Below are 72,089 nucleotides of genomic sequence, written 5' to 3' on the forward strand. Positions count from 1 at the left end.
AATTTGGGGTATGTAGCATGTAAGGAAGCTTTACAAAGCACGAAAGTTCGGGTCCCCATTGACTTCCATTATGTTCGAAGTTCGGGTCGAACACCCGAACATCGCGGCCATGTTCGGCCTGTTCGGCCCGAACCCGAACATCTAGATGTTCGCCCAACACTAATCTGGAGATTAAAGAGGAAATGTATGGAGGCGATAGCTTGTGTAGAGCTTTGTATGCAAGTGTGAGAAGTTTAAACTGGATCCGTTGGGCAACTGGTAGCCAATAGAGGGATTGGCAGAGAGGGACTGCCTCAGAGGATCTAGAGGAGAGGTGGATGAGACGGGCCGCAGAGTTTAGTAGGGATTGGAGAGGTGCCAGTCTGCTTTTTGGTAGACCACAGAGTAGGGTGTTGCAGTAGTCAAGACGGGAGATGATTAGGGCATGCACAAGCATTTTAGTTGCTTCTTGTGAAAGGACGGGACGGATTCTGGAAATGTTTTTGAGATGGAAGTAGCAGGAGGTAGTTAAAGTGTTAATATGTGGTTTAAAGGAGAGCTCAGAGTCCAGAGTTACCCCTAGGCAACGAGCTTTGGGGGTTGATGCTATTGGGGTGTTATCTACATTGATTGTGACAATGGGAGGTGGAACAGAGAGCGAAGGTGGAAATATCACAATCTCCGTTTTGCTCATATTGAGTTTAAGGAAGCGGGATGACATAAATGTAGATACAGCGGATAGACATTCGGGGATTTTTGATAGTGTGGAGAGGTCTGGGGCAGAACAATAAATTTGGGTGTCATCAGCATAGAGGTGATATTGAAACCCAAAAGAGCTTATTATCTGTCCCAGGCCATGGGTGTAAATGGAAAAGAGGAGGGGTCAAAGGACTGACCCTTGTGGTACTCCCACAGACAGTGGGCGTGGAGAGGAGTTGGTATTGGCATAGGAGACCATGAAAGAACGTCCAGACAGGTAAGAGTTGAGCCAGGAGTGTGCTAGGCCCTTGATTCCCAGTGTTGAGAGGGTCTGGAGAAGTAGGGTATGATCAACAGTGTCGAAGGCAGAGGACAGATCTAGAAGTATTAGTACCGAAAATCTGCCTTTGGCTTTAGCAGCTAGGAGGTCATTGGCAACCTTAGTGAGAACGGTTTCCGTAGAGTGTTGAGGGCGGAAGCCAGACTGGAAGGGGTCCAACAGAGAGAGGTATATGGAGGCTGCCATATTTAATTCCTTTTAAGCAATATTGGTTGCCTAGTTATCATATACTTTCAGCCACAGGCCCTGAACAAGCATGCAGCAGATCAGGTGTTTCTGACATTATTGTCAGATCTGACAAGTTTAGCTGCATACTTGTTTCTGGTGTGATTCAGACACTGCTGCATCCAAATAGATCAACAGGGCTGCCAGGCAACTGGTATTGTTTAACAGGAAATAAATATGGCAGCCTCCATATCCCTCTCACTTCAGTTGTCCTTTAAGGTGGCCACACACCATACAATTTTTTTGTCTGTTCAATTCAAGAATTGCTATCAATTTTCTGACTGATTGTAACATTTCAAAAATCTAACTAATGTACCACACGCACAAATATGTTAAATTTTTCCTAAATTATGATTAAAATTATTGGAAAAAAAATCCACCATTCCTGATTGACTTTTATCGAATAAAAACAGGAAATCCAATTGTATTTCTTGCTCAAATATAAAAGAAAGTGTTCGATTTTTAGGGAAATATGATTTTTTTTAATTGAATTGCTGTAAAATCAGATAATTTTACCTCTGAGTAAGATTGGAAATGTCGGTTGGACAGGTTTTGTGGACAGATTTGTAGGTCAGACACAGTGGGCTCTATTCATAAAACCTTACCGCAAGTTTTCCGCTCAAAACAGCGGATTTTCCCGTCCATTTAGCAAAGTGGGCATTCATAAAAGCTGTTCCCGCATGAAAATCTACAATCCCCCAGCAGAGCGAGAAATTTCCGCCTTCTCCAGTGTTTTTCTAGATTTATCTAGAAAAAAGTAACAAAATGGCCATTCATAAAGATTACAGGAAGCGGTATGAGGACGGGAAATACCGCTTCCTCTGATTTTGCGGATTACATACAAGTGAATGGGACAGACCTCCCAGAGAGAGCAGTGCACGGAGGGACTCTGCCGGCTGAAGTGTTTCCGCATGCCTTCCGACAGCTTACCGCCAGCTTTCAGCGGGAGATCTCCGCTCTTGCATCGCAGCTTTCAAGATTTCTTTGAATGACCACCCAGAAGTGTGAAATACCGCTGCGGTATTTTCCCTCCAGGAGTTTTCTCGCAACAACTTTTTTATGAATAGAGCCCAGTATCTTGAATCTGATTCTGGACTGGATAGGAAGCCAGTGGAGGGATTCACGGAGGGGAGCCGCCCTGGTGGAGCGATGGGAGCAGTGGATAATTCTGGCTGCTGCATTCATGATGGCCTGCAGTGGGGCTATTTGGGTCATAGGGAGACCAGACAGGAGGGCATTGCAGTAGTCAAGGCGGGAAATTATGAGGGCATGGATGAGGAGTTTGGTGGTGGCAGAGGTCAGGAAAGGGCGAATCTTACAGATGTTACGAAGGTGGAAGTTGCAGGACTTTGGGCTCTATTCATAAAAAACTTGTGGCGTTAATACTCGTAGAGGTAAAATACCGCAGCGGTATTTTACACTTCTGGGTGGTCATTCAAAAAAATCTTGAAAGCTGCGATGCAAGAGCGGAGATCTCCCGCTGAAAGCTGGCGGTAAGCTGTCGGAAGGCATGCGGAAACACTTCAGCCGGCAGAGTCCCTCCGTGCACTGCTCTCTCTGGGAGGTCTGTCCCATTCACTTGTATGTAATCCGCAAAATTAGAGGAAGCGGTATTTCCCGTCCACATACCGCTTCCTCTAATCTTTATGAATGGCCATTTTGTTACTTTTTTCCAGATAAATCTAGAAAAACACTGGAGAAGGCGGAAATTTCTCGCTCTGCTGGGGGATTGTAGATTTTCATGCGGGAACAGCTTTTATGAATGCCCACTTTGCTAAATGGACGGGAAAATCCGCTGTTTTGAGCGGAAAACTTGCGGTAAGGTTTTATGAATAGAGCCCTTTGTGAGGTTTTGGATGTGGGGAGTGAAGGAGAGTGTGGAGTCCAGGGTGACACCCAGACAGCGGGCTTGAGAGGTAGGGTGGATGGTAGTGTGGTTAACAGTGACATGCACATCTGGGAGGTTCATGGATGGCTGGGGTGGGAAGGTCATAAACTCCGTTTTGTCTAGATTTAGTTTCAGGAACCATATGCGCAGTAGTGGCTCTCTGCTCTGGTGGAAACTGCCTAGCCTGATTGGGTACGATCTACTGCGCAGGTACACTGGTGGTGGTACTTGACAATTTTCAGGCAATAAAAGAGGTACAATTAGTGGAAAGGTTGAAAAGCCCTGTTTTAGGTAGTCCCTCATTTACTGTCTCTCATTAGATAGAAATGTTAAGATTGGACAAAAAACATTGCATCCTTAGTGGGCACCTAAAGGCCTGGAGCACACTTAGCAGAAATGCTAGTGTTGCGGAAAACGCCGCATTTTTGGCTCTAATGGAAGTCTATGGGCCGCAGGAAAAAATGCGTTTTTGATGCGTGCGTTTTCAAAAACACAGGCTTTGTTGCGCAATCCTCAAAAACGCAGCAAAAAGGCACATAATGAAAGTCAATGGAATCGCAATGGTTTACGTTTTCCATGCGTTTTTGGTTAAAAAAAAATAGTTTTATGATGTATTTGCGCTTCCTGTTGTCTTCCTAGTGATTTGCAAAAAACGCATCGTTTTGTATATGCGTAATATGGTGGCGCTTTATAAATACAGTAAATAAATAAATAAATATGCAATCTGCAAATGCACGCAAAACGCTTGAAAAACGCATCTGCGGTAAAAAAAAAAACAGCTAACAAATGCATCAAAAACGCAGTAAGAGTTATTTTCCACTAGCTGCGTTTTTGCCAAAAATGCGAAACGCATGCGTTTGCTGATTCTGAAGAGCAGCTTGTTTAAAATAATAACCCTGGGTGGCCTTTTCCACTGCTGCGTTCTGATTAAAAAAAAAAAACGCGAACGCATGTCTGTGCGATTATGATGCGTTTTGCGTTTCAATGTATAGTAATATAACTATAATTTACAATGTAAGTATAGGAACGCATAGAAATACGTTTGCGTTTTGTATTGATTTAACCACGAGTATCTATTTTCAAAAATCAAGACACTTGCCAATCAGAAAAACGCAAACGCATAAAAAAACGCACATCAAAATTGGTCAAAACCGCAAATGCATGCGTTTGCATTTTGCGTTTTGCTGTGGAAAAGGGCCCTAAAAACGCAGCACAAAAACGCACACAACATAAAATGAAACATAACATAAAACGCAGCATTTCATGTTATGTTATGTGTGCACCCAGCCAGCCTCAGCCTTGACATTGGGCTCTATTCTCAAAGACTTCCCGCATGTGGTAAAGTACATGCGGGAAGTTTGCGACCAAAACACCGTCAAGTTCACATTCTCGAAATGTTTAGCATGTTTTTTCCGCATGCGGAAAAAGTGCGGTAAAAGTGTGGGATTCCTGCGGAAAAATTTCCGCAAAAGTCGGTATTTTCGACAAAAAAAAAAATCAATTCTCAAAACTGTTCAGGCGCATAATTTCCTCGTTATTTACCGATTTTTTTTTATCACCGACTTTAATGAAGTCTGGAGGCTTTTGGCCCCGTTCACGCACGCGTCTCCAGACGCGTTTTGGAAACGCGTGCAGGTGGCCGACACGCACGACATCAGACATTGCATAGAGTGCAATGTCTGATGTGCACACTGCATGCGTTCCGGACCTGTGCGGTCCGAGAACGCATGCTGCACGCATTTTTTGTAAAAACGCGTGGCTGTCCCATTCACTTTTCAGTGATGGGATCAACCACGCAACGCACACAAACGCGGATGGCGTGCGTTCGCATGTGATGCGTTCCGCATGCGTGGCCATCCGCGTTTGTGATGTGAACGGGGCCTAAGGGCTGTGCTTGCTGGACTTTGACATTTTTTTTAAACACTTTTTCATGCGACCTTTTTACCGCATGATTCCCGCACGTTTAATGGCTGTTTACGCATCTTTTTTCCCGCACGCGGAAAATATTAGTGAATGTGGAAAAAATGTGGAGTTTACCGCTGGCGGAAATTTTTCGGTAATATTTTTCGGTGTTTTTTCATCTTTGTGAATAGAGCCCAATACGTCAGTATGATTGACTACTGCAAAGCCAAACAAGCGCCTCCCAGGTGAATAATTAGCATGACCTGAGCGTGATGGAGTAATAATACGCCCTGACATGACCCATCAGCAGCTAGCTATGAGCTGTGCTGCACTGGAGTCTCTGTGTCAGTGAATAGGTTAATGGGGAGGGGCCCCAGGCTTGTCCCAGCCCAGGCCCCTCCTCCCCTCCATAGTCTATACAGGCAGGGATTCCCCTGCTGTCATACTCAGTGCAGAGAGAGATGGCATCATTGACACCCTCTTGCTGCCTCTTCCTGCTCTGCACCTGGTTGGGGGTCTCCCTAGTCTGCCCCCAGATCACCTATGAGACATACTACTTTGACCAGAAGGTAAGTGACTGCACTGTACTATATACACACATGTATACTCTGAGAGGCTGATGGGATGCAGATGAGGAAGCATTGCTTGTATCAGGCTTATCCCTTGACATATATTACAGCCTGGTAATAATAAGTTGCTGTGCTAGCAGGAAGGGGTTAAGAGAAGTCACAGTGATTGGTCACGAGGCTCTCCTGGGTTTTGCAAGATGTTTTCGTGATCGGATTTCTCCTTTTATCTGTCTGTGTTGTCTCCTTTGATTTTCGTTTCCCTTTTGGGTGATTTCCTTAGCCAGCTCAGCAGATTGCTGCACTCAGCTGACTGTCTGCCTGCAGGGATGTCAGTGGGGAGTAGTTGCTGCCTGTTCCAGAGACTGAGATTGTTTTGGGTTGTCTCAGCGTGTGTGGCTGCAGCTTGACATTGTCTTAGCAATCTCTGTAATACAGTGGCATAGCAATAGGTGATAGTGACTGCACCAGGGCCCGTGGACCAGAGGGGCCTTGTAGGGACTCTCCTTCAACTACTTTATTAGCTCTTTATTGATGCTTACCTGGTAATGACCACCTCCTGTATGTGCTTTGATTAGTTGTAACCATTAATGGCCTATTCTCCTCACCAGGCTACACCTCTCTGATACTGCAGCTGTTCTTGGCAGGATCCACATCCAGGGGTGTAACTAGAGGGGGGCAGTCCCTGTGATTGCAGGGGGGCCCAGAGCTGTGGGGGCCCCCCAACTACTATCCTTCACTCCTTCCAATAAAGAAGTCCATATTTCAGATCAGGTGTTTTTGTGGCTACATTTGTTATGAGTGTGACGATCCTGATGGCCAAACTTGTTTTATGACCCTTGTGAGATGGGCCCCCAGGCTGTGAAGGGCACCAAGGGGAGGCAAGGGAAGGAGTGTGATAATTGGGGTGGCCAAATCAAAGGAGGGGGAGAGGGGGCATGAATTGTAGTTCCGCCCCTGTCTACATCAGTTCTGTATGTGTTGTTCTTGTTTTTACTGGGAATGCAACGTAGTTTCCACTGTGAATTTAGCCTTAAAGAGACATTGTAACATCAAAAACCTCCCCTGGGTGTACTCACCTCGGGTGGGGGAAGCCTCGGGATCCTAATGAGGCTTCCCACGCCGTCCTCTGTCCCACGGGGGTCTCGCCGCAGCCCTCCGAACAGCCGCCGACAGACCCGACTGTCAATTCAATATTTACCTTTGCTGGCTCCTGCGCAGGCGCTCTGTCGGCTCTGAAGTAGATGGAAATACCCGATCTCCGTCGGGTCCGCTCTACTGCGCAGGCGCCGGAATCTTGTGCCTGCGCAGTAGAGCAGACCCGACGGCGATCGGGTATTTCAGCCTACTTTGGAGCCGACAGCCGCCAGAGCGCCTGTGCAGGAGCCGGGAAGGTAAATATTGACGTCATCTTGTACGGAGGGCTGCAGCGAGACCCCTGGGGGAAGGACGGCGTGGGAAGCCTCATTAGGATCCTGAGGCTTTCCCCACCCGAAGTGCGTACCCCCCCAGGAAGCGTTTTGACGTTACAGATTCTCTTTAAAGGACTTACGAGCCCAAATTTAAAAAAACATGCATGATTTTTGAAGACCTGGAGGACGCCATCCGCACCCTCTGTGCAGTTCAGCCGGGTCCCCGCTGCTTAATCCCCCACCCCGGCCAGATCCCAACCCCACAGCCCGGTCGGGCTCTCCTGCCTCCTCAAAAATGGCTGCCAGAGGTTTCTGTGGCTGCGCAGCTCTAGGGCCTCTTTCCCTGATCCACGCTACAAGCCGTCTTCTGTAGTGTGGATCGGGGGGGAGGGGAGAGGCCCTAGAGCTGCGCAGCTGCACTCTGTGCGGACTGCGCAACTGCGGCCTCATCCGGTGGCCATTTTTGAGGAGGCAGGAGAACCGGACCTGGTGGGACAGCGCGGATGGCGTCCTCTGCCTTCAAAAATCATGCAGGTACAAAACTTTTTTTTTTTTTTTTTTTTTTTTATAATTTGTGCTCGTAAGTCCTTTACAGTGTACCAGAGATGATGGAACATATGCTTTTATACATACCTGGCTCTTCCTCCAGTCCCATGTGCACAGATCACTCCCACGCTGCCAATCTTGGCCTTCTGTATCGGTTCCCGTAACTTCCTTCAGTCGTGGGCAGTCTGTGCAAGAGAAGTGAGCTCTCTACGTATCTCTCCGTATCTTCATATCTCTCCGGCGGATATGTATCTCTCCGGTGACTCTTGGGCAGACTGGCCGAAGTTACAGGACCCGGTACCGACGAATCAGAGGACGGCAGTGTGGCAGCAGTCCGAGCAGGTGGGGCTGGAGGAAGCCCAAGGTATGTATAAAACTTTTATGTTCTATCGTCTCTGGTTTCCTTTAAGGGCCTGTTTCCATTGCTGTGGAAATTTGGCCATATTCAGTTTCCCCGCAAGCAAATCACCCGGGTAAACTCCATAGGGGATAATGCTGCCTTTAGCGATTTGGCCGACATTAAACGATTTTTGTGTGTGTGTGTGTGTCCCCGCAGCACAGATCAAGATTGAGGCAGGGTGATCAGACTTCCCATTCCCCCCCCCCCCCCTTTTCCCCACTAGGGGATGTCCTGCTGGGGGGGGTCTGATCGCCGCCGCTCTGTGTGGCCGGGGGTGGGCTCCTCAAAGCCCCCCTCCGCAGCGCTATTCCTCCCTCCCTCTCCTTCGCTCCATGGGCGGCACAGGACGGCGATCCATCCTGTACCGCCTCTAATAGGCTTCAGCCTATCAGATGCCAGTGATCCCCGGCCAATCAGAGGCCGGGGATCGCGGATCTGCTTTACGGCGCTGCTGCGGCAGCAGCGCCGTATGATGTAAGCACAGGGGATTTCTTCCCCACGTGTTTACATTTTGCCTGCGAGCCGTGATCGGAGGCTCGCAGGCTGTTCAGGGAGACGCCCTAAATGAACTGACATGGAACGGCCCCATGGAAATCCACAAACGACTAGCCGCCACCTATTGGCGTTAGCTGGTCGTTATGTGGTTAAGTACTAATGATTTGAAAAGCTCTTGCTAATGCAATGCTATGGGGAATTGTTACAAAATCACATCTCTCCAGTGAGAACACTCACATAGGGTTACATTAGCAAGAGCTTTTGAAATCACAAATAGAGATGCTGGCGAACAGTTCGCCAAAGAATCTCTATGGGCCGGAACTACTTCCAGGTTGCTATGACCCGTAGTAGTACGGCTGGGCCGGCGGTGCACGTCTTTGATCGCGCGCCTGTTGCCGGGCACTTTCTGTGTATGTGTGACGTCACTCGTCGCCACAAGCGCAGAAAGTGCCCGGCAACAGGCGCGCAATCAAGGACACGCACCGCCGGGCCAGAGCAGCCGTATTACTACGGGTCATAGCGACCCGGAAGTAGTACAGTCAGAGGTTCAGAGGTGTTCGCCAGCAACCGGTTCTAAGCTCTTGTAGTGTGAACCAGACCTAAAGGGTGCCTTAACTGACGTGACTTAATGAAAGCTAGAGTTCTGTGTGAGAATAGTTCGATTTTAGCTGTATTGTTACAGCATTGTTAGGCCACATACACACATCAGACTATAGTCTTTGGAAACTGAAAGATCACAGACCAATCTTACCACCCTTCATGTAGTATGAGAGCCATACTCTACACAGTCTTTTCTATGGAGCTGAACTCCCCATCAGACAGAAATCTTGGCAAGATGCTGCACACACAGATGCTGTACAGACACAAAAGATCAATATCTGCAAAAGATCTGTTCCTGCCAAAAATCCATTCCTGCAAATTGCAATGATAGTCTATGAGATCTGCAGATCATCATACACACATGATTTAACTGACATTTATCATCAGATCCACCAGGATGGATTTTCAGATCTGCGGATCTGCAGATGAATGTCAGTTAAATCATGTGTGTATGATGATCTGCAGATCTCATAGACTATCATTGCAATTTGCAGGAATGGATTTTTGGCAGGAACAGATCTTTTGCAGATATTGATCTTTTGTGTCTGTACAGCATCTGTGTGTGCAGCATCTTGCAAAGATATTTTTCTGATGTGGAGTTCAGCTCCATAGAAAAGACGGTGTAGAGTATGGCTCTCATACTACATGAAGGGTGGTAAGATTGGTCTGTGATCTTTCAGTTTCCAAAGACTATAGTCTGATGTGTGTATGTGGCCTTAGAGTAGAATGTTGGTAATTGTCAAGTAGATTAAGTAAATAGTTCACATGGGCAATGCAGTTGCTAATTGATGCAAATTGACTATAATTTGTGTTAAATGGGAGGCTGAACTAGGGCTTTAAAGAGAACCCGAGGTGGCTCTTCGGGGGGGGGGGGGGGGGGGGGGGGCAGATGGAACACAGAGACATGTTCTCTGCCACCCACTGCCGCGCTATAGCGACAAGATTTATCGCTATCTCGGAGGTAAACGAGAGGAATTCCCTGTTTAAAACTGCCACCAGGGGCGTTCCTACAGGGTTTACAGAGCTGCCATTGGGCAGCTCTCTCTCCCTGCCTGCGCCTCCTGCCACTCCCCTGCCTCCCTGCACACCTCAGTGCAGTGTCACGCAAGGTAACGCAAGTGAAAGTAGGCAATTGCGGAGTTTTTTGAAGCTATCTGATCCGCTCAGCCCTGCGGGTCAGGTAGCTTTTTTTTTTTTTTTTTTTTAAAGTCTACCTCCAGCTCTTTTGAACCTCCCTAGCGCTATTGACAGTTGCAATTCAATACAACACATGCTGTGAACAGTGCTGACGTGCATATGTCCATATACTCCTGCACTGTATACTAGACCCTTGCCTGGCACATTTTTTGGCAAGTTACAGGAAAAAGTTAGGAAAATTAATTGGATCACTTTTTGCACAGAAATCCTGGGGAGATTGAAAGCCAGGGAGGTTAAAGAACACCTAAACGGCATATTAAGGTGGCAATAGAAACGTTCTTACCTTCCTCATTGTGTGCAAGGCCAGTCTGAGCCCCTAGGGATTTCTTTGGGCTGGTGCACACCAAGAGCACTTTGAAAAGCGCTTGGCTAATGTATTTGAATGGGATGGTGCACACCAGAGCGATGTGATTTCTCCCAGATGCAAACGCAGGTCCTGCAGCATTTCTGCTGATTTCTGAAGCGATTCAGCTTCAATGTTAAGTATTGGAAAGTAGAAAATCGCTCTGAAAAGAGCTGATCATAGCGATTTTATTTCCCCCCCCCCCCCCCCCCTTTCTTTCCCCAATGCAACTAAACACTGTGGGGGAGATTTATGAACGCATTACCGACAGTTTTTTTCTTAATCTGTTTTAACCAGCAGGGAGAACAGTTCTGCATGATAAGAGCCTTCTTAAATCCTAGGTAATAGTGGCAATTTAGCGTGACATTTCTAGAGCTGCACTACAGTTAAGAAAAGTGCAAATCCATCCCTAAACTGGTACAGATTAGAAGTGCTTGATAGCAGTTCTACAGACGTAGAACTGCAGGCTAGACATGATTGCAGAGTGCAGGCTAGACATTTGTTTGGTGCATTCCTCCCCCCGGACCCCCCTCCTCCCTGAATTCCTCCCCAGAGCCTGCTGCTATCAATGCAGCAGATGTGTTGGTTACCTCAGCAACAGCAATTCGCCTCACACACGGGCCTGTCTGAGAGACTCTTCCTAGCTCCTCCTATTTTACAACAGTTTTAGAAGGAATCTGCACTATTTAGTGATTTCTTAGGCTGTCTGAGACAGTTCTGCACGGATTTCTGAAAACCTAAACAACTAATTTTGACTCACACTCTTGATAAATGTCCCCCTGTAAACCTAGCCTGAATGTCTAGTGCAGGCATGGGCAAACTCGGCCCTCCAGCTGTTACGGAACTACAAGTCCCACAATGCATTGCAGGAGTCTGACAGCCACAGTCATGACTCATAAAGGCAAATGCATCGTGGGACTTGTAGTTCCGTAACAGCTGGAGGGCCGAGTTTGCCCATGCCTGGTCTAGCGTGTGCAAGATCTATAAGGCCCGGTTTACAACTGGCACAGATGGAAAACTGATTTGTGGAACAGTAGTGTTTTTAAAGACCTCAGTTTTCTGCCTATGACCCCTCCGTTCAGTTAGCGCGCGGTCAATGCGACACATCTTTCGGTTTGGAAAATCACTGCAGATCTTAATTTGCCGTCCATGTGGCCGAACGGACCATTGTGAACGGGTCAGTTAATTAGACTCTGAAGCGAGTCTAAATTCATTTTTAACATGCAGTCATGTTAAGGAGTATAACACCTGCTAAACCACCGCTATCCCGCGGCAAAAGAGGGGTTTTTACCCTCCAAATCCCCCCCCCCAGCAAAATCCACGACTTGAGTGTGGATTTTGCTGCCCATGGTGGCAGAGCTTTGAGCTGCAGCTCTGCCTCCAAGCACGTCATTTACCGTGCGGATCTCCGCCTCTCCCCGTCCCTCTCAGTGAAGGAAGATTGAGAGGGGCGGGGAGAGGTGGTGTTCAGCTGGGATTGACGTGCTAAGAGGCAGAGCTGCAGCCATTAGCTCTACCTCATTCAGGAAGCGCTCCCTGGACACAGGAGGGATTGGGGGGGGGGGGGGGTATAAACCCCTCGTTCTGCTGCGGGATAGCAGAGGTTTAGCAGGGGTTATACTTAACATGACTGCATGTTAAAGTGAATTTAGACTTGCTTCAGTCTCTTTAATGGTGGACATACATGGTACAATTTTTTTTTTCATACAATCTTACCATTATGTAATATAAGGGAACTGCCTAAATTATCCTTTCAGTATGTTCACTTAATACTACATAGAAATGGTAAGATTGTATGAAAAAAATTGTACCATGTATGGCTACCATAACAATAGATACGTTTGCATCCATTCCTGTCTGCTAAACCTTCTGGGTTTAAGACCAATTTGAACCAGGTCTAAAGGATACCTTAACTGACGTGACGTAATGATATACACATGGTATGTATAGTACTAGTCCAATTAAGAACTTGCCTAAAGGAGGGAACTTGGTAAAACAATTAAATTTTATGATCAGAGCTTTCTTTTGTCCTCTCAGTTAGATTGATTTAGCAAAAGCAAACTTTTTGCTAAAAAAAAAAAGCCGGTCTTTATTCTGCTGCAGCTCCCGGTTTACTGTGTAGCCGCAGCCCAAATCGCTAAGCCGTGCCATGCACTGCTATAAGGCTTAGACTGCGTGCTGCATTAAACTGTGGTGCAATCTGGACCGCCGCCCTCTAGTTGGCAGCATTTCCCCGCCCCACTCGTATGCTGGGGAACACAGGTTCACCCGAATTCAGGCATAGTGGAAACGGTCCTCATGCCTCTTTCAGACGGGCAGATGACAGGTGGTGAATTCACCTGTCAGCTGCTCTCCTGCACCAGCTGGGCGATATACAGGTGACTTCAAATACTTCTGAAATCATGCAAATTTGGGTTTAAAATGATTGGTCAATTTTCAAACTGCATGTATTTGCATAACAATTTGCATACATTTGCATCAACTCAGAACAATCTGCATCTCTTTGATCATCCCTACTGGTTATATGTTGACTTTTTAATAGCTTATGTACGATGTTTCCTCGCGTGGATTGGCAGTTGTACAACTGCAATTACAAGCATGTGCTGGCAGGCGTACCTAATTAAGCTACCAGGAAATTTGGGCGCAGGGTTAAGCCGAAATACGGTTCGCCCTGTTCCTGCAAATGTCCTGGCGGCGTTAATTACTATTCCTCCTGCAGGCCACAATGGACACAAAGGAAAGACTTTAATTTGGCTTCCAGATATTCCTGGTGGCCGAATTGCACTGTTTTTATAGTAATTTGGGAGCCCAAATTACCGCCTGGGCGCCGCCTTAGACATTAATTCCGGCGCCAAAATCTCCGGCGCGGTTTGCTTTGGCTGGCCCTGCATGCTTTCATTAGCCAAACCGTATTTGTTTTGAGCAGCTTGTCGTCCCCCCTGCAGTGTCAGGCTGAGAACACACTAGGCAGTACGGTGAAGGTGGTGATTTGCTGCATATGTTTGTGCATTTTTTTTTTTGTGAGTTTGCCGTACATTTTCTGTTGCGTTTGCGCGTTTTCCCCGCACATTTGTTTTTTTGCGTGCGTCCGAAAGAGGGACAGTTGGGAGCTATGAGATCACCATTAGAAGTTGAGAATCCCTGTAGTTCTCATTCTGTGCACAGAGCTGTTGCGGCAGATAGCAGTAGTTACAATTGCCTGACCATATAAAGTGAAGGACCACATGTTTCCTCTTTAGCGCTCTAGTTTATCAGGCTTTGTGTTAAAGAACTGCACTTACCCTTTATTTCTGTGCACAATAAAGCATCAGTAACATTATGTCACTCTGGAGAAAAATGATATCCATGTTGGAAGCACAGGTCCCCTTTGTCCCCTGATGAGTGCAGCTAATGTACTTGGCAGTCCTTGAATGAAGATTTTAATAGCGTAATCCAAACAAAGGCTCGGGCCGAAGACAATGGATGTTGTTTGGCAATTGGGTAAAATAAGGAAGTACTTGTTAGCTGCTGCCAGTGAAATGATGTATTTTTATGCACTGCTAATCACCGGGTCACACTGCAGACACAACTTTCAAACATGGCCAGGAAACGGTACTGACTTCCCCTCGGATTAACAGGCCGCTTCCTGCGATCGTCCCATTTACTGCAAATCACTGAGGCCACAATGGATATTAGTTGTGTAAAGGAGAACCCCGAAAAAAGTAAGTTAGTGGGCATTGATAAAGCGTAAGTTTTTTTAAAGAGGAACTGTAGCCAAGAATTGAACTTCATCCCAATCAGTAGCTGATGCCCCCTTTCCCATGAGAAATCTTTACCTTTTCTCAAACTGATCATCAGGGAGGTCTTTATGGCAGATATCGTGGTACACACCACACACGAAAATGCCGCCGGGAGACTTCGGCGCAGGATACAGCCAATATATGGCTTAGAACGTAAATGTAAAGGAAAAAAGGGGGCTGGGGAGCATATGTCACAAATCACAAAAATCAAAAAATGAGTGAAAAATTACAAAATTTATTAATATTATAATTAAACATATTAAAAAGCACCAGTGTAAACTGCCAAGAGACCACGCTCAGCAACCAATCAAACATCAAACACACCACTGCCTAAGACCACCTAATGCGATCAGGGATCCCAAATGTCGTATAAAAAGTAGGCCTAGACAAGTATAGTGCATCAAAAATGGGGACAATGGGAAAGTAGCAGTTTTAGCAGAGGCAAAGTAAGTCAATATATCCAGCAAAGGCCAGGAAGCCAATGTAGCATCTGCAGACAAACAGTTCAATGAAGCAGCATAGCCAGCATGGACAGATGGAATGCAGGTTGCAGCAAGCACAAATCAGAGAAATGGCATGAAGCATAAGCCATACTATACCCAATCCTGGTACAGCAATGCGGAGTCCAGTTAGCTCCTGAAGGCTGTCTGGTCTCTCAACCCCATATGTAGAAGCCCAAGGCTGGGGGAGTGACTTTTGATCCGGTAGAGCAGTGTTTCTCAACACGTGGTTCGCGGACCCCAGGGGGTACGCGAGACCCCAGCCGGGGGTACGCAGCCAGGAGGGGGACTCAGTGCAAAACGGGCGAGCGATGCCCACACATAGCGGCGGGGAGGGGGTCCACTCCCCCCTCCCTCACCTGGGCTCCCCCGTCAGCGCTTTCCCCCTCCAACACATTAACACCGGCGGCATGGTAAAAGGAACGTGGACTTACTTCCGAGTTCCACGCCGGAGATTCTTCTCTGTTAGCGATGACGCTGCTTCCTGTTTATCAGGAAGTTGCGTCAGGCTCAAAGAAGATCGGACCTCCAGCGTGGAACGCAGAAGTTTGCGTTCCTTTCACCATGCCGCTGTAGAGTGTCGGAGGGGGGAAAGCGCTGATGGGGGAGCCCAGGTGAGGGAGGGAGGGAGTGGACCCCCTCCCCGCCGCTATGTGTGGGCATCGCTCCCCTCATGCGCTGCGTCGCCCTCCTGGCTATACTTGGGGCACCCATGCCTGGCTATACTGGGGGGCACCCACACCTAGCTGTACTTGGGGGCACCTATACATATCTATACTAGGGGCACCCATACCTAGCTGAACTGGGGGCACCTATACCTAGCTATACTTGGCCACCTATACTTAGCTATACTGAAGGCACCTATACCTGGGGGAACCTATACTTTGCTATACTGAGGGCACCTATACTTTGCTATACTGAGGGCACCTATACCTTGCTATACTGAGGGCACCTATTCTTAGCTATACTTGGGCCACCTATACTTAGCTATACTGAAGGCACCTATACCTGGGGGCACCTATACCTTGCTATACTGAGGGCACCTATACCTTGCTATACTGAGGGCACCTATACCTTGCTATACTGAGGGCACCTATACCTTGCTATACTGAGGGCACCTATACCTTGCTATACTGAGGGCACCTATACTGGGGGGCACCCATACCTAGCTATACTGGGGGCACCTATACCTAGCTATACTTGGGCCACCTATACTTAGCTATACTGAAGGCACCTATACCTGGGGGAACCTATACCTAGCTATACTGGGGCCACCTATGCCTTGCTATACTGAGGGCACCTATACCTTGCTATACTGAGGGCACCTATTCCTAGCTATACTGGGGCCACCTATCCTGGGGGGCACTTATACCTAGCTATACTGAGGGCACCTATACTGGGGGGCACCCATACCTAGCTATACTGGGGGCACCTATACCTAGCTATAATGGAGGCACACATGCCTGGCTATACTGGAGGCACCCATACCTAGCAATACTGGGGGCACCCATGCCTAGCAATACTGGGGGCACCCATGCCTAGCAATACTGGGGGCACCCATGCCTAGCTATACTGGGGGCACCCATGCCTGGCTATACTGGGGGCACCCATGCCTGGCTATACTGGGGGCACCCATGCCTGGCTATACTGGGGGCACCCATGCCTGGCTATACTGGGGGCACCCATGCCTGGCTATACTGGGGGCACCCATGCCTGGCTATACTGGGGGCACCCATGCCTGGCTATACTGGGGGCACCCATGCCTGGCTATACTGGGGGCACCCATGCCTGGCTATACTGGGGGCACCCATGCCTGGCTATATTGGGGGCACCCATGCCTAGCTATACTGAGGGCACCTATACTGGAGCAGGCACCTATACCTCGCTATCTATACTGGGGGCTCCAATACCTGGGGGGTGTATACGCACACGCACACTTGGTAGGGGGTACTTGGCTCAAACTGAATTGCGATAGGGGGTACTTGGCTCGAAAAAGTTGAGAAACACTGCGGTAGAGGAATCAGGTCCAATGTGCTAGTGTGGCAGGCTATGATGGTCAGAGCGGAGTCCCATGTAGGCAGAGAGCTAGTGGCCTTCCAGGTGGAGATCGTATAGATGCCTCAGGCCAGCAGAGGGTGGATGCGGAGAGTGGAAGGGCAGCGGGACCGAGGCAGACAGGTGCTAGCACCACGCCGGCAGCCCTGACATGTTTCGCCGGGTCTACCGGCTTTTTCGAAGGGAGGCGTGGCAATATATGGCTTACCCTGCTCCTGCACAAGTTCCGGCAGTGTTAATTACTATTCCCCCTTCAGGTCCATGTGGATGGTGGGGAATTATGTAATTAGGCTTTCAGCTATTGCTGAAAGTAACTTTAACTCAGACGTCTGACGGCGCAGAAGTTACTTACTGAGCGCCTCTATAGCCATAATTCCTATTACGGTCTATGATGGTGCCAGCTGCACTCAAATCTCCTGTGCTATTGCAGGGCTCGTAAACCATGTGCTATATAGGATGGATGCATAATACATGTAGTCCCTGAGATACAAACAACCTATCTTGTCTCATTTCATTGCACACCCCCTTCCTGCACTCCCCCAACTTAGTGAGGAAATCCAGAGTATAGTGCAGCAGAAGCTGTGCTTTCACCTCTCTGCCAGCGTCCAGTGCTGTGCTTCCACCTGTCCGCTCGCCCTAGTGCCCAGCATCTCCTACTGCATGAAGCGTGATTGAACACTACATGCGGAAAGCCAGCACTAGAGGGAGCAGAAAATAGACAGGATGGTCGCAAAGGCACAGCACTGGTGTTTTGTTTTACCTGCAATGCGATTCTCCATGGACTTCCATTACATGTGTAGCAAACGTGTTTTAAAAAATCGCAACCCGCATGCAATGTAGGTGTGAACCCTGCTGTGTTTGTTTTTAAAGGGAATTGTTTCACAGTTTTATATTCCCATAACCTACCGGTAGGTTTTGAACAAACCATTTTGGTAACTGCTTTACAACTGGCAACTAGCTAAAGCCCTGTGCACATACTAGTTAAGGGTTCTGCCTCTGACACAGGAGAGCAGGGATCGAATCTTGGCTCTTCCTGTTCAGTAAAGAGTCCTTGGGCTAGACTCCCCTAACACTGCTACTGCCTACTTAGTGCGTCTTAGTGGCTGCAGCTCTGGTGCTTTGAGTCCGCCAGGAGAAAAGCACAATGGACTTTGTATTCTACTATTCTACTTGCTCCTACGATGGTGCACTTTGCCCACAGTATAGTGCTAACTTGTAATATTGGGACTATTACTCCAGTGTATGATCTGGCATTGTGTGTCCTACTGCTTATTGCTGTATTGTTTTGCTTGTCACCTCTGCGTAATATGTTGATGCTATATAAATACAATACATAATATACACACCCTCTCTTAGGGCTTTTTCGCACCTAGGGCGTTTTGCAGGGTTTTTTTTGTTTTTTTTTTTTGCGCCAGGGATTTTTAAAAACTCAAAGCGCGTGCAATGATTCCTTATGGGACCGTTCATAGCGCGTTTCGTCCACTTTCCGCTCGGCAAAGCGCTGCCTGTATCATTTTTGGGGCGATTTTGCTACAATGGAAAGTATAGGGGAAAAAAAAGCTTGCAAATCTCTTTATCCGGTGATCATCCATCAATTGTGTTTGCACGTTGATGAATAAATACATCGTATTTATTCTTTTCTGGGTTAAACAAATCGTTTTGAAAAAGCGATTAACACAAAATCGTAGCGTGCCGGGAGGGGAGAAAAGTGTGAAAATCGAAAATCACTGGCGTCAGTGATTTTGATTTTTAGATGTGAACAAAGCCTACCGGTTGCTTGGAACAATCATTTGTAATATTTTATGTTGATGGACACTGTATTAAAGCACTGCTTAAAGAGACACTGAAGTGAAAAAAAATATTATGATTTGTATGTGTAGCACAGCTAAGAAATAAAACATTAAGATCAAATACATCAGTGTAATTGTTTCCAGTACAGGAAGAGTCAAGAAACTCCAGTTGTTATCTCTATGCAAACAAGCCATTAATCTCTACGACTTTCAAAGTCGTGGAGAGGGCTGTCTTCTGACTTTTATTATCTCAACTGTAAGTAAACAGTTTTCTTTTTATCTGCCAGAGGAGAGGTCATTAGTTCAGACTGCTCTGAAAGAATCATTTTGAATGCAGAGTGTTGTGTAATCTGAACATATTAGAGAATGATGCAATGTTAGACAACAATATATACCTGAAAATAAAAATATGAGAATATTTTCTTTGCTGCTAATCTTCTAGTAATTATTCATAGTACACAACCAATTCATTATATCATATATTTTTTTTCGCTTCAGTGTCTCTTTAAGTAGTAGAACAATACAATAGGTGAACATGATGAACCACTATGAGGCTGGGTTTATATCTATTTTTATTCTTAAAAAAAATGTACAATTGTACGGCCATGTGGCAGAGTGAAACGACATGGCCATATGCATAGCGCTGCCCCTTCGACAATCCCCCCCCCCCCCCCCCCCCCCCGGTGGACAGGAAGGACGTCACTGGGATTCCCTGGGACTCCCATTGGTCCGCCCTTGCCGCCGCAATGCACCGCGTTCCGTCATTTACACTATGCATGTCGCACATAGACTAGCTTTACCCCAAGCACTGTGCATTAAGTGTGGTGCTTATGGTAATGCGCTGTTGCTCTTGTGTTGGATTGGATACTTCCGGCACACCGCAATGTACCACAGTAAGAGTGAAAGTCTCAATAGACATTCATTGCTTTTGTAACAAAATGGGGTGACTCATCTGGGGTATACCATGTATGTGCAAAAGGGGCCTCAACGTTTTTAATATCAAGGGACACCTGTATACTTGCTGTGTTTTCACCCAAGATGATTGACCAATCAGGGTCCATTCACAGTTGCTGTCAGTTAACAGACAACTGATTAGCAAGGTAATGATCAGGTTTCCTTATGGCTCATTTCACATTAGGTGTTTAAACTCAAGCTTTTCCACAATGCCCTGCTATGAATCAACTGATCAGTTAGGGCTGGTTCACACTACAAGAGCTTTTTAAGCACTAGTGATTTTGAAAAGCTCTTGCTAATGCAATGCTATGGGGGATTTTTACAAAATCGCATCACTTCAGTGAGAACACTCACATAGGATAACATTAGCAATAGCATTTTTCAAATCACAAAGCGCTTAGAAAAGCTCTTGTAGCGTGAACAAACCCTTTAAAATGCATCCGTTTAAAAAAAAAAAAAAAAAAAAAGTACACTGTAGAAGAGATCACCCCCTATTTGTGGATTGGGTGTTGTATGAAATGCGCATGCCATGGGTTCAGGAGCACCCAGTTTTTGCATTGGGATTGCATGGCTTGCAGTTACACTCTTACTTAACGGACAGATAAGTGTCACCTTTTGCAGTCTGTACCCTTTAGAAGGTATTTAGTCTGTGGCTTGTTTTCTGGATCAGATACCTCCAGTCATCCGTGTGATCCTCCTGCACGCTGGTGCATGAAGCAGATAATGTCCTCAGCAGGGGACAACAGCTCAGCCACATTCATCATGGGGTTGATGGTGTCAGTGGCTAATCATTAAAGGATAGCTGAACTGTTAAAAGAAAGCACTGGCCGTTCTGCCCTGACACTTCTACAGCAAGGACTGCACAGAAATACTTCTGCTATGAGAATGTCTCATAGCCTGGCTGCTGGAGCTATACTCACCTATACTAGGGGATAGGGCTTCCCAAATACTGACATGTTACTTGCTAAGCAAGCACTTACTGATAAGGCCCCACAGTGGATGAAAAGAAGCATCTCTGGGCCAGTCTGTAGACTTCATGGATGCTCTTCTTACATGATGGATATGGGCTCTGCCTCTGATGTAGGAGTCCTGGGTTCAAATCCTGGCTCTTCCGACTCGGTAAGCCAGCACCTATTCAGTAAGGAGTTCATTGGGCAAGTCTCCCTAACACTGCTACTGCCTACTGAGTGCGCTCTAGTGGCTGCCTCGCAAGCGCTTTGAGTCCAACAGGAGAAAGGCGCTATACAAAAAAAGGAATTATTATTATATTATTATTATGATGGACCAACTAGAAGAAGCAATTGGAAAAATGAAATCATTTGATACCCGAGGGTTGAATGAGGTGTACATGTAATTCCATAGGGTGGGGGCAGCTCTTGAGAAGACCTGCAGGCGCGCATGGGAGTGAGAAATGCGCGGTGGTGGTCATGCAAGGACAAAGGCCTACTTTCCTCCTGGTATCTTCCAGTCTAGCGGGAAGCTGGAAATTTTGAGCGCCTGCTTGCGGGAGAAGTTTGTAATTATCGGCAAGGAAGGGAAATTTGAGTGCCCGCTACTTTCCCCTCCTTTCCGATAATTACAATGGACCTCTATGGTGGCACCCTTTACTAGTAAAATATCAGTAAATTTGCCGATTATTCTGCTATCGAGACTACTGGGTGCCCAAATTTCCAGCCTCCTTTTTTGACGTAAGCGCCCCAGGAGGCGGGCATGTTGATGCGGTGGATAAAATTCTTGCCTTGCAGAACTGGGTCCCCGGATTAAATTTTGGCAAGGGCATTATCAGTAAGGAGTTTGTATGTTCTTCCTGTGTTTATGTGATCGTCCTCTGGGTACTCAGTTCCACTCACATTCAGAAAAACATAGATGGCTAGGTTGATTGGTCCACCTCCATAAAATTAGCCTAAGGCTGACTTCACACTGCAGATTGGCGGTGCAGTGGCCGCCCTGCACAAAAGAGACCTTCAGGCAATACCGCGTTAGTAAGCGGTAATCCCCTTCTGGCATCCAGCCAAACAGGAAGTGACTCACTTCATGTTAGGCAATCGGTGATGTGCACGGAAGCGTATTTTTAAAATAGACTTCTGCACATGCGTGACAGAACTGAGGTTTTTTTTTTCGTTTTGTTTATTTTCAATGTACGTGCGTTACCATAGACTTGCATGACTTTCGGTCCGGCCGCAGTTCGTCGCGTGGTAACATGGGTATTGAACGCGTTTGGGCACTTCTGGCGCAGTGTACCGCAATGTGGTGAGTGTGAACTAGACTAACATTAGGCTGGGGTGGGGCGCGGTAAATTTACTACACCACCTCAGTGTGAAAGGGCCTGTAGATTAGGATAGGAACAGAAGACCATGACTATGGTTGGGATTAGGGTCCTTTTACACTAGCAACTGCTAGCGCTTGCGCTAAACGCTAGCGACTGCGATTCAGCAAGTCCCAAATTTTCTTCCGCGATTGCAACTTTACTATGCAGTGCATAGCAAAATTGCGGTAAAAATTGATGCAAAGCACAATCGTGCTTTGGTAAAAATCGAATTGTGGTAGTGGAAAAGACCTACCGCAATTCCTATGTTATTTAGCAAACCCTAGTAATTTAAAAATCACTAGCGATTTGTGATTCAGCATCACAATCGCGCTAGTGGAAAAGGGCCCTAAGACAGTGACCTGACTATGTATGGTAAGTAAAAAGAGCTGTGGAAGATGTCGGCACTACATAAATATACAATAGTGATATGATCTTGTACGGCTGCCATCAGAATCCATCAAATATTTGTGGGCTACTTACAATGTACACTTTGGTACTTCGGCCCAGTGCTGGAGCACTTCCGGGTATCTGCGACGTACAATTAAATTGTTGGCTGTTCTGCTGGTGGGTTGTGCATGCTGGCTGTAATATCTGCTTCCAGTCATGGAGAAGCAAATGTGGTTCTTTTCTTCCATGGGAATTTCTTTTTCTCCCTTTTTCTGTTGTTGTTGCTTTTTCAGCATTATTGGAACACCCTTGCCATCACTGGACTGCCTCCACAGCTCTAGACTGAGAACCAGGGCTAACCCAATTACAAATGGCTACTCGCACCCCAGCAACCGCTACCTCAGCCTTTTGCCATCAGACTCCCGCTACAGTTCCATCCCCACCACAACATCAAGGCACAGGAACACTTTCTTTCCCCAAACTGTCCTACTCCTAAACTCAAGTCTACATCCCAACCAAATCCTCTCCCAATCAATCCACACCAAAATCCCCCAGCCCTCCTTTATCTGTATTATTTTGTACCACTTGCACTAATTTAATCTTTCATGTCTAATTGCACTATTGCCAAGCCTGTGTTTGCCCCAAAAAATCCAAGTGCAACCCCTTTTTCGTAATTCTACAACCTAACAGACATGCCAGACTACTAAAAAAAAAAAAAAAAAAAAAAAAAAAATCCAGTTTGGCTTTGGTAGTTCACACATGTTCTCCAGTTTGGCTTTGGTGGTTCACGCATGTTCTAGTCCATTAAAGTGTGGCCTGTTCTCCAGTTTTAGTATATCAACCCCCCCATTGACTTGGCATGAGTTAGGCCTTCAGACAAATCAGAAATGCACGTGTTGCAGCTCATCACATGTGTGTGGTCAGGGTTGGACCGCAGTACAGGGAACTGAACCAGGAATAACGTTCCTCTCTCATATTCTTTATATCAGCAGCAAGAAAGAGGAACTTATTTATTTTTTTACAAGCTATGCAAAGAATAAAGATAAATGACACGTTTTCAGAGATTTTGAATAGTGTGCAAACAGGTAACTTTTTTTTTTTTTTTTTTTTTCTTTGAAAAGGAAGGGGCTTTTTCTCTTGCTGTCTGTGTCCCCATATTTGAGAATTTTCACTCAGGCCCTGATCAGTGGTCCGTTGCATTGCAGAATTTAGGTCAACTCGCTGCCCGTACAATTCTATGGGCCTGTTCACAGTGACTGATTTCGTTATTCTAACTTGTTGCATGCAGGCTTTAGCTGTGTGGCGCACCCCCCCCCCCCCCCACAAATTGCCTTGCCCTTCCAGATGTCACTGCCCAAACCACTGTTATGATGCATTGGCCCTCCAAAATGAGCCACGGCCAGAGCCTGTTGTGTAACCCAACTGCTGGAATTTTTCAGAGTCCTGATGAGCAAGAGGGTATTTTTAAATTTGAGATTAGGAAGAAAGGTGTGTTTTTTTTTTTTTTTTTTTTTTTTTTTTTTTTTTTTTTTCTCACATTGGTCTTCAGCATGGGTTGCTACCTCCTGGACAGTGTTGCTACTTGCAGGAGTTGTTGGGAACTGAAGATGGGGATAAAACTTTAAGGGTTCCTAAGGAAATCTTGTACAGTCGTTAAATGAATACAGATGTGAAACAGATGAAAGCAGAGGCCATACATGGCTTCCTAAAAGTTTTCAGACACTCAAAGAAGCTTTTGTTCTTTCCCACAATGCTCGGTTTGCCGGTAAATCGGTCTGGTATAGACCCAACCACAGAATGTTGCCGACCTTTGACCGAAATCCAGTTGGCTGTGCATGTGCAACAAAGTCTGTGAACACCGCTACTACCCACAGGAACCGGGACTGTGCACGACCAGGTCAGCAGGCCCACAGGAGTACAGGAAAAACGGAAGGTCCGCACCGGTCCAGGGTTCCAAGCTTTATTAGGACATATACATCAGCAAAACATTAATACAAGCATCAGAGAGCTGAAATGTTTCGAGCCATTCAGGCCCTTAATCATAGCTGACTGAGTAATGGTATACTCCCCTTAAATAGGGGGTTGTCTGAGCACTTGATCATCTGAGCCACACCCAAAAGAAAGGGGGAGGGACAGAGAGAAGAAAACCAAAAGTTTTCCAAGTGCAAGACATCTCGCTTCTGAATAGGTACATACATAATTAAATGAATAAAACCGCATTACAGAAAAGTTAAAACATTTTACTCCAAAGACAACAGTGAGAAGGAGAAAGGCAGGCACTAAATGCGGGTAGAGGTCCTGGGTTTTACCGGGTTATGTACTCCATGTTGCAGCGTGCACTCAGAGACAGACAATGATCATGTAAAGTGAAGAGAGACGAGGCACTGCTGCAGTAAAAAGAAGGTACCTTTAATCCACGGTGTACAGACACAGCGGGGTATACAGTGGGGGTGAGGGGATGCCTGACAGCTGTTTCGCTAAGAAAGCTTCTTCAGAGGAAAAATATATTTTGATAGCAGCAAACATCAGAATTAGTAGATTTAGCGACATACTATGTCAGAGCCATAATGTATGGGAACAGGAAGTAAGGGAAAAGGGAGGCAGGGGAATGAGAGGGGGGGAGGGGAGAAAGAAGGGGGGGGGAAAGGGGAGAAGGGGGGAGAGAGGAGAGAAAGAGGCGAAAAACACCCCAAATCATGTAATAAACGCCAGATCCCATTTGGCATTGAGGCCCTGAGGGGCTCTGGAGCCCAGGCGCTGTATCCACATAGCCTCCCTTTTTAGTAACTTCTTATAGAGGTCGCCTCCTCTCTTAGATGGTGACACCCGCTCAATCCCCTGAAAACGAAAACCCCTCATCACCCCGTCATGTTGGTCCCTAAAGTGCTTGGCCACATTAGAGATGTTCGTAGTGGCCCAACCTGCCCCCAAGTAGTGTTCAGCCACCCTCTGTCTTAGTGGCCTCGTGGAGCACCCCACATACTGCAATGAACACAGGGTACATTCGACCAAATGCACCACAAATTTTGTGCCACAATTAATAAACTGCTTAATGTTAGTGGCGGCCACTAGACATAGAGACGGCAACTTTAGATTTATGGTGAGCATGACAATATCTGCACGTTGGGACACCGCACTTGTATGATCCTACCACCGACAGCCAAGTCTCCCGAGTCAAGTCTGAGCTGAAAAGGCTGGGTGAGAGGATCTGCCCAAGCGTAGGGGCCCGTCTGCTAGAGAAGCCAACACCGTTCCTCAAGATCGGGGAGAGGCCTGCATCTCCTTCCAAAATGGGGAGATATTTGTTGATAATATTAGTCACTTTCTCGAAATCAACTGAATAGGTGCTCACAAAGGTAGGCCTATGTGGTTTCTGGGCATATTGTATGGAATCCCCCAATAGATCCTGGTGGGATTTTTCTAGGGCCCTTAACCTCCCTCTCTTAATGGACCAAGTAGGATAACCTCGAGCCTTCAAGCAATTCTCAACCGCTTTGAACTCACCAGGTAAGTGGGCTTCATCTGAGCAATTTCGTCTAGCTCTAATAAATTCCCCAACGGGAATGCCACGTACTGTATGGGCTGGATGACAACTGTCGGCTCTGAGAGTGGTGTTACCACTACATGGCTTCCTAAAGGTTCTAGTGCTAATGGTCTCAGTGTCAGAATTGCCGGTCAAGGTGATGTCTAAATAATTGATAGAAGTCGCTTCTATTGAATGTGTTGCGGATTCAGGTCGTTAAGATTAAAGTAATCAACCAGACATTCGGCTCCCGACACATCACCCCTCCAGACAATTAGCAGGTCGTCTATGTACCTCCCGCACCACACAACATCCAGCAGACGGCAGGCTCCCCCAAAGACATGGCACTCCTCCCACCACCCCAAGTACAAATTGGCAAGGGATGGTGAGAATTTGGCGCCCATGGAGGCACCCTGCCTCTGGAGGAAAAACCGTCAATCAAACATGAAGTAGTTGTGGGCCAGGAGGTACTCGACGGCCATAAGAATAATTGTGCGAAGGTCCTGCGAATAATCCGAATATCTGGAGAGGTGAAAGTCGAGAGCCTTTAATGCCAGGCCATGTGGGATACATGAATAGAGGGACTTAACGTCTACCGTAACCCACAAATATCCATCCCTCCACTTCATATGTCCCATACTTGCCAATAAATGCTTTGTGTCTCTGACATATCCAGGGAGGTGCCTCACCAGGTGCTGCAGTATGGAGTCTATCCTAGACCCCAGGCGCTCCCTCAAAGAGCCAATGCTGGCCACAATGGGTCTGCCCTCTGGGGGAGAGCCCGGTTTATGGATCTTGGGCAGATGGTGGAAGATAGGGATGATGGTGAACTTGACCTCCTTTTTTGGCTGTGCATGTGCAGTACCTCAGTGCCACTGATCTGTCCATGCTCCCGGGCTCATTGCAAACACAATGACACCGGGAGTGCGGACAAAACATGGCAATGAGCTACTGTGGTCTTTAGCCCATGCTGGCCAGGGCTTTTGAAGTAACCCTGGCAGGTTACAAGTGGTTGCCAGCCCACCCACAAACCATGGCTCATGGGTCTCCCACTGATGTATGACCCGTGCACCTGCCCATTTTTCCACTATAGCCGGATACAGAATACTGCAGGAGCCAAAAAACAGCAGGTTCACTATAACCAAAGTTCTATTATATCTGGGTTTACTTCAGTATACCAGACGTTACTTCCATATACTTATAATGGCGCATGAACAGGACCTGGAGATTGAGTTGATTATACCTGAAGTTCTACTATATCGGTTTACTATATCGAGATTATACCTCTGGATCAACAGGGATATGTGAGGGAGCAGGATGGTGTACTTTGTCCTCTGGTTGAACTCAATGGCCGTATGTCCTTCTTTTTTTTTTTTTTTTTTTTTTTTTTTTAATATAACCCAAATAACTATAACTACGTAAACCACTTTTTTGTTGTCACGAAAAGACCCAGACCGTTTATATTGAGCTTTTCTCCTGATGGGCTCAAAGCGTCAGGTACAAGCTTCAAAGAGTAATTAGCACGATGGAGATTATCGGATTGCCCCTGCCATATCTAGATTTACTCTGCACTGCGAGAATAAAGACGAGGGCCTCCAGAATTGTGCACAACCGCTTCTCCCCAGGCAGGCGCTTCCTTGAGCTCCTACCATCGGGTCCACATTACAGAACCATCACCTCCAGGACCACCAGGCGCAGGAGTACATTCCGCTTTCAGGCAGTACTACATCTGAACTCAGTTCCTCCTGCCAGGCCTGTCCACCTGCGGCACTCTAGCCTCCAGTAATTAGTTTAGTAGTTTCCTTGCAGCCCATTCTGAACACTTGAGAACAAATGGAGACTGCACACAAAAGGCTTCAGCAAGTTAACTATTAACTGCATACAGAGACACATGACATGTTTTGGGTGGAGCCCTTCCTCAGGTGTGCCACACCCTTCATCAGCATTACTTTAATACCCCTCCCCCAGGAAGGTCGGCCTCTGAGGTAGAGGAGGTGTGCACGAGAAATACACTCTGAACACTTACAAGCCCGGGAGTAGTGCTGCTCTACACTATAGCCATCAAAAGTCCACAATGATCGTACCCCACACACCAATGTAGGCGTCTACGTCCATCTCTATGTATATCTCCCATGTTTTTGTTAATGCAATGTCTGTCCTTGTAACACTGCCAATGCCATGTGAACCACAATTAATTACAGGTATGGCAGTTTGTCGTACTTAACAAGTAAAGCTAATTCTGATTTTTGACATAGAACTAGCTAGAATGAAAGATTGTTTCAGCTGTCAGAAGTGGGTTGTATGAGGTTTGTGTCATGGCTGTTGGTGACCTTCTGTATGTGATGACATGTTTGTTTGTAGAAGCCGTCAGGGAGCTGTTTTGGAACTCATCACATCACATCACATCACATTTTGTTTTCCCACCTGAAGAGAATGAAGTTGTTTGTGCAGAGAGTCCACTAATGACCTGCCAGTGGTGTCCCATCTGCCGAACATCTCCTGATCTCTTCAGCAGCTGCTGTCCTCCAGTGTCAGATTTCCTGTCATTTTTCACACCCCGAACACACAGCCAGAGCTACTTGTACTGAGAGGATGTCATGCTGGAGATTACTTATGTCAGGCATGATGGTAGTGCTGTCTTGTAGGTTCTGGAAAACGAGCAACTATGAAATTCAGGCCTGGACTTTGGATTAATAAGCTGATAAGTCTGACACTTTGAGCCTAGCATATTGAACATTTTCACAATATTCTAATGGTCTGAGATTTTGTGGTCTTCGTAAGCTGCAAGCCATAATCCTCACGCCTTTATGAATCCAGGGTCAGATCGTCTACTTGGCTGAACCTGAGGGGTTCTTATAGGTGTGGAGTGAAGACCTGGCAATATTGCATTGTGCATAGAACACTGTTGACATCGTCTTCGAACGGACGTAGTTTCCCTGTCAAACAATTTATAAACCAGTTTCCACAAAGATGGGCACCACACTCCAGATGTATTTATCAGCTCTTATGCTTTATTGCATGAATAAAGTGACAGGCAGCGACAGCCCGCTGTTTCGGCCCATACAGCCTTTATCAAGTTGCCAAAGTGTCATATACACAAACCTCAATCAAATACCATTTATATACCCCCTGCTCCGCCCCTAAGGCGGATCCCCCAAGTGGTATGCAGATAGGGAAGGTAACGCGGACCTGATGGGGAACTTAACATACATTCAAATCCTCCAATCGGATCATGTACTAGACCCACACCTACCAGGTATCCAATCCCATAGGGGAACCGCTGGTGTCCTTCCATTGGCTCAGTAGAAAGTAATGCGCGCATCACGCTCCCAGCACTTCCGCAATCAAAGCAGGACTACGTCATCGCCGGTCATGTGATCAAACCACATGACTGGACACTGGAGCCTATCTGTGCTAGACGTCCGGGCCAATGGGAAGCAGCCAGCCTTGGCTCTATACAGTAGGAGGCGTGTCAAAATAAAGGAGATGCGCTCACAACCAATCACGGCAGCGCCATCACCTAGCAACAATAAACATAAATAAAACCACGCCATACTCACAACTGCAGCCAAGTTAAAGGTACCTCCATGTGGATAGGATGTTTCGCAATTACACTTCCCTCTGCATCTGTAAAACATTAAAAACAAATACAATACATAAGTAACTTATCAATACAGATATAATCAACAGCGCAAGCGGCAGAGACCAACACCTATTAAGTAACCTTAAATACAAAAGCTTAGATCATATTCCTTTATTTAAACCTGCTGGTCCAGTGGCATTTAATCTTTTGATCCACCCCGCCTCCCTACGTAGTAATTCCTTCTGTCTGTTGCCCCCCCCCCCCTCCATGTGTGGGGTACCCTGGACGTCTAGCGCAGATGATAGGCTCCAGTGTCCGGTCATGTGGTTTGATCACATGACCGGCGATGACTTAGTTCGGCTTTGATTGCGGAAGTGCTGGGAGCGTGATGCGCGCATTACTTTCTACTGAGCCAATGGAAGGACACCAGCGGTTCCCCTATGGGATTGGATACCTGGTAGGTGTGTCTAGTATATGATCCGATTGGAGGATTTGAATGTATGTTAAGTTCCCCATCAGGTCCGCGTTACCTTCCCTATCTGCATACCACTTGGGGGATCCGCCTTAGGGGCGGAGCAGGGGGTATATAAATGGTATTTGATTGATGTTTGTGTATATGACACTTTGGCAACTTGATAAAGGCCGTATGGGCCGAAACAGCGGGCTGTCGCTGCCTGTCACTTTATTCATGCAATAACGCATAAGAGCTGATAAATACATCTGGAGTGCAGTGCCTCTTTGTGGAAACTTGACCTGTGGACCCTTTAGTACAAGGGTGAGGATCTGGGCACGCCTCATTGAAACTTTTGAGCCTGGTGTGGGTGCTCCTGGACACACGTTTGAAACAATTTATAAACTGCAGATCGTCAAATGTTGTGTACCTTCTTCCTTGTAGTAAATGTGCCCTACAATATGTAGGCTGCACTAAAAGACTGCTATGCGCTAGAATAGGTGAACACTAAAGGGGCCTGGCAGAGTAATGTTTCTAATGTAGCCAAGCATTTTTGTCAGGTGCATCAGGGTGACATGTCTTCATTCTCCTTTAACGGCATAGAAAGGGTTTTTCCAGCAGGAAGGGGCGGGCATGTAGCTAAGCGGCTCCTGAGCCGTGAGGCACTTTGGATTTTCAGGCTGGGTACCAGATCCCCCATATGGTCTAAACTCATGGTGGGACCTAGCCTTAGCCAAGAGACACTGAAGTCTCTAAAAAAACTGTTTTTTACTTCAGTATATTCATTAGCGCTAATGCCCTACTTGAGACGCCGCATTCCTGCAGCTGAAATCTCTATTAATCATCCCGAAATCCCCGGGGGAGATTTGGGCAGCGCTTCCTTGTAGAGGCAGAGCTTTGGGCAGTAGCTCTGCCTCTACTCAGTCAATCTGCGCAGATCGCCACCTCTCCCAGCCCCTCTCAGCCTTTCACTGGGAAAGGCGGCGATCTGCGCTGATTGACACGCATGGAGGCAGAGCTACAGCCCAAAGCTCTGCCTCCCCGGGTAGCAAAATCCATGACCAGGATGGTCGTGGATTTTTGCCCGTGCAGTTAGGATGATTATTAGCGATTTCTGCTGTGTGGATGCAGCGTTTTAGATAGAGCAGTAGTGCTGATGAAGATTCTGAAGTAAAAATGGGGCATTTTGGAGACTTCAGAGTCTCTTTAATGTCCTGGTCTTTATTTTGTTTTGTTTGTTGCTTTCATTTTTATACAGCTCCTTTGTTTCCTTTTCAAGCATCTAACTTAATTTGTTAGTTGCGTTCTTTTAAAGAGACTCTGAAGCGAGTCTCAGTTCTCTTTTCTAACCTCTATTAATGTTAAGCCCCATAAGCACAGCTAAACCGCCGCTAACCCGTGGCAAAACGAGGGGTTAATACCCCCAAAATCCCCTCTCCTGTGTCGGGGGGGGGGAGGAGCGCTTCCTGATGGAGGCAGAGCAACAGCCATAAGCTCTGCCTCAAGCGCGTCAATCCCCGCTGATTGCCGCCTCTCCCCCGCCCCTCTCATCTGCCTTCAGAGACAAGCGGGGGAGAGGTGGAGGTCCAGGTGGCGATTGACTCGCATGGAGGCAGAGCTAGCTCTGCCTCCAGGAAGAGCAAAATCCACGACCAAGAAAGTCGTGGATTTTGCTGGGGGGATTTGGGGGGTATTAACCCCTCGTTTTGTCGCGGGATAGCGGTGGTTTAGCTGTGCTTATGGGGCTTAACATTAATAGAGGTTAGAAAAGAGAATTGAGACTCGCTTCAGAGTCTCTTTAAACACTGTTTTGTGTGAGTATTTTTTTTTCAACTCATCATGCACATATCTAATAGACATTGGGCTTAAAAAGCCACTCGGTGCCCAAAATGTAGCTTTGAAGGCACTAATAGCAGCGCAAAGCTACGTCGCGCATAACCCAGGGCAGTGCACCGCGCACTATTAAAGGCTCTGCGCGCACTGCCCTGGGCTATGTGTGTTGTGTGGGCGCAAACCACTTAACTCAGTGGTTTGCGCCCACTAGGTCTTTAGGCACACTAAGCAGCTTAGCGCTGGTTAGTGAATCCAGGCCATTGTCTTTTACACTTTGCATTGTGTTTGTGGGAATGTGATTATCCTTTCCTGCATGTAGAGTTGTGGGCATGCTCACTCCGGGGATTTTCTCGGGTTGGACTGCCCACTCCATGGGAGGAGGGTATATAGGCTGAAGGTGTGATATTTCTACAACAGCTATGATTAAGGACCATTGATGATCAAAACATGTCAGTTGTATGATGTGATGACTTTGGATACGTCCATAATAAAGTGATCTGTCTTTTGCGGACATTGTGCGGAGTTTTCCCTTGTTGACGGTTTACTTCCGGATTGGCTGTCCTGGCACTGTCCTGAAACAGAGAGTGGGCGGTTTCTATTCCCCTTGATTCCTAGTGTGATTGCGATTCTCCAATGCTTAGAAGTGCTGTACAGTAAACTGTACAGTGCTTCTGATTAGCGATTCGCAGGTGCGTTTTTTTTTTTTTTTTTTTGATAGACCTTCATTTATGCTTACTAGGTATCTGGCTTCCGTCTGTAGCCCCGCCTCCTAAATAGGTCATAGGTGGTTCTTTAGGACCAATCAGAGAAGCGCCTGTGACCTATTTAGGGGGCGGAGCTACAGACTGAAACAGGAAATCCGGACAATTGGTAAGTAGAATTGTTTTATTCAATCATAATCGCTTATATGTTTAGCATTGAGTGCAAACACACTCAAAATGCTGCATGTCCTGCGATTGAGAGTACCCCTAATCGCAATCGTGCTAGTGTGTTCCCCTTTATTTACTTTCATTGGTAAAGCATTTTTTGGGAATCGCTGGCGATGGGTCGGCGATCACAACGTTGCCAAAAACGCACTAGAGGGTACTAGTCACTCTTGGTGAGCTCTGGATTCTGAGTTCCCATTTGGGAAGATAATGCATGTGGTTGATCTCTGAGGCACTGTATGACCATGGACAATTCTATAGAGGCTTGTATAACGTTCAGAGGTCGGAGTGTCCCATTAGGAGGTTCCGACTTCCTGCCAGGCACAAGGCAGAGAGGGGAGGGCAGGAAATCCTCTTTATCACCTCCTATCTCCTCCAGCTAAGGAAACGCCTCAGACAGGATGAACATCACATCAGCTTTCATGGTCATTGTCTTCAATGTTAATGATATTTAAAGATCTGCTTTGTTTATAGAGAGGTTTCTGGTAATAACACTACAGTAGGTGGTTGTTGAAGGAAATTTGTAACTAACCACATATCTTTTTGAACTTGTGATAAGGAACAAGCTGTACACCGCAAACCCCTACCTGTTATCAAAACACTTTAACTATAATCTGAAGTGAGCCCGAGGTGAACCTCTGTGCAAAAATCAGATCTGGACCATTAAGCTGTCCTCCTAACTAGGGATGCTCGTTCGGATTCCGCGGAAATACAAATTCCGCATCGAAATTCCGAAAATGGTAATGCAAGTCCTGTAGGTGTATTTTCGTGGAAATTTCCGCCGACTTTAACATCAGTTTTCTCAAACTACAGGGTCTTTCTGAAAGTAATTTTTTTTCCTTCTTGTTCCTACTTTTCTGCTGAACATTACCTGAAAATTTGGTGTTTCTAGCACCTATGGGGGATTTGCTATCAACCTCTAAAGTCGGCATCATACCACATAGCGGATTTTTCACGGTAATTTCTGCAATTTTTTTTTAACATCGCTTTTCTTAAACTACAAGGGTTTTTTTGTTTTGTTTGTTTTTGAAATATTTTTATCTTCCTCTTGTTTCTACTTTTTCTGCTTAACATACCCTGGAAATTTGGGGTTTCTAGAACCAACGGAGGCTTTGCTATTAACTGCCAAAGTTGGCTGCTGTTGACTATAATGTAAATTGCAGAAAATTAGCATTTTAACCGCTACGCAGTATGACGCCAACTTTAGAGGATAGCAAAGCCCTCATAGGTGCTAGAAACGCCATATTTTCAGGGAATGGTAAGCAGACAAGTGGGAAAAAAATTCTAAAAGACCTTGTAGTTTTTGAGAAATTCAGTGTTAAGTTGGCAAAAATCCACATCGGAATGCGGTTAGCGGAAAGCTGAATCGGTAGCGGTAACTGGCAATGGCAGAAAGTGGATTTTCAACGGAAATTGGCATTTCCGACCATCCCTACTCCTAACCACTACTATCTCTGGACGCTCTGGAAGGTCTAGGCTGTGCTCCTCTTTATGCATGAGCACAGCCATGCTGCACCCAAATGAGCAGGTCCACACCTGTGCAGCAGCATTGAGTCGTTCGTTTTGTTGTCCCCGTAAGCGAAACACACCTCCAGAACCTCTGGAATGCAATAACCACATAGGGGTGATTTGCATATTCAGCAGTGATGCATTATGGGACAACTCATATGCTCATGCCAACCTGAATAATCGCAAATACCTTCTGTCTTAAGAATGCAATATTCTGTCTAAAAGCAAAAATACAATCCTGATCTAACATTCAATAAACCCTACTCCTTACTTGCCCATATATAGTTTCATTGGAAAAAGGCCATCCAAGTTCAACCAGAAAAAAAGAAAACCTGCACATATCCCAGTTGAACCAGGGGAAAGTGAAAAAATCTTAAAAGGCCTGGGCCAATTAGCTTTAAAAGGGAAAAATCCTTTCCGGCTCTGGATGGCAGGCAGATAAATCCCTGGATCAACTCTTTCAGGAATTTCCTAATTATCGCCGTGGATGCCCTTCAGTGCAAGAAAAGCATCCAAGCCTGGGTCTACATGAAAAGAGCGCGGGAAAAAAAGGGCGCCTGGTGGAGCCCATATATATACCAACTTCGGGCTAAAAAAAAAGGCGCCTGGTGTAGCCCATATAAAAACTTCGGCTACAATGGTGCATGAGCCAATTGTGTGTTTGGTAAGTTTTAGAGCAGTAGGAGACAGGCCTTGGAGGTGGCAGCTCCAAGGTTTTGGCTGCGCTCACATACGGTGTTAGATGCTGGTTCTGGGGCCCCGGGCAGTGAGTTCCCGGGGCCCCAGGCTGGCTCATGCACCATTGTTTTTAATTATTGTAGTATCCCATGCAGTTTAGTTAGGAGGGGGGCAGATGAGAGGGAATATCCTGCACGCTGGTGCCCCATGCTGGTCATATAGCCATTGTCTATATGCAACTGAAGCCCTCTCCAACTAATTGGCTGACTTGCTCAGCTTCTGCTTGATTATCACTGCAAGCTAGGTGTATTATGTGTGCACTTCTCATTGGCTTATAAGCAGCCTGCAGGCTTTATAAAGCAGCAGAGAACTGTTTGGGAGTGAGTTTCTCCAATTGTGTGTTTGGCATATTTCCAGAAATAACATTGATGTCTATGGCGGCGCCCTTTTCATACAGGCAGCTCGGGCGCCCTTTTCAACCAATCCCCCAAGCCCTCTTTAAAGGGAACCCGAGGTGAGAGGGATATGGAGGCCACTATATTTCCATATAAACCATGCCAGTTGCCTGGCAGCCCTGTTGATCTTCTGGCACAAGTAGTCAAAACCCTGGAGCAAGCATAGCTAATCCATTAAAAGCAGATCAGAGTAGCTGATCTACTGCATGCCGGTTCAGGGTCTATGGCTCAAAGTATTAGAGACACAGGGTCAAGAGGACTGACAGACAACTGGTATTGTTTGTTTTAAAAGGAAATAAATATGGCAGCCTTCATATACTTCTCACCTCGGGTATCCTTTAAAGTCCTGTATAGAGTTTGCTATAACTACTTCCTGAGGTAAGATAGTCCAGATTTTAACCACTCTCACTGTGAGGGACCCCTTCCTAAATGGATGGCAAAAACATTTTTTTCCCCCCTCCATACGCAGAGCATGCCCCCTTGTCCGTTTTGTACAACACTAGGGACAAAAAGCTAATCTGCCAACCTTTTTGTATTGCTCTCTTTTCCATAAGTAATTTATTTGTCTAAAAATCATGTGTCCCTCAGTGATTGAATCTACTGAGAATGTAATGGGTAAATCGATGAGTATATGGCCACCTTTCAACTTCTAAAAGAATTCTTGCTACCACTAGATAACTGCTAATCCAAACAGTGCATCCCAAACCAAGGTGTTTTTGTGTGGTTTTGTCCTCCTGAATTGTCACCGCTAACCCTGTTAGTACAAGTGTTCTAGGTTAGAGCAATTAACCTCCTGGTCCCGGGCATGATGCGAAGACAGCTGATGTCTTCTTTGTACCACTTTTAAAAATAATTGGAGACCTCTCCGAAAGTTCGACATCTGGGATGATGGAATCTTCAAACAGAAAATGAACTTGTCCAAACATCCAAAGTTGGCAGAGGTTAAAGATCATCAGAGCTTCAACAACAATTCTTCAGTGACCATACTTTGGTTCTTGAGATGCTGTTATCTCATGTGAGTCTCCTTTTTACAAAAGCTATAAATAAAGTTGTATTTCTCCTGATCACGGTTAAACAAAAAACAGTTGCTACTCCTAGTGGTCCCTCATTAGCGCTGTGGCATTAGTTACAGTACTGGAATTGGCAGATGAGCTTTTGACCCTAGGCTTGTACAAAGGACAAGGCAAGATCTTTGTATTGGAGAAAAGTTTTTGCCATTTGTTTACTAGCGGTATTAGTGGTTAAAATATGGACTATATTACCACAGGAAGTAGTTATGGCAAATTCTACATCTGTTTAAGGACACTTAAATGCTTTCTTTGCATTGAAGGACAACCATGGTTATAATTACTAGGTAATTCCAGGGATAGTATCTGATTGCCATCTGGAGTTGAGGATTTTTTTCCACCTTTAATGCTAATTGATATATCAATTATAAAATCGTTTAAGCGCACATCCTGATACTATAAACAGTCCACATATACAATGTCTTAATCCAGTGTATCACCTCCACCATGGACACCCAACAGCATACAGACTCACCAGATGTATTGGCCACAGCTAGACTGGCCAACATGCACAAATCCAGGAGCTTGGTGCTTCAGGATCCTGGCGTCACTTTAAGAATAACCCTTTGACTCGCCTTCACACTCCACCTTTTCCTTGCAAATTACCTCATAGAAATAGCTTGCATAGCGTTTTATACTGTAAAAATCCATAAAACTTTTATTTGAAAATAGTCACATGGTCCAGACAGTTATATGCACATAGTTTTGTGGGCTCTCCCCCGTTACCAGGCAGGGCGCTGTTGGTGTTGTGGCCTCCTATTGCTCGTCTACTAGACCCACGGACACTGCTGCCTTCCGCTGTCCACATCCTGGTTGCCTCCCCTACGTCATGCGGTCCTCCTATTGCCTGTTGATTCTATTGGTCCGTTCCAGCACATGATAATCAACCCTATTGGCCGTAGAGCGTGAGAGCACTTCACGCTGTTATTGGCTCAACCTTTCTTTTGCTAAATGACACTTTGTGCTACCTCGTTACAGTCCGCATTACAAAGAGGGACAGCTCGTTCACATATACATAAAAACATACGATTCCTCATTAAAATGCAGTGTGCGTCTACCTCTCAAGCCCGCTGTCTGGATGTCACCCTGAACTCCGCACTCTCCTTCACTCCCCACATCCAAAACCTCACAAAGTCCTGCAACTTCCACCTTTGTAACATCTGTAAGATTCGCCCTTTCCTGACCTCTGCCACCACCAAACTCCTCATCCATGGCCTCATAATTTCCCGCCTTGACTACTCCAATGCCCTTCTGTCTGGTCTCCCTATGACCCAAACAGCCCCACTGTAGTCCATCATGAATGCGGCACCCAGAATTATCCACTCCTCCCATCGCTCCACCATGGCGGATCCCCTCCTTGAATCCCTCCACTGGCTTCCTATCCAGTCCAGAATCAGATTGAATATACTGTGTCTGACCTACAAATCTGTCCACAAAACCTGTCAAACCTACATTTCCAATCTTACTCAGATGCACACCTAGCCGCTCACTCCGCTCCTCCAATGAGCTTCGCATAACCGCCCCCCCCCCCCCCCCCGCATCACCCAGTCCCATGTACGCCTCCAGAACTTCTCAAAAGCTGCTCAAACACTATGGAACTCCCTACCTCCACCCATTAGGGCAGCCCCCTCCTTCAACATCTTCAAGAAGGCCCTCAAAACTCACCTTTTCACTCTGGCCTACTACCCTTCACAAGTGCTCTAAACCCACAGCTGAACTCTGGTCCCCTACCTTTTGTGTCCTTACCTCTCCCCTCTAGACTGTAAGCCTTTGGGCAGGGTCCTCCTTTTGTGTCCTACCTGATGCATATCGCCGCTACAGGAAGCCGCTGCCCCGCCTCCTTCCCTCCTTACAGCAGATGCAAGACGCGCTGCTGTTATTGGAGGAGATAGTACTGCATGAAGGAGAGCGGCGCCTGGGGGAATCCGGAAGCGGCCGCCCGCTCACAAGGTAACGGAAGCGGCGGCCGCGGGGGCACCACCTACACATACTGGGCACTATACTAGCCATGCTGGGGTAACTATACTAGCCATGCTGGGGTAACTATACTAGCCTAGCCATGCTGGGCACTATACTGGGGCACTATACTGGGCACTTTACTAGCTATACTGGGGCAACTATGCTAGCTATGCTGCCACACCCCAGCCCCTCTCCCCGTAACCCGCTGCGCACGACACTGTCCACTAGGTCGCACGCAATAACCTGCGGGCCCCAGAGAAAAATTTGGTCAGTAAGTGGTCCCCGGGCTGGAAAAGGTTGGGCACCCCTGCCCTATAGTTTTAAAATGAACAATGCTACTGTAGATAAAACCCACACATTTTATTTGCCCAATTGTCCTGCCTATCGCAAACATTTAAATAAAATTCCTAGTACAATCTATGGCTACAATTTATTTGGAATCAAAGGTGTATTTTTTTTTTTTTTTTTTTTTTCCCTTCTTGGTTACTTTTCATAACCTATCAATAATTACAAGACCTTATTTGCTAAATAATAGTAATATACCCTCATGATACCCATATTAGAGAAGCTGGGACTCTAAGGCAACTTTTTATCTCTGTCTCGGAATGGGGGGGGGGGGGGGGTGCTTTTAGAGGGGACTAATAGCTATGGTAATCTTTATGCATTGTAACTCTACATTTTGACCAAGAGGGGTATGTGGTGTGTTCCCCCCCCCCCCCCCCTTCCACTTTCTTCTGTATACTTGTATCCTGTAATGTCATTTTCTGCATGCTTCTGACATTTTATCTGAAACTTCTTACTTTTTTTTTCTGCTTTAAACTTCTTTTCTTCTAGTCTTCTTCTCCTTTTCCACTCTTTATTATTATTATTATTATTATTATTTATATAGCGCCAACATATTCCGTAGCGCTGTACATAGTACAAACACATAATGGGGAACAAATATACATAAGAAATACAAGACACTGTACAGTCATGACATTGAATAGAGTAAATACAGATACATACATAGTTGATATGTGGTTGGTACATGTAGATATGTTAAAATAACAGCAGTATGAGAAACACTAGGAGGAGGTCCCTGCCCTTGCGGGCTTACAATCTAGAATCTTCTACCTTTTTTTCTTCTAAACTACTGATTGCAGGGTTGCTCATTCCACCTCTGTAATACTGAGAGTTCTGCCATAAAGCCTCTTAAAAGTGTGTGACTGACGTTTTTTTTTTTCTGTCAGTTAATTTTCAGGCATGCAAAAGTCCGCTCCTGTCTTGTCGGGGATATAGTATACCTCACTGATAAGCAAATTACAGCCATAAAGTTTTCTTGGCCGAATATAACTTCTGAGTGCAGGATAAAGATGGTAGGGGGGGGGGGGGGGGAGTCAACATTTCATGTATTTTAACTCTGGGACACTTAATAAGCTGCCATTGAGCACAGACAATAAAACATTCAATCTACTTTGTAAATGTTTCAATAGAAAATAGAACCATGGGCTATCTAAAAAAAAATTTAGGAGTAGGACAAATCTGGATGTATATCTCATCTGTTTTCATCTCGAGTTCACTTTACATCCTGTGCTGGGCCTTACTCCATGGAGTTGGGCCAATAACTATCTTTCCATAGCTAAGCAGTCTTAATTCTTTCTCATTGCAGATTGACCACTTTGGGTTCTATGAGGACAGTACATTTAAGCAGCGATACCTGGTGTGCGACTCCCACTGGAAGACGCCCAATGGCCCCATCCTCTTCTACACCGGCAATGAGGGGGACATCACTCTGTTCAGCAATAACACAGTAAGTATAACCGCAGCTCATCTCCCTGCTGGAGATTACATTAACTCCAGGTACCCAAAATTGCTCCAAATCCTTGACTCCAGTTCCACAGCCCTGGTCAGAACAAATAGGTAGAAAGCTGGCTACAAGTGGCCCAGCTGGAGGCAGAGGAGAGTGCACACGGGACCAGAAGCTGAACATCTGAAGATGAGATACCGGAGAAATTTGGAATGCCACAGGAACTGTTGACTAGCTTCTACACTGCTACCACAGAATCCATCCTATGCTCCTTAGTCATAGTCTGGTGTGCTGGTGCAACGGATAAACTGCAGAGTAATTAGTGATGCAGATAAGCTCATCGGATCCCTCCTGCCTCCTATTTATCTCCTCTATGCTGCGAGGTTGAAGACAAGGGCCACCAGGATTTCCCACAATCCCTCCCAACCAAGCCGTTGCTTCTTTGAGGGCCTCCTATCTGGTCGTCGTTATAGAACTATTCCATCCAGAACCACTAGGAACACTTTCTCCAAGCACTGTCCCAAGCCCTGCCACGTATTTTCTGTAATTGCTTGTGATGGTCAAAACGTATGCCTCCCTCAACTGCTGTCGATCTCCTGTGAGTGTAACATGTAATATTGTAGATTGTATATCTGGTATCATTTTGATGTGCTTTAGCCCATGCCATTTGAACCACAAGCAATTCTGTGTAGGACATTGTCATACTTGGCGAATAAATGTGATTCTGAGGATGTGTTTAACCACCTTGCCGTTCTAAAAAATCCGGCAAGGAGGCAGCGCCGCACTTTTCTTTTTATTTATTTTTTTAAATCATGTAGCGAGCCCAGGGCTTGCTACATGATAGCCGCTGAGCGGCGGCACCCCCCCCCCCCCCCCTACACACACACACACTCTGATCGCCTTCGGTGATCAGAGTATGCAGGAAATCTCGTTGAGAACGGGATTTCCTGCAGGGCTTCCCCGGTCGCCATGGCGACGGGGCGGGATGATGTCATGGACGTCACAGGGAATCCCGAACCGCCCCTCAGCGCTGCCTGGCACTGATTGGCCAGGCTGCGCAGGGGTCTGGGGTGGGGGGCGGAGGGTAGCGGCGAATCGGTGGCGAGCGGCGGTGATCGCGTACTACACGCAGCTAGCAAAGTGCTAGCTGCGTGTAGGAAAAAAAAATTATGCAAATCGGCCCAGCGGGGCCTGAGAAATCCTCCTGCGCAGGTTACCCTGAGCTGAGCTCGGGATAACTTGCAAGGAGGTTAAAGGGGACCTCCAGAGTAAATACTTAAATCTGGCAGCCTGCAAGTAAAAAGTTATATTTACCCGAGAAGCCTTGTCCCACGAGGTAGTAGTAAATAGCTTGGTGTTTTTCGGAAGTCGGGTGCCTGGGGCACCGGAAGTCAGGTGATGCAGAGGCTTCGGGAACGGCATAGCGGGACAAGTCTTCTTGGGTAAATATAACTTTTTACTTGCATGCTACCAGATTTTAGTATTTACTCTGGAGGTATTTTGTTTTCCTTTTTAATCTCCTGTTTCCTTTTAAGAGAATAATGGTCTCATGTACCTCGGGCGTGACTACAAATCACCCCTTCCCAAGCAAAACTTGGTTGAGGGTCTCTTAATGTTCACAACCTTCCCTTACCTCCCATTGGTGACCCTTACAGCCCAGGGGGCCATCTTACAAGGGTAATATAACAAGAGTGGCCATCAGGATCTTCACACCCTAACATGTGTAGTCACAAAAACACCTGATCTGGAGTATTGGAGGGAGGGAAGGTTAGTACAGCAAAGTCCCCAGTATTCGGCACCGGTGGGAACTACCTGATGCCAGATACATGTGCTTGCCGGTTGCTTGAGCCGAAAAAGCACAAACCTCTAACCCCACTGTGCAGCACAAAATACTTAGAGCCTCCACCGCTGTCTTCTAGCATTCCTTTAGCTCCTAGCGGCTTTCCGCTGTCATCTGTGCACGGCTCCGGGTGTGTCACCTGACCTGCATCGGGTCATGTGACATGCCGGGAGCCGTACACGGTCACCGTAAAGCCACTGGGGCTACAGGAGGCTAGAAGTGGATGCTGGAGGCTTGGTAAGTATTTTATGCCCTGCAAACCCCCAAAACACAGTCCCTGGAGACTTCTAGCTGCCGGAGTTCTGGATAACGGGGGCTTTGTAGCTGGGAGCCCACCACACCTCTGGGCCCCTGATGTACCTCATTGTCTGTTCTATAATGGATAATGTGGGCAGACTCATGTAGCAGATGGTGCTCAGATACTAATAAACAGGTCGGTACATTTTTGTTGCATTGACTTTTTTCCCCTTTTTTCCTGTAGGGGTTCATGTGGGACGTAGCGGAGGAGCTCAGAGCCATGCTGGTGTTTGCCGAGCATCGGTACTATGGAGAATCTATGCCTTTTGGCAACCTCTCGTACAGCGTGAGTATTCTTTTTGTGGTGGGAGGAGGGGAGCATGTGTTTGTAGTAAACCAGTTGTCTCAAAAACACAAATAACCAAGAGCTATTTTTAGGATAAAAATAGGATAAAAATATGTAAATGGAACAAAACTCAGAACTTCCCCTCTTCTCTAAAAGATTAGCCACAGCATGATAACCTTTATGGATATTTTTTTATTTTTTAACAATTTATGTAAATCCTAATTTTTTTTTTTTTTTTTTTTTTAACATGGTTTCACTTTTTGCAGAAGGCACTGAAAGGGTTAAGTCTCAGTGTATACTATTTGGAGAACTGCTTCCCCAGAGCTCTCCTGCAGTCTATTCACAGTTGCTGATAGGAACTAATTAGAGCCCATTCATACTAGAAAACGCTAACTATTACCACTAGCGTTTTGCGGTGGCGTTTTTTTTCCCCCCACAATTTAACATGGAAAAATCACTGGACAAATTAGCATTTTTGGATCGCTATCGATTAGCGGTTCTATACATGCTAATTGCGATCACTCCAGAATCGCTGGCAAAACTCTGCAGATAATCTCAATTAGCGATAATCGCAAACCGCCCCAGATCGCGGCAGCGAGAACACTGACGTAGGCAACAATAGGCCAAGCCGTTTAAAATATGCTGGCGGTTTGTGGGAATCGTGCGATTCCCGCTTAAGTGTGAATGGGCCCTTAAACACTTTGACCTGCCTAAACAAACAGCGAACACAGAGAAGTAAACGGAATTCCATAAATTCTGTTTATACACAAAATACATATTACAGGTACTTTGTTTCCATTTCCCATCGCTCCACCACGGCAGATCCCCTCCTAGAATCCCTCCACTGGCTTCCTATCCAGTCCAGAATCAGAGTCAAGATACTGTGTCTGACCTACAAATCTGTCCACAAAACCTGTCCAACCTACATTTCCGATCTTACTCAGAGGTACACACCTAGCCGCTCACTCCGCTCTTCCAATGCACTTCGCCTAACCGCCCCCCGCATCAACCAGTCCCATGCACGCCTCCAGGACTTCTCAAGAGCTGCTCCAACACTATGGAACTCCCTACATCCACCCATTAGGGCAGCACCCTCCTTCAACATCTTCAAAAAAGCCCTCAAAACTCACCTTTTCACTATGGCCTACTACCCCTCACAAGTGCTCTAAACCTACAGCTGAACTCTGGTCCCCTACCATTCGTGTCCTTACTTCTCCCTCTAGATTGTAAGCCTTTGGGCAGGGTCCTCCTCCTTTTGTGTCCTACCTGATCTGGCACCTCCATTACTGTGAACCCATGCCATGCATTTGAGTGAACCTAACTTTCCTAATCTCCATGCTCCATCCAGTGACTAAGCATTACCTTATACTCATACTGTGCTGCGTGATCTGGTTTTCTTGTATTCCTGCATTGTCATATTGCTGTATGTCACCCCTAAATATTGTCTGTAACCTAAATTAATGTTCAGCGCTGCGTAATATGTTGGCGCTTTATAAATACAATAAATGATGATGATAATAATAATAATTTCCGCCGGATAAATCGATTACCGCTCTGTTTTCTTTCCACCTCTTCCAGGAGCCTAAATACTTGAATTATTTGACCTCGGAACAAGCGCTCGCTGACTTTGCTGTTCTGATCCGGTTCTTTAAAGAGAGCGGGGATGCAAAGCACAGTCCGGTGATCGCCATTGGAGGCTCTTACGGTGGGATGTTGGCAGCCTGGCTGAGAATGAAGTATCCTCACGTTGTAGTGGGGTAAGTGTATGAGAGAGACTTTCAAAGTCCAAGGATGTTGTTCAAAGTGAGGCTTTGAGCAATAATGCAACACATTTGAAAGGGATCTCTGCAGGGGCACAACAATACCCCTCTGCCCCCCCCCCCCAGCAAACAGATCATCTGGGGGGGGGGGGGAGGGGTAGGTGGGGGGGGGCGGCTGCACCCCCTCCCCCTAAATCTCCCTACAGGGGCTAGGAGGGCTCACTTCTCCTCCCTTCTACCTTGCAGAGGCAGAATGAGTGCAGCAGAGCTTTGTGTAAAGATTTACCTGTTGCCCCCGTATCGGGTCTCCCCGAGTCCCAGCAGCTCTGCTGCATGCCCAGCTCTCGATGCATGTCGTGTGAACAGGAGCCATAGAGGGCAGCAAAGAGCGACTGGCTGCTGGGAAAGGGAGGAGACACCACGAGAAAAGGTAAGTATATATTTACACAGCGATCCGCTGTGCTCTGCATGTGGGTGAGGGGAGGTAGGTACTTCCACAGCTTCTGCCCCCCCCCCCCGCAATTGTGGGGGCTATTTTTGCACTCCTGCATCTCTCTTGCCTACATCAACATCCATTGTTGCTCATTTATGTGCGTAGTGCCAAACATACATTTTAACTAAGCTGTGTTCTTTTTTTTTTTTTTTTTTTTCTTTTTTTTGTCTTCCTCTCACTGGAAGGGTGCATTTTCTCTACAAATGTCCAATTGCATGCGTTTTTGATTACACCACCACGGCCCATATGCAATTCACTTTTTCACCCGTGTATTCTCATAGGACATAATTTTTCATCTTCTATTTAAAATAATTTTTCAGCACTTTGAAATTGAAAACGTAGGTGAAAAGGTACTATCAAAATTATTTGGAGTATTTGTTTGCTTGCTGACAGTTTAAAAGACATTTTATTGACAAATTTGAAAATATCACCTGGGAGAAAACTCAGGAGAAAAAGAATTATCATATGGGCCAATGTTTCTTGTGCGTTTTTTGCATGCGTTACATTTTCTTTCCCTACAATAGGATTCTATGCTGAGCATAATCTGTGGGTATTAACCACGCCTCCCATACAAGATGTAATCTGGCCCTAGACAAGATAGCAGGGGTTGTGTGTGTGTTTTTGGTAAGATTTGGTGGGGGCTAGCATCCAGAGGGCCCCTATACTCTTTTTCATGCCCCAGAAACCTGCCTAGTATTGCCTTGATCCGGCTCTGAACCTAATTGTCTTTCCACTTCCAGGGCTCTCGCTGCGTCTGCTCCAGTGTGGCAGTTTGAGAATTTGGTTCCTTGTAATTTGTATTATCAAATCGTGACTAATGACTTCAAGAAGAGCGGGGCTGGATGTGCGGAGAGCGTGACTAAGTCCTGGGCTGCCATAAACCGCATGGGGGAGACAGGTAAGCGTCCTTGTGGATTATTTTGTCTGGCATTGGTGATTTTGCTAAGTAATCCTTGCCCTCCCCTCTCTCGCCTTATTAGATGATGGCATTAAATGGCTCTCCTTGGCATTCCACTTGTGCTCTCCGCTGAAGGGCAAGGAAGACGTCACAGCGATGAAAAGCTGGCTGATCGAGACCTGGGTGAACCTGGCCATGGTGGACTACCCGTATCCTGCCAGTTTCCTGGAGCCTCTTCCTGCCTGGCCAATAAAGGTAATGTGGGGAGGTGGGTAGGGCCACATTAAGAATGCATTATGGGCTCTCCAATGATTGAGATTACAGGAAACCCAGACTTTCCAAAGGGCCTACAGGCTAATGCTTTAATATGGAGAACCAAATACAGCAAAACGTTAACCAAATTTACACAAACTCTTCTTCCCCACTCGACAGATTTTGCAGAGCAGCCACGGCGTAGCTTCAAACGTTACCTCATTCCATCAGTAGGACAGGTCCTCCTCTACTCCTCTGCATAGCCATGCAGCTGATTAGCCTGTGGCTCCCTACACTGCATGTCATGTGACAGGAAGCCGCAAGGTAATGGGCTGCACTGCAGCCCATTACCTTGCGGCTTCCTGTCACATGACATGCAGCCGCTGCAGGAGTGATAAGTACTACCCGTCACGCTGCTACAGCTGCTCTGCAAAATCTGAGAGGTGCTGGGAGCGCACACAAGGAACCTCTACTGCTGCCCTGGATGCAGAGTGCACACATGCACGCACGCACGCACGCACGCACGCACACACCACACACACACACTTGCAGGGGCTATTGTTACACCCCTTCATTATGTGACTATATGCTCTACAGGGATTAGAAGACTCCTTGGGGGGACATTATGAGGATGAGGGGACCTCCAGACCTGCTCGCTTTTTCATTTCTAAGCTAAATGCTTGTTCTTAAATCTTAAAACCACCATTACACAGTGCTAAACTATACTTTTATGCTCCAAATTACAATATCCTTTTATCCTCCTGCCTCGCTTTAGGAGGTTTGTAAGCATCTGAGGAATCCGAAGCTTGAAGATAAGGCGTTACTGCAGAATATCTTTGAGGCTATCAATGTATACTATAACTACACTGGAGACACGTCATGCCTCAACATCTCCCAGAATGCTGTGGGGAGCCTCGGTGATCTTGGCTGGAGCTATCAGGTAATGTGGGAAGTTAGTTACACCCCAGAATGCCTATCGACAGAGAAATCGTGTCTTCCCAACTCACGGAGAAGCATGTGATCAGCTGATAGATTTGCAAGACTCTAATTTGCTGGTCATGATCATGTGTTAAACCAGGAAGTCATCACAGCAAATCAGAACCTTACAAATATATATCAGCTGATCAAACTAACCACATGTGGGTGGGGTTATAACAAAATGCATTTTATCATTTAAAAAAAAAAAATTTGGGAAGGGGGGGGGGGGCAGGGGTGGACTGTAGCAGCTAAGTGTAGATAAAAATAATAATAATTATTATTTATAAAGCGCCAACATTCTGTGGCACTGTACAAGGTTAGAAACGAACATATGGGGTGCATAATGATACAGACAATGGTGTACACCAATATACAAGAAACATAATTAGAAACCAAATACAAAAACTATACAAAATACAGAATTGGTAATGACGGTCATAAAAGTAACATGATGAATAAAATGTAGTTATCTCGCTCTCAGCTTTTAGACCCAGAGACCGTGGTTCAATCCCTGTCAGGATGCTATTTGTATAGTGTGGAGTGTATATTTTAGCAGCGTATCTTGTCTTTTTACCTTTTTACATCCCGAAAAAAAGTGGCTGTAGACTGGAGGAGGACATATTGTGAGCTCCAGTGAGGCACAGCAAGTGATGTGGTTGGTTCAGTATGTTTTACTGGGGCGTTGCTAGAATCCTATGAGATATGGGGCACTTTTGAGCATTCCAGCTAGAAAATGGGTGTGGTCATGCACAAGTGTGTGGGTGTGGTCATGTGTGGAGCCAAATCTCCATGAACTTAACAGCGGTCTAAGTGGGCCTGCCCAGTGACATGTTGGATGAAGCCCCCCCCCCCCCCCCCCCCCCCATCTTCATTAATACAATAAACAAAACAAAAATGCAGCAGACCACATGAATAAGCAGTGTCAATTAAACATGACTAGGCAGTTACCTGGCATCTGTGCTGACTGGTCTGGCTTTCTGCTGGGTGGGCTGGCCTGCCGCCAGGTTATCTGGCAGTTACCCCATAGCATTCCCTGACCTTCCAGTGGACTCCCTCCCATGCTCCCTTGGTCCTCCCATTTAGGCACCACAACTCCAAGCATGCCTCCACAGAAGAACCACAGCTCCCTGCATGCCCCATAAAGGCATCACCGTGCCCAGCATGGCACCACAACAGCCAGGGGGCCTACATAGAGGCATCACAGCACTCGTCATACCCCCGAATGATGCACCACAGCTCTCAGCATGCCCACCTTTGAGGCACCAAAGCTGACTCTGCCTGGTGGACATCCAGGGCACCCCAGAATAGATCCGGGGCTCGTGCCACTGATCTTAGGGGCTAGCAACGCCACTGATGTTGTATAAAAGTGGGCAGGTTAGTACTCTGTATAGGAATATTGCCCACATTGTCCTTCTCTTGTGATGTCTGTAAAATTAGTAAAAGACCTACATGACACAATGTTACAGGAACCATCATGTTTAACTTAAATGTTTTCTCTGGAATCCTGAAAGACCAGATCTGCTCACTGATGGGGAAGCTGTGAGGGAAGCGATTAGTCATATTGATGAGGGCCAGACTCATTCTGTGCTTGATGTTTGCCACACAGTGGGCTACACTAATCTATTGGCATAATCAATTGCTGCCCATGTGACAGGAAGAGTCTGGATGGGAAGGACAGGCCCATCGTTCTTTCCACGGGTACATTTAGCTGTATGTTGTGAAAAGTATACATGACTTTTTTTTCCCCTTTAACTACCGTAAGTGTTGCTCCCACTTACAGCAGGTAGTAAAATAAAATAAAAAAAACTGACAGGTTTTGGACTAGTCCATCTCTTCATGGCAGATTCTCAGTTTTACCTTTGTTCTGTTCAAAAGCACTCCCTGTAAATATCTATACAAAGATGCCAGCCAGCTTCCCTGCTTGCTTGCAACTATTTTGCCAGTTGGACTGAGCAACTGCAGTTAAGCAAGTGCCTTTTGTAAATAAACAAGAATCCCCCGTGAGGAAATGTACTAGACCAAAACGTGTAAGTGACATAGGAAATAAGTAATTTATAGTGCAATTTGCCCTAGGAGAAACGTACATTTATATGTACTGTGTAGCTTTTACATTTTAAATTTGTCATGATGTTTTTAACGAAGTATCATTTTAAATAAAAATATCGCTTTGTTGATGAGAATGCAGTCCATTCACTTTAGATCTGCGCGTTGCTGGGATGAATAGCCAACCTAATTTGCTTACTTTTTGTCAATATGTGACGAAGTAAATATTTGCTTGTCTGCCAGCAGGATACATGAGGTGACATGATAGACACATGCCAAGCACATAAAACTGTTTTTTCCCCCTTTCTCTGCCTGAAATGGTTAATAATCAGGTATGCAAGTGACTGTTTCTATCCGGGTCAGACTATAGGGTAACCCTCACTGATGAGGAATTATAGCCATAAAACACTTTCCTGGCAGAAAATGGCTTCTGAGAGGAAGAAAGATATAAATGGTCCATAGTTCATAGATTTTATCTCTGGCATACTTCAATGCATGTGTCATTGAGCTGAGACCACGAACCAGTAAAAGCTTCTAAAGTAGTTTGGAGAGTTTCTTTAAGGTTCCCACAAATCACAATCGCAGCATTTCTGTAATTTCCCAGAGTGATTGCATAGTTGGCAATTACTGGGAAATCGCTAAACAAGCTTTGTACTTTTGGGAGGTGATTTCTGAAAGTGGGTCCCAGTCCTTACGGATTATCAGCACCTGCACTGATAGATTTTGCCACCAGTTAATAATAGGACACTGCCATCTGCCCATTTCTGATAGTAACCCTGTGGGATGGATGGGGCATATCACTCACTGGCAATCGAACGGTTGGCGTTTCATATCCAGGAGACCCCCTAAACTTCTGAATTCTGCTGGAGATCTCTCTATTCTCCTTTTTTAAAGCAGACCTCTGGTTTAAAAAAATAAAACAAAACACTATTGGCAGCAGAAGCTGTAACAGAGTAGCAGGAAGAAAAATGTCTAAAAAAAACTGACCACTTGTGCCATAAAATCATGTTTTGATGTTAGCCACACCCTTTCTGGAAAACTGCCATAGCAGTCCTAGCAAAGGCACAAAACTGACAAGAGATTGACATTTCTGGGTGGGAGGAGCTTCATGGTGTGGACTGAGGTACTCCATTTCCACCTGTGCCGCTGAGCCAGCCTATCTAAGGCCTCTTGCACACAGGGATGGATTTAAAGAGGAACTCCAGTGAAAATAATGCAATAAAAAAGTGCTTAATTTTTACAATAATTATGTATAAATGATTTAGTCAGTGTTTGCTCATTGTAAAATCTTTCCTCTCCCCGATTTACATTGTGACATTTATTACATGGTGACATTGTTACTGTGAGGAGGTTATGTAGCTGCTCCTAGCTGTTTTGGCTGTTAGAGACAGCTGTAAACAGCTATTTCCTGTCTGTGAACATTGTTACATTGTGGCAGTTTGCCCAGAGTACCACGGTACTCAGAGCTTCTTGTGGGAGGGGTTTCAGCACAAAATCAGTCATACAGCGCCCCCTGATGGTCTGTTTGTGAAAATATATATATATATATATATATATATATATATATATATATATATATTTTCTCATGTAAAAGGGGGTATCCGCTACTGATTGGGATAAAGTTTAATTCTTCGTTAGAGTTTCTCTTTAAGCCAAGGCCTAGGGCACCACAGGATCAAGGATGGGTGGGCAGCAGGCTATACTAGGGGGAAGGGTCACCAGACTACTTATACTGGAGGGGGGAGGGTCATCTGGCTTCTTATACTAGAGGGGAAGGGGGGAGGAGACACCAGTATACTTAGCCTGATGACCCCCCCCCCCCCTTCCCTCCAGTATATCTAAACTGAAGGGGGTGGGAGGAGGGGATCGTCTGGCTACTTATACTAGAGGGAAGGGTCAATAGGCTACCTATACTAGAGGAAGGGGGAAGGGTCATCTGGCTACCTATACTGGGGGTGGGTGTCATCTCTATATTGAAGGGGGGGGGGGGGGGCGGCTGCTAACCGTGGCCTTGGGTCGTAAAGAGTACAAATCCGGCACTGCTTACGCACTGCAAATAACAAATCAGATTTGCGATTCTGATTTGCGATTTACGATTCTGATTTTCCTGGATGCTATCAACACAAGAAAAACGCAGCATGCAGGACTGATTAAAAATCTGAATCAAATCTGGTCAAAATCAGAATCAAGAGATGCAAGAGGAGAGGTGCAGTGCCAGCCACAGTATGTTCTGGAGCTTCCACAATGCTTTCCTGCTGATTAATGAATTAGTCAGCCATTGCTGCATTGGGTAAGAGGCGGAGCAATCTTTGTGTCATTCTGGCACGTTTTCGCTTTGGAATTTATAGCAGAGGTCCACTTTACTGATTGTTACAGCTATCTTGGTAAGTCCAGAACAGTCCTGACAAAGCCCAGCCCCAGGTAAACTTTACAAACCAATGACCAGAACTAGAGGTTACGACCATACCTCCCAACTTTTTGAGATGAGAAAAAGGGGCACTTAAGCCATGCCCCTGACACACCCCTGGCCATGCCCCCACCATGCCTCTAGTCACGCATACCTTAAAAATTTCATAAGAAAAATGTTTTTTTATAATTCAAACCACGCTGGTCGTTTCTATCCTGGTTAATTTTCCTTCATAGTAACTTTTTAAAATTAGTAATATGTCAATTTAAAGGATGGGAATAAAGTTTAGAGTCCAACACATTTTTAGTATAGAAATATAGATATAGATATATAGACAAAATCCTGAAAGAGGGACAAATGAGGGTGAGAGGGACGGGGCTCCCAAAAGGACTGTCCCTCCGAAAAAGGGACAGTCGGGAGCTATGGGTACGTCTGTTTACAAAGAGCAATACAACTTGGAAGTCAGTTGCTGTCAGCTATCAAGAGCATGTCAGAGCTCTGCTGCCATCTGCTGGAAACTATACAAAAGGGAAATGTGGTAGGAATCCCACTCATCCATTTCTTCCATATATAGTAGATTACAGCCTTGCTGTGCTTCATGTCTGAAGCTATATACATGCTGGATTGAACTCTGCTGTGGCGACCGATAAAGACCACCTGGGCCGAGAATTGGGTGAATCTTGTCCGTGTGCAGTGGCCCCCAGATCTTTAGCGATCCTCAATGTCTGAGCGCATTGCTCTACCCGTTCACCCTGCCTGCGGTAAACTACTCAGTCGGGAGGAGCTCATTGTACCTTTGGCCTCCCTCTGTAGCAAAAGATGTCGCCAGCCTGGAGGCTAATAATGGTCTCTACAGCATCGGCTGTGCTGCCCTTCTGGCACGAGTATGGGCGTGCCTGTGCAGTAAGCCATCCTCCTGTGGGTACAGCATGTCCGAATGTGCAGTAGCACGGCTTGCCGTGCAGACACTGCCATACTCGTTTTAGAAGTGCGGCCCCGATGTAAATACCGACAAGCCAGTCAGTAAACTTCAGGGGTGAACCAAAACGGGCGTCGTGAAATTTGGGTCACCATGTGACCCATAGGCAGCAATGTGAATTATGGCTATAGTAGCGCTCAGAAGGTAATTCGGGCGGCGGCGAAAGACTGAACCCAAATTACTTTAAAAACTGCATCATTAAGTTGTGTGTGTGTAAGTTGTGTCCAAGCCTCCCTGGAGGTGGAATAGTAATTAACACTGCCGGGACTTTTGCAGGAGCAGGGTGAGCCATTTTCCCAGCAGAGTTTTTTTACATGTATGCCTTTAGGGGGGTCCGTGCTTGGCAACGGAGGACAGGAGTACAGCGTTGGAAGCATTTATATCATCCAGAGGCTTACCTCTTCTTAGGTAAGTATGTGTTTTGATACCCAAGCTTTGAGTTGTGTACACTTTAAAGTAAAGGTAGTACCTGACTTGCGAACACCCAACTTGTGAACGACCCGCCGATGCGAATGGCATGGATTCAGTGTTTTTTTTTTTTTTTTTTTTTTTGTTTCCCCCCCCCCCCCCCCCCAAGTTGGACTTTTTTTTTTTTTTTTTTTAAATCGATTTTCTCAAACTACAAGAAAAAATGGCTTTTAAACTTGTATAAGCAGGTACAGAGGGCAGAGGTGACACAGAGGGGGACACTGGAGGCACAGGGGGCACAGAGGCGGTACAGGGGACAGAGATGGCACATTGTTCTGACTTGAGAACAGATTCAGGTTAAGAACGAACCTACAGTCCCTATCTCGTTCGTTAACCGGGGACTACCTGTAGTACTTTTTTTTTTTTTTTTTTTTTTTTTTTTTTTTTTCCCCATTAGGTGTGTCTTCCTCTAGGCCTTATAAATACTTGCATATGCTATGCTTTTATATTAGCTTGCGGTGTGATTCATTCCTAACCCCCCCCCCCCCCCTCCCACCACCCATTGTGATTGAGAAGACATGTTGGCTTATGAGTGGTGCCCTTTTTGTTTCCCTGCAGGCATGTACGGAGATGGTGATGCCGGTCTGTGCCGACGGGGTCACCGACATGTTTGAGCCTCAGACCTGGGATTTTGATTCCTATTCGGACGACTGCTACAAGCTGTGGGGGGTGCGGCCTCGCAAGAGCTGGATCACTTCACAGTATGGTGGGAGGAACATCAGCGCTGCCAGCAACATCCTCTTCAGGTAAAATGGCCAAGGGCGCAATTTATAGAATATAGATGTAAAATAAAAAAATATATAATAAACTTAGTGTGCCCATGTTGAAGGATGGACCTTCTCTCCCAATTATGTTCCCCTTGTGCCTTCCTTGTACCTCTTGTCAAACACCCCCCCCCCCCATCCCCCTAGTTCTCCAATGTCCTGTTTCATGTACCCTCTGTCCCAATGCACACATTTACATAGAAGCCACGCCTCTTTGCCTCCGCTGTAAGGGAAATAGGCCCCAGACCGCCCTTAAAGCCGCTCACTGCTTCCTGCTTGCTTTTTAATAGGAGTAATTGGCGCTGCCCCCCCCCCCCCCCCACCACCTGATTGGTAGTTTGCCTCCAATGTGAGGAAGTAGGCTTTTGGGAGCAGAGAGGCGTGGCTTCTATGTAAATATGTGCATAGGGGACGTGGGGCACAGAGGGTGGAGGACTTGGCACAGGTCCAAATGTGTATTATTTGGACTAAGAGGCACTGACTTCACTTTTGGGGAGAAAAAGTACATCTTATAGTCCGAAAAAGATGGTACATTTTGGTATGTGTGGCCTATCTCTCTCCTGTGTGGCTTCTCCTGGCCTCTGCCTTTCCTACTGTTCAGTCAGAGGAGGAGACTGCGAGAGGCTCACAGGAGTTGCTGTTAGAAATGGCCAGTGAGATACAAACGTTCACCGCCAGTCAAAATCAACAGGAAATGCATTTGATTGGCTGAATGCAAAGCGGCATACAATTTACATCAAATATGCATGCAAGATGGACTTATTTGCATCTCATTGACTGTCTCTAGTATTTTGGTACACCTGGAGGTGTACGTATCTGGGTGAGCCTTTTATCCCTGCCAACGAGTCCTCCCCAGCCATCTGTGATGGCCACCCCTGCCTGATCCTGTGCACTAAAATGACAAGCAAGGAATGACAACCCAAACTACAAGTGCAAGGATTGGCTCGGGGAAAGGGTGTGCAATTTCCTCCCAGCCTTTGTGATCAGCCCCATTAAAAGTGAACGCTGAGATGGATATGGAGGCTGCCGTATTAATTTCCTTGTAAACCATGCCAGTTGCCTGGCAGCCCTGTTGTTCTTCTGGCAGAAGTACAGTAGTGTGTGAGTCATGTTCAAGGTTCCTTATTAATTGGACACAATGATCCTGAAGTAAATGACTTTTTGGGTGGCCGCCAAAACTGGGAAACCAAAGGAGACTCTGTGATGCCATGCAAGAAAATAAAGTGCTCAGCACAGAAATCATAGCAACCAGTAAGACTTACTGGGCCTAGTTTATCAAGACAGGTGCAACCCCCCCCCATCCCCCAGTCATGTGGGGCCTAGGGCTCTGGAAGAGCCAGTCCTGATGTGTGTGTGTGTGTGTGTGTGTGTGTGTGTGTGTGTGTGTGTGTGTGTGTGTGTGTGTGTGTGTGTATATATATATAATGCAGAGCATTATCCATTACTTCCTTTCAGAGATGGTATAAGCGCCACATAGCCAATCACTATGCGGCTTTTGCTCCTGCATGTCGTGAAGGCCACATAGTGACTGGGCAGCTAAGGTTTTGGTGGCCTTAAGCAGTCCATAACTTGAGGTCCCCATCCATGAAGGCAAAAAAGGTAGCCCCACCTCAAAACAAAATGAGTGTGGCCAAAACATGATGTGGGAGGAGCCAAATACTAGCAGTTTCTAGGCTAAATTGCACTCAGGGTGAGGGTGTAAGATGCCCCCAGTATAGGTTAGATAGGTAGGTGCCTGCTATATACAGTAAGTTAGCTACATAGGTGCCTCCAGTATAGGGTAGCCCGTATAATTGCCACCAGTATGGGTTAGATAGGTAGATGCCCCCAGTATAGGCTAGATAGGTAGGTGCACGCAGTATAGGTTAGATAGGTAGCTGCCCCACAGTATAGGTTAGATAGGTGCACGCAGTATAGGTTAGATAGGTAGATACCCCTCAGTATAGGTTGGATAGGTAGGTGTCTCCAGTAATAGGGGCGGGCAGAGTAAAGTTTTAACTCACCTGCCTCGATCCTGCACGCAGCCTCCATCTTCTTCCTGTCCCGGCGTCTGTCGCATCGGTAAGAGCACCCCCTGTGATATGCAGTTATGTCATCACAGGGGGCGCTGTTACCATAGTGACAGACGCCGCACACCGGGACAGTTTAAATATAGAGGCTGTGTGCAGGTGAGTTGAAACGCCCCCCCCCCCCCCCCCCGACGATGCACACACACCTGCCGCTCCGCTTCCAGCAACAGAGCAAGGCCCCCTCTTTGTGTGAGGCCCCAAGTGGGGGCGTTGCTCGCCTGTATGCTGGCGGCGCCCCTGCATAGTGATTGGCTGTACGGTGCTTGTACACTGCAGAGGGGTGAAGAGAACCTGTCTCGCCACTCTGTTCTTTATGTACCTAAGAGTAATTACTGAAATTTAAGTATGGGGAGTATAATCCTATTTTAAATTAGAATATGATTCTATACCAAATGGTAATTTTTCCTCAAAGTTTAGCTTTTCTGTCACTTTGATATAAGAAAAAAAAATCCGTAAGTGCTATATGAAAAAAATATGATCTTTATTCAGCTTAAAGGGAACCTGAACTGAGTAAAATTATTTAAAATACACATGATGTACCTGCAAATGAAAATTACAAACTTGCCTCAGTCAGTTCCTCTCAGAAGCTCACCATTTTTTTTTTTTTTTTATATATTTTTTTTTTTTTTTTTTTTTTTTACATGACTAATCCTTCCAGTTCAGACAAGATTTTGACAGAACTGAAATATCTGTTGCTGTCAGGTTATAACTGAAAGGACAACTGGGGAGCAAATTAATTCCCAGGTTTCCCTATGCCTGCAGTGGGCGATATTAGTTTACCAGTGTCCTGACCAGGGAGCTGTTATGGGGTAAGAGCCAGTCCACACTAGGTCTGGAAACGTATCCGTGGCTGCGGTTTTCAAACAGGATGAAAAACGGAGTCCCGGATACTAATGTTGATAATAGCAGCCAGCCTCACCCAAGTAAAAAACGGATCCGTCTGCGGGGATCCGTTTTCAAAACCTAAACGGAAGGTCCGGATCTGTTGCATTTTCACGCAACGGATCAGGACCACGGATACACGCAGGGGGTAGTGAAAGCAATGAGAACGCATCTCCAGCTCCACAGGCAAAAAAAACGGATGTTAAAACTGATAGCCTGAGCTTTATGATTGGCCCAAAAAAATCCTCCCACTCCTTCCTAATGATAGAGACGTTTTCTGTCAGGGAAAAACCTGAACGGAAACTGATGCAAAACTGATGCACTTTCATCAGTTTGCAGTACGGTGGGTACTTCCCCTGATCCGGACTGCAGTGTCCGTCCTGCAACTGTGTCTAGTGTGGACCAGCTCTAATGGCAATTTTCAAAATGGAGGACGGAGAATTCCATTGATCACTGTGGATAAACAGGACGCAGGAGAGGAGAAAGAGACTGAGTAGACTACACGGGAGGGAAGTATAGTGTGTGTAGGTTTGGTTTGCCTTTTTTTTTTTTTTTTTTTTTTTTGAAAGGCATGTACCCGTTGGATCATGATGTTGGTTGTTCTGCCCTACCTGCAATGTGTTAGTAAATCTGTAATATCTCCTTTCTGTTACAGCAATGGTGACCTGGATCCGTGGTCTGCTGGCGGAGTGAAGCAGAGTCTCAGCGATTCTTTAGTCGCCATCCTTATCTCTGACGGGGCTCACCATCTGGACTTGCGCTCTAATAACGCTTATGACCCAAAGTCAGTGATTCAGGCTCGTGCCCTGGAGGTAGCCTACATGAAGAAATGGATTAAACAGTACGGAGAGCAGTCACACGTTCAGGGTGTATAAAGAAGAAAACTAGTAAATGACTGGGTCTCTTTCGAGGCTCTTTATTCTTTGGACACAATGACCCTGTAGTAAATGACTTTTTGGGTGGCTGCTCACAACTGGGAAACCAATAGAAACTCTATGCCAAGCAAAGAAAAAAATGCTAAGTACAGTAACCCATAGCAACTAGTAAGACTGGTTACTGGGCCTGGTTTATCAAGACAAGTGCAAATAAAATGGGGCGGATGTTGAGCCATTGCCCTGAGAAACCAGTTGGCTTCCTGCTGCTGGATTAAACAAGCATTCTGATTGGTGGATCTCATTTCCTGCTCCCCATGCCTCCAGTCATCTCTGCACCTGTGCTGATAAATCAGCCTCACTATGGATTACTGCTTGCAGCTGTGCACCCGATTTAATCCAGTACAGCTTAAACCTTCCAGCTTTATTGTGTCTCTAAATTAAACCTGCGAGTTTGGGGGAAGGGGAGGGGGGAGTCACATACTTACCTTGGAAGGGGAAACCCTCTGGATCCTCCAGAAGCTTCCTGTCCTCCTCCACCTCTCCGTTCAGCCACAAGGACCCCCAAGCACAGTCACTCTGAGCAGTAGCACCGACCTGCTTGGACAAGGGTCCACAAGCTGTTTTGTGAAGGGGACAGAGGCGCAACGGTGAGGAGGAGCAACGGTGAGGAGGAGCAGGGTGGGGGACGCTTCTGGATCATCCAAAGGCTTCTTTGTAGTGAGGTAATTACCCAAATTTGGCACTTTTTTTTTTTTAATTTTAAAAGGAACTTAAGGTGGGAGATCTATAGAGGCTGCCATATTTATTTCCTTTTAAACAATAGCCGTTGCCTGGCAGCCCTGCTGATCTTTCTGGTCGGTAGGGTTTGTCACACACCTGAAACAAGCATGCGGCTAATCTTCCTAGACATATCTGCATGCTTGTTCAGGGTCTACGGCTTAAAATATTAGAGGCAGAGCATCAGCAGGACAGCCAGGCAATGGGCATTATTTAAATGGAAAAAAGTCAGCCTCCAGATCTCTCTAACCTTGAGTTCCCTTTAAATAACCATTTTAGATATGTATTTTTCATATGCATTTATTAGAACCTTTTTTCATATATGAATAAAGCATAAGAGCTTTTATAAAACTTGAGAATAGACCAGCTCCACAAATTCATAGATCCTCAGTGACCGCTAGCTGCTTGCTCACTCTTTTTCCTCCCCACCCCCACTCAGTCTGAAGCCATGATAGGCGGTCAGTCAGAAGGGAGTCACAGCAGTTGCCCTACTCCAATTAAAACCTGTTTTACTAAGGAGGGGCGGGGTTCAGGCTGACTGTGTGACTAGTGGATGACCAATGAGATGGAGGATTATGCAGATCCTAAAGTTTGTTTGTTTTTGTTTTTTGTTTTTTTTGTATATACAGCTTGCACTTGGGCTGATGAAATCCTGCCAAGGTTGTATTTGATTGGTCTGTTTTTTTTCTTCAAGCTGCATGAATTTGCATACAAAATTTTGCATAATACTGCATCAACTCTGCATTATATATGCTTCTCGCTGAGCACCCCTAGTGGTCAGCAGTCGGTCACTTGGGATCTGTAAATTTTAGGGTGGGGCGTGAGAACTTCCATATTTTTTTTTTTTCCACAGATTTGTTAACGTAGAAGTAAATTAGGATCATTTTCTGTTGGATGCATATAAAACTATGCCGGTTCATGGGCTTTAGCTGAATCTTTTGTAATTTATCGCAAGGACTGGATCCTTTTTCTGTTGTCTATGCTGTTGATTTCTGAGCAGGGAATGTTTTTGTACGGATGAGTGTTTTTGATTGTCAGTGACCATATCAAGGCAATAAAAGTTAATAATAAAATGTGATGTGCCTAGTTTCATGTGTGCGTCCCCCTTCCTTTGTCCCTGTGTTCACCAGAAGTCATTGCGATGCTGATTTTCCATGTCTCTTACAAACATGCGATTTTAAACTGAGGCAGTCAGATGGAACAGCTACTGTTTTTTAGTTTTTCTTTTCTAAGTAAAGTATATAGTCTTGTCACTAACTGTCCCTCAGATGGGGCTCTGTAACGATCGGTGTCAGCACGCAGAGAGAATCTGATTATTGGTGATCTGCAGTATCACCAAGAATGCAGATATACACCCGATTATTGATGATCTGCAGTATCACCGATAATCAGATATATTGCTAACCTCTGGACACCTATAGATATGTGAGCGTTTGGTTTAACCGTAACACTTTGAGTGAGAACCACCAGAGGAACTGGAGGTCGGAAGATGAAGGGCATTCACCCTGGACTGTGGGTGAATCCCTATAAGCCCAAAGGCTCCCTAGGAGAGGGGCCTGGGCTAGGTTGCAGGAAACCCTGCTGCTAAATGAACCAACTTGCCCTACTGGATGAGAGATCCTGGCTCTCTTCACCCTAGTGGCGAGCTAAAGTAGTAAAGATACACAGTGCTAGTCTTGGGTGTGAGGAAAGTAGTTACAGCACCCTAGAACTAGCATACATTACATAACATTGAGACAGTTGCCTAAGCTTGGGTGTGAGGTCCGTAGTCACAACACCTTGGAACTAGTCTATAGCATAACATAGCATGACAAAGCAAGAGAATCTAGCTCAGTGTGATTTCCCAGGTCCGTCCTGGTTCTAACACACTGTAGGATCTGACTGAGGTCTGTGTGCCAACACATAAGCATCTGCAACTTCAGACAACGTGAGACTGAGGGACAAGTGGTTATATAGTGCAGCGCTGATCAGCGCCGCCCAGTCCCTTCCAGCCAATCCGCATGCATCCTAGGATCAGCTGACCAAGGGAGTCAGCTGATCCCTCTCTCTCTCCCATAAAGCTTCTGCCTCTCCGCGCGCGTATTCCTCAGCCTATGTGCACAGGAAGGCTGAACCAGATCAGACACATGTCACCGCGCGTAAACCGCCGGACTAGACGCGGAAACAGCCGCCACGCCGTCAGAGCACGTGGCGGCTATTCCGCTATCCTTTACAGGCTCACAATCTAATCCCTACCATAGTCATATGTCTGTGTGTATCGTGTAGAGTATGTATTGTAGTCTAGGGCCAATTTTAGGGGGAAGCAAACTAACTAACTTATCTGTATGCTTTCGGGATGTGTGAGGAACCGGAGTACACTGTGGAAACCCACGCAGAAACTGGGAGAACATGCCATCTCCTTGCAGATGTTGACCTGGCTGGCCAGCTTACATACAAAAAGGGTGCCTGGAAAAAAGGTGCGGGATATAGCCGAAATTATACGTTTTTATCTAAAACAATATTTTTCGTTTATAGCTTATAAATTAAAATCGAGTGCTAAATATGTTGACTAAGCGGAAATGAACTGCAAAATACCATCTATAACAAAACGATATTTACTTGTATTAAGCATGGTAATACAATTGTAGATATTAAAGGTATTTTACTGTAACTATACCTATCTGTACTCTCACACAGATCTCTCCCTATTCCTAACCCTTAGACCCCCCCCTTATGGAAATACATACATAATTTAATAAATTGTGTGTATATACTACAAATATTGTACTGCAACTATACCTAACCATAGTCTCACACAGGACCCTCCCTGTACTTATACCTGACCCCTATGTAGTGCCCATCCCTAACCACCCCCCAACCCCAGGCCATGGCCTACGTGGCCTTGCCCTAAATCTGGCCCTGGCACCCAATAGCTGATATTTTGCATTACAGCCTATGGCAGCGCCCTTTTTTCCTGCTTCCTCAGCGCTGCAAGGCAAGAGCGTTAACCTCTACGCCACCGTGCTGCCCTGTTTTGCTCCATGTTAAAGAGAAACTCCAACCAAGAATTGAACTTTATCCCAATCGGTAGCTGATACCTCTTTTACATGAGAAATATAATGCTTTTCACAAACAGACCATCAGGGGGCGCTGTATGACTGATTTTGTGCTGAAACCCCTCCCACAAGAAGCTCTGAGGACCGCGGTACTTTTGGCAGTTTGTTACAATGTAAAAAGGTTCACAGACAGGAATTAGCTGTTTACAGCTGTCTCTAACAGCCAAAACAGCTAGGAGCAGCTACATAACCTCCTCCCAGTAAAAATGTCACCATGTAATACATGTCACAATGTAAATTGGGGAGAGGAAAGATTTTACAATGAGCAAACACTGACTAAATCATTTATACATAATTATGGTAAAAAATGAAGCGCTTTTTTTTTTTTTTTTTTTACATTATTTTCACTGGAGTTCCTCTTTAAATTGGAATGAAACTTAAATTTCATCTATGGTGTAAAAGCTACATGTCAAACTGTGGTTTCCCCACTTTGCATTATATTTGGCCCACAAGCACCTGAACAGTGAGCACTAGGCCTATATTCCTAAGTGCTGAAACAATGAAGCCTCATGGTAAAGGCAGAGGGGCCACTAAACAGTGAACTGTATAAGGGATAAAGGAGGGGCCACTAGACACCAGGGAACTGTATGAGAGGGGCACTAGCCACCAGGAAATGTCATACTCGCCAGCCTGCCAGTCCTGTTCGTCGGCTCCGGTGTCCGTCTCGCGCAAATGCGCGCACGCGTAGCCGGCATTTTGTTTGCCTGACTCATGGCATCACACCATTCAGCGTGTTGGCCACTTCATGTTTTGGATCCAGGGGGCAACGTGCCTGCGCGGGTGTACGCGGTCATTTGTCCGCATGTACGCATGCGCGGCAGATGATTGCTGACAGATGTACGCATGCGCGGCAGATGATTGCTGACGTACGCATGCGCAGCGGGTTGCTCCTGTCAAAAGTACGCATGCGCAGGGAGTTAATGCAGACGTTAGTACGCATGCGCAGCGTCATCAATTGGCGCCAAAAGGCCCTATATAAGCCAGTCTGCCCTGCGTGTTAGTGCTGTCTGTTCGTACAGCTTGCCAGCAGTGTACCATGTACTCTGTCAGCTATTACCTTGATTGCCTTCTTGTTGCTGACCTTAGCCTGTTCCTGTTTCTGCCTGACTGCCGCCTGCCCAGACCTACTGCCTGTTTGCCCGTTCCTGATTGTACTCCGCCTGCCTCGACCTTTGCCTGAATTATCGTTTATGAATGAACTCTGCCTGCCCTGAACCCGGATTGTCTGACTACTCTTCTGCCTGCTGATTCTGTACCGCGATATCTCTCATCCACAACGCAGCGTCAACTGTTCTCCTTGTCTCCGGTGGGGCAATCCTGAGGGTCGTGACCTGTGGCTACCAGGCAGCAAAGTAGTCCGTTGCCCACTAGGGGTAGCGGCCCATCATCCCTTGCGGGGTGCTCTGGTGAAGACCCGTAGCCACATGGACTCCACGCCTTGGGAGAGCCCACGCCAACCACTGGTGACCGGGTCAACAGCACCTGCTCAGAACGTGACGGGAACAGACAGCCAAGATGGACGCTACTGGAGGCCAGTCCGATATCGATGCTCTCTGCAAGATGGTGTCTGAGCTCAGTCTTTCAGTGCAACAGGTACAGAACAGTTATGTTCAACTACAGTCTCAGATTCAAGCCATACCTAACACAGCTGCTGCAGCTCCCGCAACCAATATAACTGTTTCTGCTCCACCACCCGAACCCAAAGTTCCTCTTCTGGACCGGTTCACAGGAGATCGCAGCAAATTCAGAAACTTTAAAGGCGCCTGCCTCCTGTTGTTCTCTCTACAACCAAGAACATATGCCAGCAAGCAAGCTAAAGTGGGCACAGTCATCTCACTACTCCAGGGAAAGCCTCAGGCCTGGGCACTGCAGCTCAGAGAACAAGACCATGCTGCGCTATCTTCAGTCCCTTCTTTCTTCGAAGCTCTTGCTGAACTCTATGATGACCCCGCCCGCACTGCCTCAGCCGAGTCAGCCCTTCAGAATCTTCGGCAGGGTCGCAGGCCTGTAGAGGAGTACATCTCTGACTTTCGCCGTTCAAGTGGGGACACCCAATGGAATGATGCTGCATTAAAGTTTGTTTCGACTAGGACTGTCAGATCAACTCAAAGATGAGCTGGCCCGGGTAGGCATTCCTGCTACCTTTAAAAGAACTTATACAGCTCTTCACCCAGATTGATAGACGATTAAGAGAGAGAAGGCTAGAGAGATCTGGCAACACCCAGACTGCATTGAATCTTCCTTCTTCTCCTGCACCAGCACCAAGCTCAAGTCCACCTGCATCTAATACCCTAGAGACTCCTGAACCTATGCAGTTGGGTTTGGCCAGAACGTCCTTATCCTCTGAGGAACGTCAGCATCGTCTTCAGGCCAACATCTGCATGTACTGTGGCGCTCCAGGACATTTTCGTAACAATTGTCCAGTAAGGCCATCCGGTAAGCTTAACTCTGAACCCACTTCAGTTATTGTCACTCATCAGTCTTCGTCCGCTCCTATTCCATTGTCTCTGTCGTTACAGGGGCCAGGAGGAATAACCAAAATTAGAGCTATCATAGACTCTGGAACTTGTTCCTGTTTTATTGATGATTGTCTGGCTCATCAGCTTCAGCTTCCAGTTCGTCAGAAGTCCAGTCCTTTTTCCTTTAGAGTTAGCAGATGGGTCTCCTTTGGAATCTGGTCCCATTACACAAGAGACTTATCCTATTCTTGTTACCACCCCTGAGGATCATCAGGAATTTTTCACCTCCGCTATTTCCTATCATCCTGGGAATCCCATGGCTACAATCTCACAACCCATCAATTAATTGGAAATCAGGCGAAGTTAATTTCCAGTCCAAATACTGCCAACAGTTCTGCCTCCCTCAAGTTGGACAACTCCTCTGTCTTACACCCGAGTTAGAAGTCTTGCTCCCACCTTATTACCAAGAGTTCAGAGATGTCTTCGACAAGAAGGCTGCTGATGCCCTGCCTCCACACAGAATATATGATTGTCCAATTGAGCTGCATCCAGGGGCTGAAATTCCTTTTGGAAGGGTATTTCCCCTCTCCGAACCTGAGTCAGTAGTGTTGAAACAGTACATTGAGGAAAACCTAGCAAAGGGCTTCATCCGTCCTTCTACCTCTCCTGCCGGGGCTGGAATATTTTTCGTGGAGAAAAGACAGTTCTCTTCGACCCTGTGTGGATTACCGTGAAGTAAACCGAGTGACCTGTGAAAAAACGGTATCCACTTCCCTTAGTTCCCGATCTGTTCCAGAAGTTGCGTACTGCTAAGGTCTTCACTAAACTTGACCTTAGAGGTGCGTATAATCTCATCTGCATTCGCAATGGTGATGAATGGAAGACTGCCTTCAGATCCCGCTACGGACACTATGAATACTTAGTAATGCCCTTTGGCCTTTGTAACGCTCCTGCAACCTTCCAAGTTTGTCAACGACATCTTCTGTGACTTCATAGATGTATTTATGGCAGTGTATCTGGACAATATTCTCATCTTTTCCCCTTCTCTGGCTGAACATCAAGTCCATGTCAAGAAGGTGCTAACTCGTCTCCGTGTGCACAATTTATATGCAAAACTAGAGAAATGTGAGTTTGAACGGGATGACATTCAGTTCCTTGGTCTACAGATCTCTCCTGAGGCCATCAAAATGGACTCACAAAAGGTTTCGGCCATTCTAGACTGGCCGACTCCCACGGATAAGAAGGGTGTTCAGCGTTTTTATTGAGTTTGCAAACTTTTATAGAAGATTTATAATGAACTTTTTCAGCCATTGTGGCACCCATTACTCAACTAACCAAAGCACATCAAAGGTTCCAATGGACTCCTGAAGCTAAGACTGCCTTTGAGAGACTCAAACAACTGTTCACCACAGCTCCAGTACTTAGGCATGCCAACCCCACACAGCCCTTCGTCCTAGAAGTAGATGCTTCCAAAACTGCAGTAGGGGCTGTGTTGTCCCAACGTTTTGGTCCTAAGAATCTTACACCCTGTTGCTTTCTTTTCTCGGAAACTGAATCCCTCTGAAAAGAACTATGACATTGCAGACCGAGAGTTACTGGCTATTAAGGCATCCTTTGAGGATTGGAGATACTTGCTGGAAGGGGCACAGCATCCAATTCTTGTCTTTACAGTTCACAAGAATCTGGAGTACCTAAAGACTGCCAAACGATTACGACCCAGACAAGCCCGCTGGGCCCTATTCTTCTCCTGTTTTGACTTTCATGTCACCTACAGACCAGGTAGTAAAAAATGTTAAACCTGATGCACTATCTCGAATGTTCCCTGAGGAGTCTCCTGTTAATCCTGCTCCAGATACTATTCTGTCTTCCAAAAATGTTTTACTACTTCAACCTGACCTTCTTACTCGGATAAAACAATCTTCAATGTCCTTACTAAGAGAATTAACGAATCGCTTGCAATCTCAAGATGGTATGTTCTTTCAGAATGATAGAGTATACGTATCTGCTGATCTTTGCACATCTGTTTTGCAGTTAGGTCATGATAGTTTGCTGGCCGGTCATTTTGGAGTTGCCAAGACACAAGAACTAATACAGCGTAACTTCTTCTGGCCTGAACTCCGCCAGGATTGTAAGAAATATGTATTATGTAACGTCTGTGCTCGATCCAAGCATGTTAATCATCGACCATGGGGTTTATGCACCTCCTTGCCCATACCCTCCCGCCCCTGGGACATGAGATCAATCGACTTTGTTACAGATCTACCCCCTTCCGAGTACACTACAATTTTCGTGGTTGTTGACATTTACAAAGATGGCACACTTTGTCCCTTTTTAAAGGGGCTACCCAATGCTGCTACTACTGCTGAAGTTTTTCTTAATCAAATTGTAAGACTCCATGGACTTCCTTCCGATATTGTCTCTGATAAGGGGGTTCAATTTACTTCAAAATTCTGGAAAGAACTCTGTAACAGGCTCAAGATAACCTTGTCACTTTCCTCTGGCTATCATCCTCAGTCAAATGGGCAGACTGAGAGAATAAACCAAGTACTGGAACAGTATTTGAGATGTTTCACGTCTGCATCCCAGGAGGATTGGTCTTCTTTGTTAGCAAATGCCAAATTTGCCTATAATAATAGTGTTCATACTTCTACAAATCAAACACCATTCTATGCCAACTATGCTTTTCATCCTACCGTGTTTCCTATGTTGAAATACAATTTTCAGGTACCTGAAGTTCAACAAAGACTTTCATGTATTATGGAAAACTTCAGAGTTACAGAAAAATCTTAATCAAGCACAAGTCAGAATTAAGACTAAAGCTGATAGAAAGAGAGCTGTTGCACCCAACTTTCAGACAGGTGATCTGGTATGGCTCTCTACTACCAATCTCAAATTAAAGTGTCTATCCAGGAAATTGGGTCCTAAATTCATTGGACCATTCCCTGTTGTTGAAAGACAGATCAATTCTGTGGCTTACAAGTTAAAACTGCCAGACTCCATGAAGACCCACCCAGTCTTCCACGTTTCCTGTTTAAAACCAGTTGTGTCTGACTCTTTTAAAGATCGATCTATTGCTCCACCTCCTCCCATCTTGGTGGATGGTTCTGAAGAATTTGAAATAGAAAAAATACTAGACTCCAAGAAGAGTAGAAATGTACTTTATTATCTTATTAAATGGAAAGGGCAAACCCTGTATTGAGGAAAATTCATGGGAACCAGCATCAAATGTTCATGCTTCCAGGTTAATTAAGCTTTTTCATAAACAATAACCTGCAAAGCCAGCTCCAGGTGGCATCCGGAGGCTGCCCCTGGGGAGGGGGCAATGTCATGCTCACCAGCCTGCCTGTCCTGTTCGTCGGCTCCGGTGTCCGTCTCGTGCAAATGCGCGCACGTGTAGCCGGCATTTTGTTTGCCTGACACATGGCATCACACCGTTCGGCGTGTTGGCCACTTCCTGTTTTGGATCCAGGGGGCATCGCGCCTGCATGGGTGTACGCGGTCATTTGTACGCATGTACGCATGTACGCATGCACGGCAGATGATTGCTGACAGATGTACGCGTGCACAGCGGGTTAATGCGGACGTTAGTACGCATGCGCAGCGTCAATTGGCGCCGAAAGGCCCTATATAAGCCAGTCTGCCCTGCGTGTTAGTGCTGTCTGTTCGTACAGCTTGCCAGCAGTGTACCTTGTGCTCTGTCAGCTATTACCTACAGCTGACCTTAGCCTGTTCCTGTTTCTGCCTGACTGCCGCCTGCCCAGACCTGCTGCCTGTTTGCCCGTTCCTGATTGTACTCCGCCTGCCTCGACCTTTGCCTGAATTATCGTTTATGATTGAACTCTGCCTGGATTGTCTGACTGCTCTTCTGCCTGCTGATTCTGTACCTCAATATCTCTCCTCCACAACGCAGCGTCAACTGTTCTCCTTGTCTCCGGTGGGGCAATCCTGAGGGTCGTGACCTGTGGCTACCAGGCAGCAAAGTAGTCCGTTGCCCACTAGGGGTAGCGGCCCATCATCCCTTGCGGGGTGCTCTGGTGAAGACCCGTAGCCACATAGACTCCATGCCTTGGGAGAGCCCACGCCAACCACTGGTGACAGGGTCAACAGCACCTGCTCAGAACGTGACAGGAAACTGTATGAGAGGGGCACTAGCCACCAGGAAACTGTATGAGAGGGGCACTAGCCACCAGGAAACTGTATGAGAGGGGCACTAGACACAAGGAAACTGTATAAGGTGGGGGAGACCAGACATTGAGGTTGGCCCGTGACTTGGTCCCAGTTTTCAGTTTCAGCCTACTGTGTAGTTGAGTTTACAAATATTACCCAGAGAAAGCCTAGATTGTCCCAAAGAAAAAAGATGTATGTGGTGGTTTCTCCGTTTTAACACAAATGAAATGCCAAAGTTGTCAGGAACCTTAAAGGATACATCCAGGCAATTTAAAAAAATTAAAAAATCCACTTACCTGGGGCTTACTCTAAGCCCTGTCGGCCATCCTGTGCCCTCGCCGCAGCTCCGCTCATCGATTGCCCGCGGTCCCCTCCGGTGCAGGATGCCCACTGCGCCTGCTCAAGTGGCTCTGAGTCACACTGACATAATCCCGACTGTATAGTCCAGATGACGTCAGAGTGACCAGTGAGCCGTACGCTGGAGCGCAGGAGAAGCTGACCCGGCGAGGTCGGCTTCTCCACTGGAGGGGACCGGGAGCTACGGCGAGGGCACAGGACAGATGCAGGGGGCTGGAAGAGCGCGTCCTAGTGGCTGCAGTTCTGGCGCCTTGAGTCTGCCAGGAGAAAAGCACGATATAAATGGTTTTTGTTGTTGTTGGAAGCAGGGCTGTGGAGTCGGAGTTGGAGTCAGGGCAATTTTGGGCACCCGGAGTCTGAGTTGAAGTCGTGGTTTCAGAAACGTCGGAGTTGGAAGATTTTTGTACCGACTCCACAACCCTGGTTGGAAGAAGCCCCAGTTAAGTGGATTAACTTTTTTTTTAATTCCCTTTAAGGGGTAAAAATTCCAGAACCTGAAGGGGTAAATTTTATTATGTATTTTTTTTCTGGTCTTGCTTAATAACTTTAAGGACACAAGGAGTTAGGCTAGCATGACCAATACTCTACTACCGGCATTATCCAGGTGCCTAATAGTAGAATATTGGCAATATTACCGATCTTCTACTAGCGTCTTCTTCCAGCACACAAACTTCCAGGTGCAAAAAATGAGTAATCAATAAATGAATATCGGGGGGGGGGGGGGGGGGGGCGTGGCTAGCGCGGGCATGTGAGCAGACGTGTGTTCCTGAGCTCTGCTCTCCGGCAACCTTAATCCTTCTCCATCCTGCTCACTATTGAAGGAAAAAAACACTTTATACTACCTGGGAGGAACGCCTAAGAATCCGCAGCATAACTATGCCTCCAAAAAACAGAGAAAAGGGCGCAGAGAAGACAGTAGGCCCGCTTGACAAATACAGGCAGCCGACCCAAGATGGCGTGGCGCCGGACCCCCCTCCAGAGGCTGAGGACGTCTCCCCACCAGACACTGCACAAATACTGGAAGCTATCAACGCAATGCATGCCTCGCTAACAGAAACCTTCACAACGAAGGTAAACGAAGTTAAGGCTGATATTCAGTTAATCCGCGCTGATATGGGGAATCTACGAGAGAGAGTAAGAGAAACGGAGAGACGTATCTCCGCCCTGGAGGACGACACGAGGCATCTTCCACGTGAAATGACTACTACACAATCTCAGGTGAGAACCATGCTTCTCCGGCAAGAAGACATGGAAAACCGTCTTCGACGGAACAACATCCGCCTTATAGGCCTGCCGGAGAAGGCAGAGGGAGATAACGCCGAGGAATTCCTAGAGCGGTTTCTTACTGAACATTTCGGCCGTGATGCCTTCACTACGTGCTTCTCTGTGGAACGGGCTCATCGGATCCCCTCTAGGCCTCAACCTGTTGGCGCCAAACCCCGCACCTTCATCGGGCGGTTACTTCACTTCAGAGATCGCGACACGGTACTGCGTCTGTCTCGAGAGAAGGGAGACATACAAATGGAAAATGTCACCATCTCAATTTTTCCTGATTTCGGAGTGGAGACGCAAAAAATGCGCGCCAGCTTCATCGAGGCGAAACGAAAGCTCCGACAACGTGGGATACAATATGCCATGCTATTCCCTGCCTGCCTACGGGTAATCGCCGATGGGGAAACACATTTCTTTACCACAGCCTCTGAAGTCTTCTCCTGGCTTGATAAACAGCCTACAACAGCAGCATCTCCGCCGCGAGATTCCTAGGATCTATGCTTGCAGTACCTACAAGGACTATCTTGTTTCCTTTAAGTGTCCCTACGATCATCTCTCCATGCTGTAAGTACTACCTCACAGTCTAGCTATCGTGAAGTAAACTATATTCTGTTCAATATTATTTTCTCATCTACCACGCAGCATGGTAGGATGTCACTGATGCTACACTTTATTTTCTCTTATTGCCGGGGCGAGATTGGGCCGCCCTGCTCACTACATGTCTGCGTTGGAACTTGTTCTTACCCCCCCTGGGGTGATTGACTTCACTAATATAATGCCATACTTCTGCTATGAAGCCCTGCACCCGGCAGATTGGTTAAGGAAGAGTCATCACCTCAGAGACTATGTTGCATTGGGAGTAATGCTCCGGTCACGTTTTAATGGCAAGGAGCTGGGAGTTTATTTAGTTTTCTGGTACAAGCCTGTATGCTATGCTGTTTGTGTGGGGGACGGGGGGATTGGGGGTGGACGGGAAGACCAAATGTTAATACTATCTCATGGAGGCTAAAGTTTCTTTTATAACCTGGAATGTGCGTGGTATAAGAGATAAAATTAAAAGATCTGTGATTTTGAACACTTTAAGGAAATATGCAGTGGACGTGATAGCTATACAGGAGACTCATTTAGATGATTCATTAACCAGAGCAGTATCTAGGCCCTGGATAGGGTGGAGCTATCACTCTCTGCACACCTCTCACTCCCGTGGAGTCTCTATCTTAATCACACGCAGAGCCCACTTTCAACATTGCGATAGTAAAATTGACAGTGATGGCAGATTTATCTTTCTAAACTGCATTCTCTATAACGTGCCAATTCTCATAATTGCAATATATATACCTCCACCTTTTCAATATGATGTAATTAAAAAAGCATTTACCTATATGGCTAAATTTCCACACTTGCCTGCTGTATGGCTAGGAGACTTCAACTACGTTTTGTTTCCCTCTTTTGATAAATATCCCAAAGCTAGCACCTCCACTGCATCTACTAAGCTGCTGCAAATGCTGCAGATTGTATCCGTAACTGATGTATGGCATAAGTTCTTTCCTGGGGCATCAGCATACTCCTGTTACTCAGCGTCTCATCATTCACGCTCACGCATTGATTATATTCTGACTAGTGACTCACTTCTACCTAATTGTAAATCTATAGAATACTTGCCTGCAGTATTGTCCGATCACTCTCCATGTAGAGCAGTTTTTTCTTGGATCTATCCGCCACGAGCTGATCTATGGAAATTGAATTCATTTTGGATAACTAAAATTCTGCCCACGATATCGATGGAAAAACTCATACGGGAGTATGTGGATGCCCAGGGAGAGGAGGCCTCCTATGCTTCAATTTGGAGCGTGTTAAAATTGCATATTAAGTATATCTTTTGTAAAGAAATTAAGAAATGCAAAGCAGCAACTGCACAGCAGGAACAGTCTGCCAAAACTGACTTAGCTAATGCAGAACAGGCATACACTGCCTCCCCTACTCTCATAACGGAACAGAATTATAAATCTAAATTAACTACATACGAACACATATTGGTGGAAAAGACCAATCGTAAATTACTTTTTGCAAACCAGGGATGGTACGAATCAGGTGACCAATGCGGAGCCCTGCTAGCCAAGATATCTAGACAGCGGGAGACACCACAGGTGATCACCCATATTGCTGAGACAAGTGGCCAAATTTTAACAGAACCTGCTGAAATACTAAAACGATTTGAACTCTACTATACTACCCTGTATGCTAAGCAGACATCCAAATCACCCACTGAAATTGATGAATACCTTGCACAGATAAATCTACCTACCCTTACGGAAGCTCAGATTCTATTATTACACAGACCCATCACTATGACAGAGATCAATGACGCCATAGCGTCCCTTCCTTCTTCTAAGTCCCCTGGCTCTGATGGCCTTCCGGCAGAACTATATAAAGAGCTGGCAACCACACTCAGCCCTATTTTGCTAAAATTATATAATGAAGCACTAGAACAAGGTGAACTGCCCTACTCAATGCGAGAAGCAATTATATCCCT

The 72,089-nt window shown here is 46.2% G+C and overlaps 1 protein-coding gene across 1 annotated transcript; it reads left to right on the forward strand.

Moving 5' to 3' along the window:
• The first annotated feature begins 5,464 nt into the window (after positions 1–5,464).
• On the forward strand, positions 5,465–59,284 carry PRCP (prolylcarboxypeptidase). The gene is made up of 9 exons (XM_068264761.1): positions 5,465–5,602; positions 40,001–40,141; positions 42,460–42,561; positions 44,140–44,318; positions 45,555–45,712; positions 45,795–45,967; positions 46,740–46,904; positions 53,398–53,585; positions 57,210–59,284. Exons 1-9 carry the CDS (start codon positions 5,495–5,497, stop codon positions 57,427–57,429), a joined length of 1,434 nt encoding a protein of 477 aa, XP_068120862.1. The 5' UTR covers positions 5,465–5,494; the 3' UTR covers positions 57,430–59,284.
• Positions 59,285–72,089: the final 12,805 nt, after the last annotated feature.

Source organism: Hyperolius riggenbachi, chromosome 2 (assembly GCF_040937935.1).
Source record: "Hyperolius riggenbachi isolate aHypRig1 chromosome 2, aHypRig1.pri, whole genome shotgun sequence".
Lineage (NCBI taxonomy): Eukaryota > Metazoa > Chordata > Amphibia > Anura > Hyperoliidae > Hyperolius > Hyperolius riggenbachi.

Coding starts and splice junctions, on each gene's coding strand:
- PRCP (XM_068264761.1), top strand. CDS start 5,495: ATGGCATCATTGACACCCTCTTGCTGCCTCTTCCTGCTCTGCACCTGG. Junction 44,319..45,554: donor TATCCTCACGTTGTAGTGGG/GTAAGTGTATGA, acceptor TTCCACTTCCAG/GGCTCTCGCTGCGTCTGCTC. Junction 46,905..53,397: donor ATCTTGGCTGGAGCTATCAG/GTAATGTGGGAA, acceptor GTTTCCCTGCAG/GCATGTACGGAGATGGTGAT.